This window comes from Xyrauchen texanus, chromosome 10 (assembly GCF_025860055.1).
Source record: "Xyrauchen texanus isolate HMW12.3.18 chromosome 10, RBS_HiC_50CHRs, whole genome shotgun sequence".
NCBI classification, from domain to species: Eukaryota; Metazoa; Chordata; class Actinopteri; order Cypriniformes; family Catostomidae; genus Xyrauchen; species Xyrauchen texanus.
Window position 1 is genome coordinate 34,553,426 of NC_068285.1, and position 72,089 is coordinate 34,625,514.

Sequence of the window (72,089 nt, forward strand, 5' to 3'; positions counted from 1 at the left end):
AATACAGTCATTCTGTCAGAAAAAAAAATCTAAATTGTATCTGTTTATTAGGCCTCCACACAGGACAATCATCTTATTTACACCAAGACCAGTTTTTTGCAGCTTTAAGATCTGAAAGATTTGAAGCATCTGATTTTGGATATATTCACCCAAACGTCACAGCATATCTCCTCCATGTAAAAGGCAATGTTGCAGTTTCATTTGGCAATGATTTGCTTTTGCTTACAGAGAAAAGCAAATCCAACATTGCTGTGTTGTCTTTCTCAATGCTAAATCTATTTGTTCCTAGACACGTGATCATTTTCTACAGATGGTTTTTGTTATACACGATCAGCCACAACATTAAAACCACCTGCCTAGTATTGTGTAGGTCCCCCTCGTGCTGCCAAAACAGCACCAACCTGCATCTCAGAATAGCATTCAGAGATTGTATTCTTCTCACTACAATTGTACAGAGCGGTTATCTGAGTTACTGTAGACTTTGTCAGTTCCAACCAGTCTGGCCGTTCTCTGTTGACCTCTCTCATCAACAACGTGTTTCTATTTACAGAACTGCCCCACATTGTTGGCACCAACAATCATCCATGTGATTATCTCATCAGCCAATAATGTGTCAGCAGTACAGTGCATGAAATCATGCAGATACAGGTCAGGAGCTTTAGTTAATGTTCACATCAACCATCAGAATGTGGAACAATGTGATCAGTGATTTTTAGCGTGGCATGATTGTTGGTGCCAGATGGGCTGATTTGAGTATTTCTGTAACACACAACCGTCTCTACAATTTACTCTGAATGGGTCCAAAATCAAGTTCTACTGATGGAAATGTCATGTTGATGAGAGAGTTCAGCAGAGAATGGCCAGACTGGTTTGAACTGACAAAGTCTACAGTAACTCAGATAACCGCTCTGTACAATTATAGTGAGAAGAATAATATGTCAGAATGTTATTCTGAGATGTGGGTTGGTGCTGTTTTTGCAGCACGAGGGAGACCTACAAAATATTAGGCAGATGGTTTTAATGTTGTGGCTGATCGGTGTATGACTATCAGTCAGACTGTAGAACCCTGAATGAGTAGCAGTGGTAAAAGAAGCAGCTATGGCACAGGGCAGAATATGTCGCGTCTGGGATACAGTTTCATGGCTTACTCAGTCTTTGATTTTTTTAACATCAAAAATTTACAAGAGGATAAAATTCAAGCAATTTGAAGGATTATTTATACAACTGGCCATTAATTTTCACAGATGAATTAGCATGTTTTCAGCATATCATACATTGGTATGAAGGCATTTAAAATAAATTGCTGTGTCTGCAGTTTGTCAACTTGGTATTGCTGTACAGCACTAGTGAGTAAGATCATTTCTTTACAAAACTATCCTGTGCTTTCTGAATATATACAGCTATGAAACCTAAATCAGTCTCTGTTAAACATACGCTTTTGATTTCTGTTTGTATCAACAGAGAAATGTATCTCAAGTATGGTGTATCACATGTTAACTTTACATTTATTCTGTAACAGACTTTGTGAGAGAAAGTGTTATGACTGCAATTTCCTCAGGAAACCCACATTTGCATTGAAAGAAGCATATCGAGGATAATGAGGCGTATCATTATTCAAATCAAGTCTAAATGCATGTAATTGGATTTGAACTGTACACAGTTTTAAGCCATGTGAAGTGGGATTCCTATCATTTTCAAGTGTGCAAAAATACTCTATAGACATACATTGGAATATGAACCATTTTTGTTGGTGGTTTTAACTGTACATTTAAGTCAAATCTTTAAAGGTTTAATATGTTTTTTGTTTTTCTATCTTTATTGGGTAGGCTGCAATTTTGTTAATTTATTTTTATTTAATTATACATATACATCTCTATTCTTCCAGTGTTTTTTTTAAACAACACACAATGATGATCCATCAACAATCTATATATATATATATATATATATATATACACACACACACACACACAAACACACACACACACACTGGTGGCCAAAATCATGAAATTATGTACAGATTGTGCTGTTTCGGAAAAAAATTGGTACTTTAATTTGCCAAAGTGGCATTCAGCAGATCACAAAGTATAGTCAGGACATTACTGATGTACAGTACAAAGACAGCACCATCAATTTGAAAAAGTACAGGCCCCATTTCCAGCAGCCATCACTCCAACTCCTTATCCTTGAGTAATCTTGCTAAATTGCTAATTTGATACTAGAAAATCTCTTGTCATTATATCAAACACAGTTGAAAGCTATTTGGTTCATTAAATGAATCTTAACATTGAAGACTCAGGGGTGCAGGCCTTATGGGAAGAATTGCAAAGAAAAAGCCACTTTTGAAACAGAAAAACAAAAAGAAAATGTTTGAGTTGGCAAAGAAACCGAGTCATTGGACAACAGATAATTGGAAAAGAGTGTTATGGATCTTGACCCCATTGAGCTTTTGTGGGATCAGCTAGACTGTAAGATGCGTGAGAAGTGCCCAACAAGACAGACACATCTATGGCAAGTGCTACAGGAAGTGTGGGGTGAAATGTCACCGAAGCTGTCACTTCTGCACATGGAGGATTTTTTGGTGAGAACTCTTTGAAGTAGTTTAAGAAGTTCAGATTTTTTTTTTCAAATTGTAATTTTTCAAAAGTTATTAATGTCCTGACTATACATTGTGATCAGTTGAATGCCACTTTGGTAAATACAAGTACAAATTTCTTTCCATAAGAGCGAAATCTGTACATTATTCCAAACTTTTTGACACCGGTGTATGTGTGTGTGTGTTTATATATATATATATATAATGTGTGTATACGCACACACACACACACATACATATATATATATGTGTGTGTGTATATATATTCATTTCTCTATTCTAGAATATCTTATTTAATTTGAGATCAAGTTGCATTTCGCTCTTGTAAACAAACAGGTTTCAGAGGTTGCTTTGCACACATTTGCCAGCCCAATCGTCTGTGACAGTCTGACTCTGTCACCTTCCTCTTGCTCTCCTCCTCCTGCTCTCATTGAAGCAGAGCCCTGATTTGTTTAGAGGTGCTGTCATCATTTAAATGTCTTGTTGTATACCTGTATGAAAGAAAGAAGGTTTTCATTGTCATGCATGGCAGTAGCATGGTAAATTAATAGTATCAGATGGTAATACCATGGTACTTTGATATAGGAGAAATTGATATAGGTCTAGTTGTCCCAGGAGGAAGTTGAATAACGTTTCAATTCAAAAGTCTAATTGCACAAATGCTTGTTTTTTTTTGTTGTTGTGCTAGGAGTGGTTTTGTATGTTGGTTTCAAACACCCTAGAATTAAAATATTTTTCATATACCTCCAAAATGTGAATGTTTTTGGTGAAATCTTATGTTCAAGAATTTAATTCCAAAAGGATTAGTTCACCCAAAAATATAAAGTCTCTCATCATTAAATCACCCTCATGCCATCCCAGATGTGTATGACTTGCTTCTGCTGAACACAAACAAAGATTTTTAGAATAATATCTCTGCTCAGAATATTTAACGCTTGTATTACAGACTCATCTACATATACACACATATTGTGTGATTAGCTTCTGCAGTAGCTCACCTCATAGAGGGTTGAACTTTGAACTCAGAAGAGACCAGTCTAGCATGCAAGATGATACATGAGACAAGAGTGTCATAGAAGTGATACGAGATGATGCGGTTGCTTCAGAAAATGTACTTTTCATTTCTCATTTTGTTTTTTGACAATATTGGTTAGGTTCAGGTGTTGGAAAGGGTAAGGATGTCTGTTTTGTGTAACTCTCATTTCATTTTTGATCACTACTGTTTAGCTTTAGGTTAAAGTTTTAGGTTAGGGAGGTACATTTTACTCATTAAAACCTTGTCTTTATTGCGACAACATTTAATTTGGTTTTGGCACCCCCCGCTGGATATTTCACAGAAAACTGCAGTGAAATAAGGCACATAATATTGTGTTTGCAAACATTTGGCCATGGTCACACAATGTTCATGAGAGCAGGCTAAGATTTAACCACTGGGATTACGTTTATGCTGCCTTTATGTGCTTTTTGGAGCTTCAAATTTCTGGTCACCATTCACTTGCATTGTGTGGATATACAGAGCTGAGATATTCTTCTAAAATCTTTGTAATCTGCAGAAGAAAGAAAGTCATACACATATGGGATGGCATGAGAGTGAGTAAATGGTGAGAGAATATTTATTTTTTGGTGAACTGTCCCTAAAAATGAAATGTAGATTTTTCCTGGGCAATAATAGTGTAAATGTTAATCCACTTTTTTATAATACTAGTTCAAACATTTAACAGTAAACCTGACAAATAGTCCCGGTCTACCCTAAGGATCTCTCTGATTTCCATTTTTATATACTATGGTATTTACATGGCATGGTAAAGCAAACCTTATTCCATTGTACCATAGTCCTTTTTGTAATTGTGCTTTTTCAAAACTGTTTTGCGATAAAAAGGTTTTCAGCTGTCTTTATCCCAATACAGTTCAGAGAGTGTAAATTATTTCATTATGTCATTATATCGCATTCTTTAGAAACACGTGGGAAGTGTTTTCTTCTACCTTCAGGAAAAGTCTGTTCTTCCTCACTCACCTCAGTGCATTCAACAGTCCCTCAACACTGTTTGAAGGCTGCTCTTTCAACACCTTGATGCAGCCCTTCATCTGCACAGAAACACATATGCATGTGAAAATACAGCTTTAAAGAAAGGTCACCCCCCACCTCCCCTTCAGTTCATCGCCTGTGAGTATGGACGCCCACCCACAAGCCTGCAGGTACAACCACCAACCCCTTCAGCACTGTTCCAAACAGACTTAGCAGTACAAAAAAAACAATATGTGTATATTAAAGGGATAGTTCACCTACAAATGCAAATGCTGCCATCATTTACTCAAAAGATGTTCGGCAGAATTGTCCAGGCTGCTCTTAGTCTTTCCCATACAATGAAAGTAAATGCCAACTGACGCTGTTACAAAAAGTAAAAAGTATCATAAATGTAGTCCATACAGCTTGTACACTATACTCTTAATTTTACAAAGTCAGTCTTTGTGTGAGTAAAAGAGCATCATTTGAGTCATCATTTGCAAAAAGTCTTACATCCACTGCAAGTTTTATAAATTTGAATATGCAGAAGCTTCTCAGTACATGATCAAATTTTGCTTCATTCCTCTGCCTTCAGAAGACTTGCATTATGGTACACAAACTGCATGGACTCATTTTAAAGTGCTTTTTGTCATTTTTAAAAAATCAACAGCATCAGTCCCCATTCACTTACATTGTATAGACAGAAGCTGTGTGCATAATTTGACTACCATCTCCTTTTGTGTTTCACAGTAGCTAGAAATTCATGTTGGATTGGAACAATATAAGAGTAAGTACATTATGTCAGAATATAAATTTTTGGGTTCACTGTTCCTTTAAGAAAGCGTTTAGATTATGTAATATTCTCAAAAATATACAGCAATTATCACTCTCTAGACATAGTATATATAGTTCTCATTCAATATATGAAAACAGTAAGGATTATTGTAGCCTTACGTCAATCTTGGAGGTCTTGGCAAAGGCACCCACTGGATGAACGTGGTCATAAAGGATAATAACACCCACCATCACACGCATGCAGAACAGCATGGTGTCTGTGTTGGTGAAACGGCACCGGTATTCTCTTTGAACAGGGAATGGAGATCAATAGATTAATCCTTAAGTAACATGTCAAACGTTTATGTCTTTACATATTGGTAGCTGTTGGCTCCATTTATGAGAGGGTGAATGCTGAACACATTCATTCTTTTATTGAGATATTGAATCAGAGGAACTTACGGAGTCTCCAACATGACGCGGCACACGCAGGCCATGGTGCTCAGGCAATCTGTGGTGTCCTCGATTGGCAAAGTCTTGTTCTGTAACATACAGTAAATGTGCATTAACAGCATACCAGTTACAGCCTCTGGAGGACGACAGCATTTCGCTGTTTTATGGGCAAATCCAATGCAAGTTTATTTGGAGAATCAAGACAGGGTGCGATGAAATCTTTACTTACCTCTGACACAAACTTAGTCGTGGCATTGCTCAGGGTTTTGAGCATGGGCGTGGCTTCAGCATAGAATAGGGACATCCGATTGGCCATTTCATTATTCACTTCATTCTCTGCTTCTAACTGGAATGCAAATCGTCTAATTTTTCAGTTGCATTAAAAAGGTCATTTGCAAGAGTGCAAAATAAGTGCATTCAAAGGTACTCTCAGACCACTCTTAAACTCATCCTATAAGAGTTTTTACTCTTATGTATATTGAGTATTTTAGCAGTCGTTGATCTTCTTACCTGCTGATTGTTCAGCCGATTCCTGCTAATGGTCCGCCTGTAGTAACTAAAGTCATTCTGTATGGCTGGATTTGTCATCTGCAAAGACATGGTTTAGAAAAGCCATGTTAACACTGTTTTCAAAGAGAATGTCCTTTTAAGATGAAGGTGCACACAGTGTTATCTCCCCCAATAAAATGTTTTTATACCTAAAGAATTTAATTGTAATTTGAAGCATATGTATAAAATCATGACCACTCACCTGAGATGAGGACTCTAGTCATATCAGTAACTTTATAAAAGCTGTTTTATTCTACATGGAGCAGGGGGGCTGTCATTTTGGAATCACATGACCAGCTGAATACTACTTGCTTAATCTCATTAAAAGTCATGTTATTGGACACTTTCACTCTTGGATTAAAATGAATCATGGCTGGTTGTGTATACTGAATTTCTACAATGGCATCTGTAACTGAAAATGATTGATTTTGTATGATACTGCCTCCACACCACTAGGTGTCACTGCAAGTCCAAGTTGACACAAACAAAAAGTAGCTGAGTGCACCTTTAATTTTTGATGGGAATGAAAATGAGGACGTAAGGGATAGATTTACAATCTCTTCAGTGGCATGCACTGTACAAAGGTCCTAGATCACATTGAATTTTCTCAACTCAGGTTTTCTCAGGCGCTTCTAAGTTTTTAGTCCACTGAAAATATTTATAAAGATGCTTTTTTTTTTTCAATTATTTGTCAGCTGAATAATCAACGCCAATTTAAGCAACAGTACAACTCATTGAACAGGCTGCAAGTCTATCCATCGCAGCCTCATATTCATTCCCATCAAGACCAGAATTTTTACTGTTGTTGTCTCTCAGAGAACACCCAAAAGAAGAGGAAAACTGAGAGTAAGCCTAGATATTTTACGTGAAACTCACCTTAAGCTCGTCAAAGCTGAGAGTGAAGTGCAGGATTTCTGCAAACTGTTTGGCGAGTGCTTGTTCTCTCTCCAGATGCTGCATGGGAGCGTAGGGTGGGCTAGTTAGGGCCTCCAAAAGACTGCGCAGGGCATTCTCTGGAAAGAGATATTGATTCCAGATTTTATTATGGCACTTTGAATGATTTTATAATTTTATTTATTTATATATATATATAATAAGCAACCCTGGAGCTCTTTGTATCTTATTTTAATTAGTTTCAAAAATCATTCACAGTTTTCCATAAAGTAATTCTATCATCTGTTTTGTTCCAAACACATCTGTCCTTTCATGCAATTTGAAAACCACCAGTTATACAAGTATAATGTACCAATAACGCAACACTGCAATATGCGTTCTTCATCGCCATAGTTACCAGCAAAACAGTTTCCATTCTATTCACATTGAACCCTCCCTTTTGTATTTTAGTAATTGCTGCAATTTAGCATTAAAACCTGTGATCCCCTTGGGGTTGCTTAGGTACTGAACAATGTTGGAAAGCACAGCTGATTCAAGCATTAATGACTCCAAACTACAGTATGTGATGTCATCAGAGGCACAAAAACCAGATATGCAATGAATGCAACGCATAGGTACACCATATAAAAGGCGAAAACCTGCAAGGGGGAAGGTAGGGGATAGGGGGTGCGATGTAGGTGTCGCATATATCCTCGAATATTGGTAGTTGTGTTCCTAATGGTCATGATCATCAACAACTGCAGTATATACTGAGCTTCAAAGTTGCTTGGTTTTAGTGTGGATTTTAATCAGCATCAAAGTAATCCACACAACTCCAGTCAGTTAAGTAATGTCTTGGGAAGTGAATTGATATGTTTATGTGAAAAACAAATAGCTAATTAAAATGTTTTTAACTTTAAATAAAAAATTGGTGTCCATTCACTTGCATTGGATGAAGCTAAAAACCTGGGATACTTTCCTAAAAATCTTAAATCCTTTACTGATGAAGAAAGAAGGTCATATACATCTCGGATGGCTGAGTGTGATCAGCAAATAATTTTTTTTTTTGGGTGAACTATTCCATTAAGTCTTGTTTTATGAGAAATCTGACAAAACTGAGTGAACTTTAGACTTGAAACAAGAAAAAAATATTTGTCTTGAAAATATTTTTTTGCAGGCTGAAAATAAGAAAATTAATTCAAAATTAATCCAGCCTAAGCCGATTCCTTGTAAGCTGGTCTGGTTTGTTGGTCTTAGACAAGTTTTGGGCGCTTGTCAGCTGTTAGGCTGGAAGACCAGCTGAACACCAGTTTGACCAAGCTGGGACCGACATGATCACATGGAGGTCAACATGTTGTTTCCGATACTTCCAATATCCTAGGATCGGCCACATGAAGTTGACTCCAAGTGCCATCTCCCATCAGACATGTTTGCAGCGGCTCCAACACTTTAACTTACCCAGTGGCTTGACCGCAAGCGTGTTGCATTAGCAATGTGGGAGACACGGATTTGGATACCACTTTGAAACCAGTTAGTAATTGCATACACAATCAGTGAAGAGCGCAATTCGGAGGTTGCATTTTCCCCCCTAACATTACAGTTTTACTATGGATGGTTAGGTTTGGAATGTTGGTTAAGGAGTTCAGTTCATAAAATATGCATTTCTCTTCACTGAATTGCTGCCTGTACAACTGAAAACAACTCGCTTCACGACTTTGGCGCCCCTCCATGGAGCTCACACGTAGCCGAAAGCCCAACAAAACTTAACGCTTTGACCACTGGGAGCAGTGTTTTGCATTTCAGTAAGCACAGACCGATTTTAGTTAAAGAAAAGTAAACCCACTGTTTCCGATTTCACTATAAGATTAGTCTGGGAGATCAGCTAAACTATCTTAAATTATCTAGACCAGCTTAGGCAGGTTTAAAATCATGTGTCATGATCATTAATGTATTTTTGTGGTTACAATAGCTGCTTTTAAAACCGCAGTTCCTTTTGAAACCAAATCATAGTAATATCATAAAGCAGTGTTAATGCAGCGTCTTATCAACATAGTCACTACATTACTGTTATCTAAACCAATCAGTCTCTTACTGAGACAGATTGCAATCTGTGCATTTGGTCTGTGCTGCACTCACTACTGGTGTACAGCTCTCAGCATTTGCTTCCTGTTTGGTGACTTAAAGGTGTGCAGCTACACCATCAGAGCTGAGCCATATCTGAATGTCATTAGTAAGCCTAAGTATGTCTCCAGAGGGGCTATCTTTTCCTATCATGAAATATGCAACAGACTTACTATAAATAAAGAGCTGATATGTTTTATCTGGAGGCCCACTGAGAAACCTGACTCTATTAGCCAGGGACCTGATATTGCGGATATAAGGATGTGTTGAGGGTGGGGCTTTTTTCTTCCTCGGAGTCACTATGATACAGTAGCACGGCACGGATAGCTTATCTCCATGTAGTCTGTCTGCCTGGAGATCTGCATTTCTCACTAGTCAGTACTGCCTCTAAAAAAGTGGCAATCTATCGACTAGGAAACTTGTCTAGTGTATTGTCAGAATGCATGGGAGGCACAAACTCGGCCGCCTTTATGCCCTGTTGCCACAGTTGCCATGACAACCCTTTACGAGTTCAGCTACAGAGGAGGAGAGAAACGGATACAAGCACGTGTTGGATGACTCTGGCACGCAAGACCTGTTCCGTGACTATAAAAAAGACGAATGGAAAAAGATGGCCACCCACTTACCTAGCCTGAGTGAGAACTCATAGAACCTCTTGAGTTTGGCCACCAGGGGGCAGACAGCATTCCACGCTTTCTCCTGCAGCTGGAGGTCATTGGGGTTCTGAATTGCCTGAAGAGAAGGACAAGCAAGAACCCTTTAAAAGACACTTCAAAACCTAAAGCTGTTCTATCTATCCATCCATCCATCCATCCATCCTTCCTTCCTTCCTTCTGGTTATGGTTTGCTCAAATCACTATCTCCAAGTATTTGCTACGACACAGGTTTGAGTCTTGTTGAAACCAGGAAGTAATCAAATTCACATAAACAATGATAAGCACAGTTCGCAGGTTGAATATTTGCTCAAAGATTACATTTTCACTCCATGTTTAGGGTTGGGCTAGCATATGGTTAGTAAAATATGTATTCCTGTTGACTGTATAACATAATTTACAGCAACAACAAAAAAAAAAACTTGCATTTGGCACCACTTTAATAGACATTTCACCCGGTAACTGGAGCTCACATGTGCCCATACATTTAACAGCATTTCCAGCTGTGACCACTGGGGGCAGTGCTTTGAATTCTGGTAGGTACAGACCAATTTCAGCGGGAAAACTTTCAATCTTTTGTCACCGAATTCATAGTGAGGCTTGGGGGTGGGTTGTTTTGACTAAGGCCAGTAAGCAAACACCCGGTAACTGTCCAGAGCACCTTAGAAACTACCTAGCAACTCCGCAAGAATACACTGGCAACCTTAACGGCAGAAAATGTTTTCAGAAAATGTCAAAACATATATATTTTTAAGAGTCACACAGTAGCCACACCTCTCTTATTTCTTGTCCCGCTCCATTGTAAGACTGTAACTCTGCCAGTATCCCATGGGCCTCTTCCAGCACGGCACTAACCTGGTTCCATACGGCTGTCTCCGCCTCTGTGGGCTGGGCATCTGTGGACAGATACCAGATAGAGTTGGGTTATTAGAATGTGATAGTCTTTTTAATTCATGCATAAAAGATAGAGATCAATCATATGCTGTCCTCCTACAATTCCTTAGCCAACCTGAGTTATACAGAATATCACCTTTGTCACATTTGCTGTTATCATTTCCATTATATTATCAGGTAAAAGCTTTGATTTGGTTCAATTGGAATGTTTTCCAGTCAGTTGATTATGCAAATGTACCAAGCCTGCCAGCCTGGTCAGGTTGGTCTTTTTGCTGGTTTTAGAGGGGTTTAGGTCAGGTATACGGCTGAAAGACCAGCTGAACACCAGCTTGTCCAGGCAACAAGAACAATTAGATTGTTTTTTGTTTTTTTCTGCAGGGAAGAAGTAATAATGATAGTAAAACAGCTTCAAGGGACTTGATGGGTGTGAGTTAAATTGGGGGTTTATATTGGATTATCATCTCTGCTTTTGGCACCCAGAGGGAGAAATCTCTTTGCAAGGGCTTTGAAAGACAGGAACCATAAATCCTCATGGATTAATCTGGTAATGATGATAGTGTTATTCTGAGTACATGGGCAGGATTTAGGAGTTGATGTGTGTCAGAATTTGTTGGGGTTGATTTTAACATATCTGGTAATGTCAATGAAAGGCCAATGCTTGGAAAATGATGAAATAACTCCATTAAAAGTCGCAGGCAAGACTAGGATGGGTTTAAAGAGTAGTGCAAGCTTCCAACACAGCAAGCACTGCAGAGATTTGATTAATAAACCGAAACAACAAAGGTGCAGTTTGTGAATGTCCTACTGAATCAAATATTGTGTCATGGTAGACTTCAGTATATTCATGTCCAAGCATGTATCACTTTCTGTCTTGAGGAAATCTAATGGAATCTACATGCATTACTTTTCCATACAACACCAGTGACTTAGTGACCACAGCTGTTAAAATCCAAAAATGACAGGAAAAACTTCATGACTCATGCACTAAATTGGCAAATGCATAAAAAATATGTTTGCCTATTTTTAAGATTGACTTGTTTTAATTTCAAAACTAAATTCAAAAAACTTAATTTAGGATTCTTAAAAAAATGAATAAAACTTGAATACATTTGTTAAAGATTACTCAGTTCAATTAAATGGAATTTTGTAATGAAATATTTATGAAACTTTTCAGCCATGTCCCAGACCCATACCTTTAATTTGTAACTATGAAAATCCATGATAAAAATACTAATTATTACATGTTTAAAATGTTGACACAATCACTAAATTATTTTAATAAATTATTTTATTATATATTACTGTCCTATAGTTCATCATTTCTACCACACCAAACAATTTTGACCCTAATGATTTTTATTCCAAAGTTTGTACTTGTTTTCCAAGTCAACAATAGTGTCAGTCAAGAGCATGCTTGAAATGAAAATTGTTACAAGTGACACTTCATATTTTGTTGTAAACTAATATTGCGGTTGCAGTGGTTCTCGAACAGCTCATTGAGGGAGAAGATTATCAGTGAATAATGACTCAAATTTCAGTCTGTTCCATACTCAAAGCAATCACATGACTTCAGAAGACTTTAAATTTAGTGCACATGCCATAGAAGGCTTCTTTAGTGAAGCTTTACAGATGTGGTCACTATGAACTATCACTGTATGGAAAAGACCTGTGTGAAGATACCTCAAAATTGTCTTTTTGTGTGCCACTAAAAAATTAAACTGTATGGGTTTGGATAAACATGATGGTGAGCAAATGATGACAGAATTTGTATTTTTGGTTGAACTCTGTTTAACCCCTCTGTTTTACCCACAGATTTTATTTTTCAACAACGGATTTTGTGCTATGCGGTGTGAAAACTGCAGTAGGGGGCATTTTGGGTGATGCAGTCATTCAAGGTCTTTCACGGATCAGATTTCCCTTGTCTCCCAAAGCTTCTCTCTGCATGATAAGTGATCCACGTGAAGGAATACGTCTCCCTGCCTGATTTACTGTGCACTCCGCTACCCAAACGGAGGGGCTGTAATGTAGATGGAAGCAATTATCTCTATCAGAAGCCCATAATGCATTTTCCCTGTCTTTCTCCCACTCTTTCCATCTGTTTTGTGTGCTTGTTTGAATGAATTTGCACGTAGATGTTTGTGGCTGATGGCCATGATGCTATCAGCTGAGCAAACATACATCAGTGCTTACCCCAAGCCTGTGCATACATACAAACAAACACACACAACACTTGAGTGTAATTGTAACTGGGATCCTGTCAGCTGTGTCACCTCAGGTTCTGTTTGCTCATGCTGCCTGTGATCTTCAAAGAACGGATGGGATTTTGTGGTATGGAGAGAAACACTGTTTTCTGAAAATAAAAGATGTAATAATAACTATTTACTAATAGCTATTGAGAGGCTGAAACTTTGAATGAAGCCATTTCTCTCTAAATTCTGATTAAAAATTAAAACATAAATAGCCAAATTGTCAATGTTTAAAATAAAATATAATAATATTTAATTATAATACTGTATAATATTTTATTTGAATGCTATTAAGTAAGCTTTGTAGTAGTAAGTATTTGATTTTAGAGCTCAGATTTAAAGGCTTATGTTTTTTTATCTCCCATTTCTGTGCCAATATGACTTGTATTTGAGATGTTCATTTTTTTATTCAGATTGACACACAGATAGATAGATAGACAGACAGACAGACAGATAGATAGATAGAAAAAAAAGATTTAATTTCTAATTCTCTTCTGCTTTTTATCTAATTTTTTCCACTTTTTCACCCAATTTGGAAAGCCCAATGCACTTTTAAGTCCTCGTGGTGGTGCAGTGACAGTTGCTTCTGTGTCTGAGACCCTCAACCTGTGCATCTTATCACGTGGTTTGTTGAGCGCATTACTGCGGAGACAAAGCTGGAGGCTTCACGCCATCCACCGCAGCATCCGTGCACAACTCACCACTTGCCCCACCAAGAGCAAACCACATTATAGTGACCACAAGGAGGTTACTCCATGTGACTCTACCCTCCCTAGCAACCGGGCCAATTTGGTTCAGCATGCCCTGGATTCAAACTCGCGACTCCAGGTGTCAGCGTCTTTACCACTGTGCTACCCAGGTTTCTGCTTTTTAAGTAATTTGATGTGTATGACTTTCTTTCTTCTGCAGAACTCAAATGAAGATTTTTAGAAAAAAATATCTCATCTCAGTTGGTCCATACAATGCAAATTAATGGTGATCAGACATTTGTAGCTTTAAAAATCAAATAAAGGAAGCATCAATGAAATTCATATGACTCCAGTGGTTAAATCTAAATCATAAGAAGCAATATAATAGGTGTGGGTGAGAAACTGATAAAAATGTAAGTCCTTTTTTTAACTCTAAATATCCACTTACACTTTTACATCTGTTCACCATTAACTTGCATAGTATGGACTAACAGAGCTGAGAGATTGTTTCTAAAAATCTTTGTTTGTGTTCAGTAGAAGACAAAAAGTTATACACATCTGGAATGGCATGAGAGTGAGTAAATGATGAGAGAATTGACATTTTTGGGTGAACTATTCCTTTAATGTTGTTGAATCTTTTTTTTCTCTTCTTGAATCTTATTTTTTTATTTTATAAATCAATCTATTAATTGAATTCATAATTTATTTATTCATTCATTACTGCAATATTTATTTATTTATTGTATTATGATTTTCATAAAAATTTCACAATGCAAAAATCCTAATGTTCCTAAACTGGTCCTTCATTTCCTTGGAATGCATGGTATATTTTTTTTTTCTTTCTTTCTTTCTTTTGATTTTGGGACAAAACATGATCTGGACTTTGTTCTGACAATTATTATGAAATTCACCTGCTTAGACCTCAGTCAAACCGACACACCTCAAGTCAGAGATAATTCTGCTGTAATGAATTACAGACCAGTCTCTCACCAATTTAACTAATATACTTTGGACTAAAGCTGCCATCAAATTCTATTGGATTATCCTACTTCCCACTTATAAAGTCGTAATACACGTTCAAGATTCATTCTTGCATGTTTCTTGGGGAACTCTTATTTTGATATTGTAATATCAATTGTCAGCTGGTTGACAATAATGGAATTTTTTTGTGAGATACATGCTATTTTCACTGTGTAAAAAATCTCCAATTTGCATCAAATGGTTATTGATTTAATTAAAGCGTATGACCATTTAAGAAAAAATAATTCAACCTTTTTGTCATTCACCACAGAAACTGTATTCTCCTCCACCATGTTGAAAATGTATGTCTTCTCCCAAATCTCAAAATTATCTTGAAGTTTCCTTGTCGTAATAACAACTTGAGGGGTTGTTCATGTGCAACTTCCAAATAGGGAACTCGTATTTATTATAATTCTGATAGTATGTGAAGGCAGCATAAGAACAGCATACGTTTTATTCTAACTGAACAACAAACATTTTAAATCATCCGGGGGTTCCCACTTGATGTATGGAAGTTTATGTCCTCTATAAAGAAGGAGATGTTAGGCATGGAGCTGTTAGAGGTGTCATAAAAGGAATGATTACTCAGGAGGGAGAGAAGTGCTTAGGTAAGTGTTAAAAGGGAACACAACATCAGAGAAAAAGGAAATTGAGGCTCCCCTTTCAAACGGCAGCTTCCATTCCCACTTCCTTAAACCCTTCAGACCGGTTAATAATGCACACACACACACACACACACACACACACACACACACACACACACACACACACACATCCAGTTGCTCAAGAATATACAGGAACAGATTATGGAGCCAACACACTTTACAAGTCTGCAAAGGTTTGGTGTGAAAAAAGGAGATAATGAAAGTTGGTTAAGATTGTGATTATGCTTTCCACCCCACATTAACTGCTGAAAAAAGCATGGCATCCGTAAGATGGCCTATAGCTCTGCAGATCACAGCAGTACTGGTGAAAGGTGAAAAAGTAATGTCACAATTTGAGGTCACAGAGAAAACTCTTGAATGCCAGGCATTGATGCACAAAAATAGGGATGGCGCAGAAAAGGAAGTGAAAATGTAGAGGACAGTGGATGAGGAGGAACCAATGATTAAATGGGAAAGAAAACAAAACTCAAAACATAAGAAGCTGATGGTCTCACGTTCAAAGTCAAGGAAAACTATTGAGCCATGCTCAAGTTCGGCGCATGCCAGCTGTTTCAGCAGATTTCCCATGTTCCCCCTGAAACAGAGAATGGAGAAGCATGTGGGTCATGGGAGGCTGGTGTGTCTGGTGTCGGGTGTGTGTTTATGTCAATGTGTGTGTGGAGTCTACACTGTATAAGATAATTTTCTTACTCCTTTTCTTCCTGTTAAAATATTTAAGCATCCTTAAAACAAGATACATTTACTTGAAAAGCAAAGTGACATAAGATTTAAAAGGAAAACAAATATATTTTTATTACCGCATTGGCAAATAGTTTGTTCTATTTTAAGAATAAACCTCACAAAGGTTACATTTTGTTCAATTTCTCTGAAAACAAGACATATGGCTCTATTGTCTTGACTGTACTAAGCACGGCGCTATGTGCAATGAGCATATGCTGTGTCTTATCCAATTTTTGTGAAAGCACAAAGTGCAAGTGGGCTTGGATGGGAGTTTTTGCACTAACTGTGGGTGTATGCACACAGAATGTGGGTATTGTATGTAAATGAAGTGGTGCATTTTCCAGATATTTGAGAAGCACCTCTATTCTCAGTGCAAAGTCTAAACTTGATTCCTGCATTTGCAGTTTGGAGATTCCGCCAGCAGGTGGACATAAAGTTCACGTCCAAACTCTGAAAATATAGTGGAACATCAAAGTATGTCTCAATCACTTTCAATTATTATTATGTTTATATTTGCAATTGTATTTATGATATAATTTGTATCATTTAATAATACTTACATTCAAATAATATATATATATATATATATATATATATATATATATATATATATATATATACATATATACAGCAGGGGTGCCCAATACGTCGATCACGATCTACCAGTCGATCGCAAAGGCAATGCTGGTAGATCGCACAAAATTTAAATGTACTTTAGTTAAATTTTAATAAAAATAAATATAATGTCTTTCTTTCTTTTAGTTTCTGTTTGACTTGCACTTGACAAGTAAATATTGACCAGGCGAGGTTTTGTTTATTCAGTTGCCATGACAACTAGGTTTACGCATACGCGCCTTCCAAGGACCTCTGAGAACAGAGCGCGAAATTGTCTTATTCCATTCAGTTTTGCCTAATCTGGGCAGTAGCATCGCAATTTCACGCTCTGTTCTCAGAAGTCATTGGAAGGCGAATATGCAACTGAATAAACAAAACCTCGCCTGGTCAATATTTACTCATCATCAGAATAAGGTAAATGCCCTGGCTATTGTAATCTATTGTGCTGTAGGTGTTTTGGGTTTAGTTTTAAAACTGAATGATATCAAAATTAAACATTATTATATATATTTTTTTATTAATTAGAAGATGAATTCTATGTAGGGATACATGCAGTGGTCCCAACAAGCATTTTCTTATTTTAAATGAAACTGTGTTTTTTTTAGTTGGTAGATCTTATTGAGTTGGTCATCACACAAAAAAGTGTGGGCACCCCTGATATACAGTATCTCACAGAAGTGAGTACAACCCTCACATTATTTTGTAAATATTTGATTATATTTTTTCATGTGACAACACTGAAGAAATGACACTTTGCTACAATGTAAAGTAGTGAGTGTACAGCTTGTATAACAGTGTAAATTTGCTGTCCCCTCAAAATAACTCAACACACAGCCATTAATGTCTAAACCGCTGGCAACAAAAGTGAGTACACCCCTAAGTGAAAATGTCCAAATTGGGCCCAATTAGCCATTTTCCCCTCCCCAGTGTCATGTGACTCGTTAGTGTTACAAGTTCTCAGAAGTGAATGGGGAGCAGGTGTGTTAAATTTGGTGTCATCACTCTCACACTCCCTCATTCTGGTCACTGGCACCTCATGGCCACTGGCACACATATACACGTGTGCCAGTGGCACCTCATGGCAAAGAATTCTCTGAGGATCTGAAAAAAAGAATTGTTGCTCTACATAAAGATGGCCTAGGCTATAAGAACAGGCCTCGCCATGGTCGACCAAAGAAGTTGTGTGCACGTGCTCAGCGTCATATCCAGAGGTTGTCTTTGGGAAATAGATGTATGAGTGCTGCCAGCATTGCTGCAGAGGTTGAAGGGGTGGGGGGTCAGTCTGTCAGTGCTCAGACCATACGCCGCACACTGCATCAAATTGGTCTGCATGGCTGTTGTCCCAGAAAGAAGCCTCTTCTAAAGATGATGCACAAGGAAACCGGCAAACAGTTTGCTGAAGACAAGCAGACTAAGGACATGAATTACTGGAACCATGTCCTGTGGTCTAATGAGACCAAGATAAACTTATTTGGTTCAGATGGTGTCAAGCGTGTGTGGCAGCAACCAGGTGAGGAGTACAAAGACAAGTGTGTCTTGCCTACAGTCAAGCATGGTGGTGGGAGTGTCATGGTGTGGGTCTGCATGAGTGCTGCCTGCACTGGGGAGCTACAGTTCATTGAGGGAACCATGAATGCCAACATGTACTGTGACATACTGAAGCAGAGCATGATCCCCTCCCTTTGGAGACTGGGCCGCAGGGCAGTATTCCAGCATGATAACGACCCCAAACACACCTCCAAGACGACCACTGCCTTGCTAAAGTAGCTGAGGGTGAAGGTGATGGACTGGCCAAGCATGTCTCCAGACCTAAACCCTATCGAGCATCTGTGGGGCATCCTCAAATGGAAGGTGGAGGAGCACAAGGTCTCTAACATCCACCAGCTCTGTGATGTCGTCATGGAGGAGTGGAAGAGGGCTCCAGTGGCAACCTGTGAAGCTCTGGTGAACTCCATGCCCAAGAGGGTTAAAGCAGTGCTGGAAAATAATGGTGGCCACATAAAATATTGACATTTTGGGCCCAATTTGGACAATTTCACTTAGGGGTGTACTCACATTTGTTGCCAGTGGTTTAGACATTAATGGCTGTGTGTTGAGTTATTTTGAGGGAACAGCAAATTTACAGTTATACAAGCTGTACACACTACTTTACATTGTAGCAAAGTGTAATTTCTTCAGTGTTATCACGTGAAAAGATATAATCAAATATTTACAAAAATGGGAGGGGTGTACTCACTTTTGTGAGATACTGTGTATATATATATACATTCATATCCTGCTAAAGGCTGCAATATTGCATTTTCCATGCATATAAAAAGTGTGTTCCACTGTCATAGAAATATACTAGACATTGATCAAGGATGCAGGTAATGCACAAAATAACATAAGTCCATATTTCTATTCTTCTATTTAATTGCATACAGTCCATGTCTTGCCCACTGACTTTGCACACATGATTTCAAGAATTGTGCTGCGCTTTACGCTAGTGCTTCTAAAATAGGGCCCTTAATATCTTATGTCGTCTTGCCTATCAAGTAAATCTATCTTGTTTTAAGAATGTTGAGATATTTTTACTGAAACACAAAAATACTGAGGAAGAAAAGGTTATTTGCAGTTTGGGGGTGGAGTGGGGTGTGTACAGGGTGACAGGTTGGCTGTAGGATGTGGGATGGACTTGGGGTTGTGGGACGTCACTCTGGCCAAGAGAGTTTCTTGCATCGGGGGATGTGTTATGGTCACATGGATCACAATGAAACTTTTTCTTTCTGCTCTCTTTGCATCAAGATATGGGTCCTGTCCCAAGTGGAGCCCTCTGCCCTTGCAGCACTCCTCAGATTATACACTTTCTGTTGGGTAATTGTCTGCTGTGAAGTCCACATCAGAGTGGGCCCAGTAAAAGGGTGCAGTAAGGGCACATAGCAGTCGCAAAATGGGTGCTCGTGAGCAGGGTTTGGGGATTGGGAAAGTAGGGCCAAAGCCTGGGGGTCTTGGATTGCCAGGGGCTAGTTGTTGCAAACATTTTAGACAGTTTATTTTACTATTTATAGTTAAATAGAACATACTGTTCTACACTATAAGATGATTAGGGTTTTTCCAAAATCCCTAAACAAAGACCAAAATGATTTAGTTGTAACTCCTACAGCTTTCAGGCTAAATCCACCAAACTGGAATCCCAGCTTTCTCATAGTGGGTGATAAAAAATATCCAAAATTCCATAGACTTGCATTGACAGAATGCTCCAACAGCTCGATACTATTTAAATGCTAACTGTCAAACATTTTTAAATGATTCAAAATCTGATAATCTGATAGTCTGTCTATCTATCTGACTAGCTGGTTGTTTGTTTTACTGTAAGGTCTGTAAAACCTTTAGAACTCAAGCTTTTAAAACTATTTACTTTCAGGAAAGGCTTTGTAAAGTCAATATAAAAGTTTGTTTTGACGAAGTTGTCCATTGTTTTAGTCTAACAAACCATGTGGTGCCAATTTAAAAATGTTTTTTGGGGGGGATAACCCCTTGTAGCTTAACATGCTGTTGTGTAAGGGGTTTGTCACTAGGGACAACAGGTGGGCCCCTTCAAAGACATGTACCCTGGGGGCTCACTTGACTATGATCCGCCCTGCTCGTGAGCACCCTTCAGAATCATAAAATGACAAATGGGTCACCCTACAGTCTTGAGGATTTCCCACCATCGCACAAGACAAGACTACTTGGGACAGGACCTTAGAGTACATGTTGGGCCTTTGGTGGTGTAGTGCTGACATAATAATTGGGCAGCCACATTGAGAGAGCAAAAAGGAACAGTTTCACACACACAAAAAAACTTGAATGAAAACCTTCGGTCTGTCTTAATGACAGTCACCATCCACACAGAGGATCTATCTGCACCTGCTGTCCCTGCTCCAACCCTGATACAGCCATCACCATTCACACACAATCACATCTGAACACAAATACACACACCTAACACCAGTGAAGCACTTACTTTCAAAATCCAGGAAAAAATGAGGACAGTTCTCTAAATCCTTGCCAAGGACCTTAATGAGGTTCCCCATGGCCGGCAAACCTGAGCAAGGAAGACAAATACATACAGTACAAAGCAATACAACCTAGATGATATGCATTAGAAATACTTCTGGAATGTCAATGTGAAAGTGACTGGATGTTTTCATACTGCAGATATGAAGACAAATTTGATTGTAAAACAGTGGAAAAATTTAAATGTACTTTATCCTAAGGAGTTTGATGCTAGTTTTCTCAAAGAGTAATGAAAAATACCTTTATGGCTGAAATAATTCAAAACAAAATAATCAAAACTTTGTGTGCCAAAACACATAGCCGTTTGTATGGCAGTTGTGGGGTTTAAAATTCTAAAAGCAATCTCAATTTACATATATATAAATGTGTGGGAGAGTAATCGGTTGATTTTTCCTGTCTTACTGTGTTTTTCTATGTTAAGACTATAAAATGAATGCATGATTTTTAAAGTTAAAGACTTTCTGGGGCTTTGTTTTTCTTTTTCGGTGACCTATTTTTTTTGCCCGCCATATTGTGTGTTGCAATGCAGCGCTGTAGGAGACAGAACAGACTGAATTTCAGTTCTCATCATGACAAACCACAAAGGAAAAATAAAATTTTGGTAGTTATTTATGTACAGTAAAATACCATCAGTGTTGGTTCTAGCTTGTATTGCACCCTGGTGATTCACCCATGAATAAATTAGTCACTGAGTAACAATTAGCGCAGTAATATTATTCCTGACCTGACATAAGTTTCTAGCAACAAGTAATTTGTCTGTCCATACTGAAAGCGAATATACTGCGCAATGTGATACAATCCCAGCCAATCAGAACATATTTTATGTTTAATATGCAATTATGTGGCGCATGATTGTGAACCAAAAAGATTTCACTGGGGATGGGCTACCCAGCGAGACGCTACAAAAACTGTTTAATATACAATCATTTGGAGCAGGATTTTGGACCAACTTAGATTTACATGGTATCTGAGATTTACATTGCATCACTCCTGGTTGGGACATGGTGCTATATCATCAACACAACTCTTTTGCTGCCTGATATCATGAAAATTACATGACTATGGTGACATTATACATATTGCGGCAGTTACAAGGTGTAATGTCCACTTTGTGGCATTAAAAGTGAGTTAAATTTTAAACCCAACCCTAAACTTCCTACCCTAAACCTTAAACCTAATCCTAAACGAAAGTGTTAGAAAAAGCAAATGTGAGATGAAAAACACAATTGCTGTAGCAACCACGTCATTTTGTGGTGTTTCTATGAGACTTACACCTCACATCTCGACTCACATGCTCTTCAGGACTCGTGTATCTGGTCCTTTGTATCGCAAGTGCAATGCTTGATCAGTTGAGCTACTGTGTAATTTGATTGTGATTAAACAAGCTTGTAAGTGAGGTAGGTTATGTATTGCAAACATTCAAATATATTGCCTTACAAGTCATGCTACAGTAAAAGTGTTTAGATGTCATAAGATAGCATTGTGTGAGGAGAATGTGTTTATCAAATGATAATCAGTCGTTTTACTTGTGATTTATGTGAAAAGGAAAGTCATTATTGTAGCACCTCTAGTGTTCATTTAACCAGTTTTAGTGCCTCTATATCTCCCTAGCATTAATAATAATACAAAACCTATCATACCATTTCTCAAGAGAAACAAGAATATATAGTAGCAAAACTACAAGTTACCAAGAGCAAAAATATAGGTAAACGCACAGGAAATAAGAAGCTGACCTGTTCATATCTAGCCTTCTAAAGGTGCTTCAAGCCCTAGCCTTTGCTTCTAGCACTCAACCCAAAAATGGCTCCTCTCAGCCTGTTTATTCTATAAGAGTCAGTATATCCCCCTCTGTCTGTCTCCTGGCAACCATCAGTAGAGCCCTGTTTCCATGACTGGACCACATTGCCTCTCTCTCCCTTACTCTCTATATCTGAGTATCTCATCAGCAACCAGCCAAATCCCAGGCCGCCACCTGACATTGCCTGTCATATCTTTGCTGCTTTAGCTATAGGTTATTGTGGCCAGAGACTTTGGCATATGCATGCCTGCAGTCCATCAGAAAATCAATCCATCCATCCATCCGGTCCGTCCGTCCGTCCCTCCCTCCCTCCCTCCATCATCCATCCATCCATCCATCCATCCATCTATCCATCTATCTGTCTGTCTATCTATCCATCCATCATCCATCCATATGTCCAGCCATCCATCTATCTATCTATCTATCTATCTATCTATCTATCTATCTATCTATCTATCTATCTATCTATCTATCTATCTATCTATCTATCTATCTATCTATCTATCTATCTATCTATCTGTCTGTCTATCTGTCTCTCTGTCTGTCTGTCATCCCCATTCCAGCAAAAACTCTTTAAATAATAATAAAAATCCTCTCTTCCAATTATCTTTTGTTTCACCAAAGTGCTCACTCAGAAAGCTGTCAACGTATAATTAATTCTCGATAGCTGTCACCTTAACACAAAAAGAATACAGCTTGACATATACAGTATGGCTGTCTCTTATTGCTTACCAGCCAACAAATTATTGCATTCGTTCTTCCACCTTCCCTTAGATTCTCACTGCGTAAGTCCACTCAGGTTTTTCCCTCTTATCTCAGTATCTTCCTCCCCTGTATTCCTCATCCAGAGATGCCCCTGAATGCAGCTGTTGAGAGTCTTAATGTAATGTGGCCCCACAGCAACTCTATCAGCCTTCCCTATGTTCCCCACTGCAGCTCTGAGCTCAACATCAATCTGCACTTTCACACTTCTCTTTTCTGACTGCTATTTAAAGGGAGGGTTTATTGTAAATGACCCTGGTGAAACCGTTTCTCTGTGGTACCACTGTGTGCGCGTGTTTGTATGCTTGGTTTTAGTAGAGCGATGGTTAGAGAAAGGGTGACTTATATGAGTGCAAGGGTTTACCGATAGCTTGAACGCTGTAGCTACTGCTTCCTGTGGGTGAAACCTAGCTCTGCTTTATTTAGAATTACACACTCATCAATTTGCGCTTTGAAGAGAGTGAAGACAAAAAAGCACCCAATCTTCCTTGTTGAAAAGATTGGCATGTGATGTGTTTTGGATGCTGGTTCAGACACTGAAAATAATCTATTTTACTTAATTTAACCCATAAAATATGCTTGGTGTAACCTATATACCAGCACCAGAGCAGCTTAAACCAGCACGGACTGTTTGATCCTTTTTCTATTTTGTGGTATGAAATTAACTGCCTGTTATCATAGTTTGCTTTACACGCGTTAGTATAGGAAATGAAAATGATTAAAGCAGACTTTGTGCAATTAAATGCTGCATTGAGAACACCGAGTCCTGGTGTACTTGGAGACAGAGAAACTTTGCTGATAGTTTAGGAAGTGACACTAGTGGCAGCTTGTTCAGCCAACTAAAAATAAAAATAAAATAAATAAAAGGATTGCAGCCTCAACTGTCTGAGACTGAAAGTGGAGCAAAAACTTGTGCATACACAGCACTCTGAGAATGTTCTTCTCTGATCTGCTTGGTCCAGACCTGGCCAGGAAAATGCATATTTATTGGAATGTCATATTCTGGATGTTGTGTAACTTTAACACTAAAGCTTTTTGTCTCAAATATCTGTTTGTGGATTCATTACAGTAGCTGAAGATCAAGAGTCAAATAGGAGTTTGTTTATAGGTGATGCAATGCAGGGTCGAAAATCAATAAATTGTTTTGAGTTGTGACTTAAAACTGAAACGAAAATGTGCACTATCACAAAACTGACAGACAGAATGCATACACTTTTAGATACTTTTGTGGCTTCTTGTTCTTGTCCTTTTTTCCCCAAAATGTTCTCACATGTTGCCATATGGTTGATGTAAGAGCTGGCCATAGGGCCGTGTTGTTTTGGGTCCATACCTTTGCTTGCGTTTTTCCTCAAGGAGCACTTCACTGCATCAAACGAGAGCCTGATTTTTACTCCTGCAGTATCACAGCATTAGCCTCCACTACCTGAGAAAAAGAGAACTACAGAAATAAAGAGATGGTTTGACTTGCTGACTTCAGAAAACGTGTTCAGAATGAGAACAATGGAGTTACAATAATAATAATAACGTAAAGGCTTTCTTTTAATTGTCCCTGCCATGGTGGAGAGACATGGTGTACTGGCACATCTTTTCTTTTTTGTAAATTATTAGGTTAATTGTCCATATAAACTCAGAAGGTTGGGTCCTGTCCCCATCTCAACAATCTTACTGGGGTGATTCTCACGCAATTTGTCAAGAATATATTGGGTTGATTTTCCACCCACAAATCAATTTATATTAAGGCTATATATATATATATCGTGAAGGAGGGAACAAAACAAATGTATTCACACACATGATGTATTTTCCCCGATAACGAAATACCCGACCGGAAGAGAATGCACAGATGAAGTAGGTTCTTTGCCAGAGAGATGTTGACAACTGTTGTAAAACCATCTTTCAAAAAGTTGAACAACAAACATTTTAATTGCACTTATTTTATTTTTTTTCCCAATTTCATTTGAATGTTTTGTTAAAATAAATAATGCAATCAATAAACGACTAACCCAGCACTCCTGAGAAGCAATCAATAGGTGTGTAGGACACAAGCTTTAGCAATTCAATGAATGGAAAAAATCACACAGACTATCCCGGCTTGCAAAAAAGTAGCACATTTTATTAAGCAATGTTTCAGTCACTCGACCGTAGTCAGGCATTTACAAACAAGTGCAACAGCACTACATTTAAAATATGTCTTACATACTTTTTTGCAAGCCGGGATAGTGTGCGGGATTTTTCCATTTCGTTAAAATAAATTACAATAAAAAGTTCTACATTTGAAATCAAAGTTCTACGGTTTAAAGTCTTGCTTTATTGTGTAGGCTTAACCCTAAACCTGCTTAATGAAAATTACCCCATAGTACCACCTAGCGTCCAAACAGTGCTAATACCGGTGCTCGTCATTTTTATGTGGAGTTTTTTCTGTGACCAACCGACTAATCAAAACTTGGTCGACCAAGATTCTTCTCATCGACTAAACTTTGGTCGACTATCAGGTGGCAGCCCTAATTTATACAGTTCTCCACAGACAATTTATCTTCATCAGTGTACAAGAGCAAACAGACGATATTACAGCCGAAGTTAGAATCATGATGATTAACGTAAATTAACACAAGTGTTACTAGGTTAATTGACATAACGTTACACTGCTTACGGCTACACTAGCTAGCAATTGTTAGCTGACTGATGTAACGTTAAAAGATAAAAAGCTGAAACTAACATCTCTAGTTTGTACACTGCTTTTTAGAATGAGCATACGAAAATATTTTATCATGTATGTTCATGCTATTTCTCACAATTCAATTTATTTCAAAGTTACTTACTGCAGCTTTAAGAGCACAAAATTGTTTACAAGAGCACAACACTAGCCTCTTAATTTAGCTCTCAAAGTGCAACTAGATTGAAGTTTTTAACTTTAAAATGTACAAACATTTTGAAAACTAAAGGAAATTAAGCCTATACAAAATTTGCTGTTATAATAAAACTACTGTATTAATGTAGTGTCAATCTAATGATAATCACCACTGAGAATAAAGGGAATTACACACAAACTCAAAAGTGAAATCTCTGTTAATGCGAATGTTCTTAATCTTAATGCCATTAAAGTTGGCTTTATTTTCTTTATTATATTTAATACTTTATTATATTTCTCAAAATATACTTTTTATGTACATTTACTGTAAATCTAAAGATTCATAATACAAACATTTGAACCAGGAATCATTATGAATTTGTAACAAAAAGAGCATTTGCACAGACCACTTTGGTGATTTCAGATTTCAGAACAGTTCAGATATCGGCATGATATATGGATTTTGTAGGGTGCATACTGTGTAATTTAAACCCCTCTGTGAAAATGGTGAACTTGCTCCATTTCACTGGATTTTTCCACATTTCGAATAAAACGGAAAGAATTGCTTCTGAGGAATATTAGTGGCCAAAGAAACTGGCAAAAGAAATCTAGGAGGAAGAGATTTTCATTTTCAGGAATAATCTTTAATTTTAAAGCTGTTTCGCATTCTAAGGTTGAGTGGGTACAGTAATCAATTATAAAAATAATTGTTGGCCCTGGTAAGAGCAGATGATAGCAACCATTGATAATGTATATGCTGTTTAAGCACAAAGCAGACCAGAGAGGATCTTGAAATGGGATCACAAAGACATTGCAGTTGGTTGCACAAAATAATCTATATGGCATCAAAATTCTATGTGGACTTAACTAAACATTCACCATACCCGTATAAACAGTAGACTGCCAATTAAACAGTGGGGTTACTAATAATATACACTTGCAGTCAAGTGTGGCTGACCATAAGTAGCAATGACTGATCTGATCTATACTTCTGGAGAACATTTGTGATACTATTCATTATTATTTAAAAATGATTCAAATAGATGTGGTGACCACCTGTGCTAAAACCAGCTTAACATTGTGATCCAACAATAGCTGGTAGAAACTGGTTTAGGTGGTTGAGAAATTGGACTACTGGAACATAGTAGCTGGTATCTTGCTGGTCAATGGCTGATCAAAGCTGGTTTAGATGGTTTATCAGATGGAATACCAGTTGATGGGGACCTTGTTGAGCTGGTAGACCAATGCTAGCTGATTTGTTTCTGGTCAAAGATGGTTTGCCAGCTCAGTCAGTTCCCCACCAACTGGTAGTCCATCTGGTTAACCTAATCAGCTTTGATCAGCTAAAGACCAGCTCAAAACCAGCCACCATGTTCTTGAACACAGCTAAAACCTTGAGGTGGATTTCCCAGCAGGGTAGTCCAATGCATTGATCTGGAGTTGACCTCACAACAACGTTAAGGGACTTTAGAAATAATTACTTTGCTGAGGATGAAGTCATTCAGGGTCAGCTAGGACCAAGAAAAGTCTTTTAGACCACACTTAGTGCATAGATCAAACCTGTCCACCCCCAGAAGAAAGAAATGTTTAAATGTCACAGTATGAAATGTATAATGATTTATACAATGTTCGGCTGACTGATGTTCATGTCATGGTGAACAAAGCAGGGTCAAGCTTTTCTTTGTGAACTTTGACCTTTGGTAGTGACATCCTAACAATGTTGTATCAAGTCACGGTCACTTCAAAAGGATTTAATCCAAAGAACGTGCATTAAAATGAAGGGCTCTTTTTGAAAAAGCTTGAGGAACAGATGTGCTTCTCTGTCACCACCATTCAGCACTGCTGAGGGATGTTAGCTGTTTCAGCAAAGAGATGCTAATGCTTTGTTCATCGTTTACCTTTGTTCCATTTTAAAGATAGGTGATACCAACCCTGTCCATTTTCCAAAATACTTTTTCTCCACTCTCCTGGTGAGAGTGGGTCATTGGTTATAGTCAGGGCTCGAGTTGAGGGGGGATGCGAGGGGATATTACCTATCTTGTTGCAAGAAATATCAAAAAGCATCCCATTTGTAATACCCTTACCCTCCCCTTTTGAAAAATTATGTCATGCAAAAATTCGTCTTAGAACGAATCATGCAAGTAAAAGATTTAATATTTAATTTGAATACGTTTGATAAATAAAACACTTTAAATAAGGACAATTAGCCAGTCAGAATTAGATTTTGACATGTGTGAGGTTGCCAGATTTCTATAGGTGAAATCCCCCAATCAGATCTGGACACTTGTACAGTTTGGATATGCTGCCAGTGTGATGCTTTAGTAACACAATCTGGCAACCTTGAGTTAACACAAGATTCATCATAAAATACAATTACAGAGGGTTACATATTATGGCCATGTGTCCAAAGTGTCAATGAAGTGATGCTCATTTTTGTCCTGATCTATTAAATTTAAAATATATAAAAAATGCAATTCACACAAACCATTTATTTGAATTGACCTCTTCTATGATGAGCATTTTTCAATTGATGAGTTTAAATTCATGTTGATATTTTTTATGGGGTTTAAATAAAAAAATGTGATGTTGTGTCCAGAGAAAGTAAAAAAAAAAAAAGCTAAAGTCTCATTAAAATCTGAAATTTGTGAAAAAAGAAATGTTAGCATGACTAGTACAGAATAATATTTTGTTTTTATTTCTTAAAAAAAATAAACAGTGAAACAATTGTGTTTTAAAATATTATTCATATTTTAAAATGCTTTTTGTCCACAAAATCCAAATCTTTGGGTGTAACCAACATGTAGGTAGCCATTTTGTTGTTTATGTTTACCATAAAACCTATAAAACACAGTAAAATAATGTTTTGTCAGTATATAGTTTGCTGAGATAAACATTGGTACTGAGACTATTTAGTATAGATGGGCCACTTCTATTAACATGAATGGGAGAAATTGGAACGCCCAGCAGTCAATGGATGTAGAAAAGAAGATGCTTAAAAAACACGTTTATTTTGACATGTTTATGAAAAGACACATTTTGCACGTGGTGTAACGCTGAGAAAAATTCTTGAAATGTTTAACTTAAAAATTCACAATATTTATATATAAAAAAAGAAAATTCCTTGAAAAATTTGTTTGAAAACATTTTGTAAATTAATTAATAAGTTGTTTATACTCTCAAATACTCAAGGTGCAATGAAAGTATTATAATACTTTTTACTGTGGTCATGGCTGATTGAGACAAAAACAATGAAAGAAAGGAGAAAATATAGTGGAAAAGGAAGAATCACCTTTTATTGAATGTTGCTTTATGGTATGTATGATTAGGACACAGTGTTGTATATTAAAACCCTTTAAACAGACAAGCTTGTATTTGTATGTCACTTTGGATAAAAGCAAATGCTAAATTAATAAACATAAATGAGTCAAATTTAATATGCCCTCTTTCCTGACTATACATCACTGGGCCAAAAATCTTTCTACATCACAGGCAGTGTGTTTATTTCCAGTGTTTTACTACATCTCAACTAGAGTAAAAGCTTCCAACCAGTTACACATTATTAACCTTGAATGACCCTTTGAAAGGAGTGTGCCTTTAGTGGGTTGCCATTTTTTATTTATGTATAGCTATTTAAACAGCTTTTATACTGTGCATGGCTTGATGCTAAGCTTGCACGCACATTTGAAATGAATGTAAATAAGTGCTCCAATTTACCTGAATTTACCCAAATTGTAAATCATGCACACTCAGTTTGAAAAAGTCTGTCACACAGGAAATAACAGTAAAGGGCATATTTCCAATCTCTCTCTCTTCCTGTCTGTTTTATGAGATGTCCAACTTTTAATGGGCATCATTATAGCTGCTTCACCATGTGAAGCTAGCATTAGCCTAGCATGGCAGGTCTTTGAAGAGAAATCAGTATTGAGGGAGGACTCGCCTCTGGACTTGATTGGATGTGGCAGTGCCAGAGCGAAATTAACCAGATGACTGGAAATCCAATGCTACAGATGGCAGGGCTGGCAATGTTCAGCCATCATCCCCTTGTCACCTATACCAATACTGGAGAACCATTAAACATGCTAACGCAGAAGCTGTGAAGAGAAGGAGAAGAGGGGAGAGATAGAAGGAAGTGAAGAATTCTCAATCGCCATCACCCCTACCCCATGCTCTCTCCATCGCATAGCTGGGAGAAAAAAGGCTGAGACCAGAGAATAGCACACAAGCCAAATGCAAATTAGCATTGTGTGTCTTTGCTCAAGGGCTAACAGATAGAGACAAAAGTCTTGATCGCAGAGAGCCTCGCATCGTTTTGCTCATTTCTTTTGATTGCTTGAATTTAATTATAGAGCAAAATGAGCCTTTAGATTTTGCAACTTTCCAATGAATTACATTTTTAGAGCCTTGATATATAAAAAAAAAAAAAAGAAGTATAATGTAAAACAGCTAGCGAACATCAAAGGAACAGTAAGAGTGAGATAAATGGATTTTGTGATTTCATTCAGGCTTTTTTTCCCCACTCAATTATTTCTCAGTTGTTCCCTCAATAGAAATACAAATGCAATAACCAGATCCATAATAACCTAATTCTACCCATAGGCTCATTTTTATCTCTTGTTTTTGTTAAAAACAGAACATGAGAGTTGCTATTGTGTTCTTGTGTCTGTTTTGTCAGCAAAAACACTTGAAAACAACTTTAAAATGAGAGCATGAACAATGTGTGTTACACAAGTCTTGTTAACAGAATGTTTAGATATCATTACTGGACAACCAGACAAAAACGCTGAATGACGAAATGTAATGACATTTTTTTGCAGTGCACATACACAGATTCATATCTGTTTATTATGTGTTCTGACATGTAAACAGAAACCTTCACACATCATCACTGCCATTGGTTTGATTGAGCCATTTTGGCACCTGATCAAGGAAACAGTGTTGCACTGATGTTTATCTGCCAGTTTCTGTCTATATCACCCATTTTCCTTTCACTTGCATTGTTGCTCCCTGTGTGGAGCACACCTGCTCAAGGTCAGGGAGCAAAGCAAGGTGCTATATATAACAGAAAGACTTGCTAAACACTATCTCCTTGGATAAAAGCTCAAATCACACATCTTTGACTGATGTCTTCGTTCAGTACCCTGCTGAAAAGACCAGGTGAACCAGTAAACACCACCAATATGTGTCAGCACCAGTAAACACCACCAATATGTGTCAGCAAAACTTGAATTGGATTAATCTGGGATATTTTAGGTTCAGAATCCATATTTAGCTCCATCACAAGTGTTTCCATATTCTAGCTGGATTTCATTATTGTTTATCTGTATTCATTTGTAACATATAGGCCTACATTTTTGTACAGTATTTTTAGATAGAAGCTGCAGTGCACAATATGGTTAAAATGAAAGCATCCTAAATGTATGTATGAGCAGCTTTAAAATTAAAAAAAAATATTTACAAATTATGAATATTTATGAATATTTACATTTTATATGCCAATATTGCAATTTATAGTGTCTATGCAACTATACACAAATAAAGGTGTGCTTAAACCACACTGTAAGTAGGAATATCTATATGAATACTCATGAGATCATGATAGATAAAGACTTATTTTTGTTTTATTTGTTTGGTCTGAAGTATTCAGGTGCCAAGTACAGTAAATTGCCCAAATTATCCTCATTCCAATCCGGTAATTCTGGTTGACCAAGGTAATCTTGTTGGTTATGCTACCTGGTAAAGACACCAACACATAATCACATGCAGGACAAGCCTGCAACACAACATAAAAAAACAGCATGGGGATAAATTAAATATGGATACTATGAGGAAGCCATAACCTGTGGACATTTCAACATAACCCAGTTTAAAAACTGGTGTTTTTAGTGAGGTTATTCGGCTTTGTGCTAACTCTTTGCTACTTAAGCTTTTGAGTGCTTATCAAATAGTTTGGTGGCAAATCTGGCAGCAACCTTGCTTTTCTCGCTGGTCTGATTTTGCAGGGCAGATAGACAGATAGGAGGAGATGAGAAACTACTTCGGGCATCAGCACTACAATCACTCACTTTCTCTCTGCCTCTGAAAGCCTGTCTGCCAAACAAACATATCTATCTTATTTTAATACCAGTGGAGTCTTAGAAATAAAAGAAAAAAAATATATATACTGTATATATACACTGGCAGCCAAAACTTTGGAATAATGTACAGATTTTGCTCTTATGGACATTCAACTGATCACAATGTATAGTCAGAACATTAATAATGTGAAAAATTACTGTTACATTTGAAAAGAATTGATAAAACTACTTCAAAGTTTTCTCATCAAAAAATCCTCCATGTGCAGCAATGACACCTTTGCAGATCTTTGGCATTCTAGCTGTCAGTTTGTCCAGATACTCAGGTGACATTTCACCCCACACTTCCTGTAACACTTGCCATAGATGTGTTTGTCTTACAATATATCACTTACAATATAGCTAAATCCACAAAAGCTCAATGGGGTTAAGATCCATAAAACTCTTTTCCAATTATCTGTTGTCCAATGACTCTGTTTCTTTGCTCACTCTAACCTTTTCTTTTTGTTTTTTGTTTTTCTTTGCAATTCTTCCCATAAGGCCTGCACACCTGAGACTTCTCTTTACTGTTGTACATGAAACTGGTGTTGAGCGGGTAGAATTCAATGAAGCTATCAGCTGAGGACATGTGAGGTGTCTATTTCTCAAAGTAGAGGCTCTGATGTACTTATCCTCTTGTTTAGTTGTACATCTGGTCTTCCACATCTCTTTCTGTCCTTGTTAGAGCCAGTTGTTCTTTGTATTTGAAGACTGTAGTGTACACCTTTGTATGAAATCTTAAGTTTTTTGGCAAATTCAAGCATTGTATAGCCTTCATTCCTCAAAACAATGATTGACTGACGAGTTTCTAGGGAAAGCTGTTTCTTTTTTGCCACTTTTCCTCTAATATTAACTTTAAGACATGCCAGTCTATTGCATACAGTGACAACTCAAAAACAAACACAAAAACAATGTTACACTTCATGTAATGAACCAAATAGCTTTCAACTGTGTTTGATATAATGGCAGGTGATTGTCTAGTATCAAATTATCAATTTAGCAAGATTACTCAAGGATAAGTTGTTGGAGTGATGGCTGCTGGAAGTTGAATGCCACTAAAAGTAACAATTTCCTTCCATAAGAGAAAAATATGTGCATTATTCCAAACCTCTGGCCACCAGTGTATATACTGTATATATAAATATATATATACAGACACAAACACACACACATACACACACATATAATACAGATATTTTGATGGCATATTTAAAAATAAAATATTTTTTCAGTCTTACATTTATACCAGAAAACATTTGATACAGCAACTAATTTTTTACATTTTCACAAGAAATTGTGAGTGATGCTTGCCAGTACAAAACATCTATGCTACAGTGCAAGGGAATTATGAGTGGCTGTTAGGGGCATTGCTAAGTGGTTACTAAAGTATTATAAGCAGTTGCTATGTGATTGCTAGAATAGGTGGTTGCTTATTGGCCACCCCCATATTTCTGTGAAATTCTGGTCCCTTGATCTGGTTCAGGTCCCTCCTTCAATAAGTCTATGGGATTTCACCTATTTTAGCATCTGCCTGTAAAAATCCCAACTAAGAATGCTTAGAAAAAATAACAGCACACCTCTCCTCAACAATTTGAATGATTTGAGGCATCATTCATGTCTGTAGCACTAATGGTGTGGGAAGAGACTAGTTACATGCCAAAGTTGAATGCCTAGGGTAAGGGGTCTAAATATCAGTGACTTAGCCTGCACCACAACCTCTGAAAAGGTCCTCCATTCCCAGAAATAGTAATTTACCATTCAAAAAGTTCATGCTAAAGTGTCAGGAACTTTTCTTGTCATCTAGACACCTCATGGCCTTTCTCCTCTATAAGAGAGCTATGATTCTGCAGCAGTGTTTGGTGTTTGTTCACTACATGCTGAGGTGCAGACAGACAAACCATCTCACATAGCGCTGTCTCAGTCATTGCCTTTCCCCTGCAGGAAGTCAAAATGTGGGCATAGGTCATTGTGACCTCATATAGACTCTGTAACCACTTCCTGTAGAAGTTTCCATAACATTCTCAGATAGACACACTTTATTTAAGCTAATGAGCAAATGGAGCTTAATTTATTTGAAGGATCAGTGCCAAAATGTACTTTAACTCTGACACAGACCTTGAAAATGGCAAAATCAATCACAATTAGACCAACGCTCCTTACATTTGAATATATACATTTTGACCATATCATTTGCCAGTTTTGCACAAGAATGATAAGGAATAAAAGCCAAACTTAATCAGGGAATTAAAACAAGGAACAAAAAATTGAAAAACAAATGACATTTTTAGCAGAACGTAACCGAAAACAAAGTGATTTTCAATTGTTCCGGAGTGAAAACGTTATTTTTAACTGCTGGAAACTGGATTTAACCAGTTCATTTTGTTCCAATAATTTTTTTCATGAAACTAAAGGCCAAAGTGTTTATCACAGAATATTTTTGTAACTACATCACATCATGTTGCCTGAAAAAATTAAATGTGCTTTGAACCTGAAGGAAACTGCTGCATCACACATGTCTTTGCCTAATTGTCCATTGTGGATGTCCTATTCTGTGAATGAAGACCTTTTTAACAACTATGTACAATTACTACCTATACAGTAAATGCTTGGCTAATTCAGATACAAGAAAAAAATTATTAGAGGTAAAATGTACTTTTCCAACTCTTCACTGAATTATTGTTAGATATGATGCATTAAAACAGATTTGATGCTGCTGGGCTTTGACTCAGATGCAGATCTATAATTAAAATTGTACTTAACTGTTAATTTAACTGTATGCTTGTTATGATTTCTATTGTGATAAATTGCTAATTGTTTGTTTATTTTGAGGCAAGTGTCTTATTTTAAGCTTGTTTTTCCAGACCAGATTGCTTGCTTCTCTTGTGAGATCTGGCAATGTTGCAATTGGTATTTCACCCACCCCTTAGTGCAGAGTTCTGTCATTAAAAAAAAACGTTATTTACTGTTCTTTTATTTTGTTCTAACGGTAACCTTATGGAATGGAGGCTGCGGAACTTTTGCACTGAAATGAAAAAATACAGTTTTTGCTCAGAATGAACCAAAATGAAAAACATTTCATTTTTAGTCCCTGAGCGTGATTGTAGTTTAAAATTCTTTAAATTAATTGTAAGTTAATCATAAGAGCCTGCTCTATTAGCAAGACAAAATTTTAAGCTTCCTTTTTAATCTACATATATATCCATTGGCAAATTTTGTATATGATTCCTTTAAGTTATTGAAGTCATTAAAGTGTGAGTGCAGTGGGAATTTAATATGTAATCAGAGCCATAAAACACAAAAAATATTTTGATTAACACTTAACATTTAGTAAACACTTACAAATAGTTCTGTAATTCCTCATCTTATGATCTTAATGGTCTTTTGGACTGGAGTTTGTGGAGTAGACATAAAGAAAAATTATTAATAGGGAAGAAAATAAATTGAGTTTATCAGGATTTTACAAGTTGGTATTTAATAGGTTGCTTAAATTTGCCTTGTGCTTTCTTCAGGTTTCAGGATGTTAGCATCCCTGTGGACCTTAATGGCATCAATTTGAATATCACAGAGCAAGTTGTTCCTTTTCATTGCATATCACTTCACATTTTCCTTAAATGAATTTTGATATTACTAAGTTAGAGACCTGCTTCAAATTATTGCTTCCTTTGTAAAAAGATGATATACTTCAACAAAGTTGGAGGTCCTAATACAGAGCCTTGAGGCACTCCTTGATTTCTGTTATGACTTCAAGTAAAACAAAACAGTTCTTGGTGTTCTTCAAAGTTAGTGTTGCCAGATTGGGTGGGTTCCTGTATAACTGTGCTTGTTATGATTTAATTGGTCAAGGAAAAATGTGCTTGGGCGGGTGGACAAACTTTGTGCAGGTTTGGAATAATTTTGACGGGTTTATAAAAATGATCAAATTGACCAATTGGCAAATTGACAATCAGTCAGTCAATTAGCCAAATCACTGACTGACAGAAAATGTTTTCTATCCTGTTCAGAGGAGATACGAGTTGCCACGCACTCTAGTATGTTCTAAGTGCGCATGCAATCTGCAGGGGCAGGTTGCTCATGGATTTAGCGATAGAAGTTAAGCATTTAAAACAATGACAAAGTGGTGAAAATGTAAGAGAACATGTTGAAAATGGGGAAATGACTGTGGATATCAAGTCTTGATTGATGCCAAGACTTATCTACTAATTTGACGCTCTTGCAACCCAATGGAAAAATTGCACCTGAGATGCCTTTTAGCTAGAAGTTTAATGATGCTGGATGAGATTACTGCAGGATATTTCAAGATTTTAGCACTCGTGGTGATCATATTGCTTAATCTCTAATAATCATATGGAGGTCATTTTCATGAGAGACACTACTTAAAACAGCTCGATCAAAATAAAATTCTAATGCTTTAAAATGTGTGTCTACACACCTACAAAGAGTCTTTATTAGAGGTTTTCAACATTATGTGAACAAAGCAAATCTATCACTTCACTACAGTTTGTGAGCTGCTGAGCATGACTTTTATCAAAAGACAAATCCTCTGTACATTTTCATGTATAAACAAGCATGCCTACTTTTCTATTGACTTAAATTAAATGCATAACTGTTCTAAGAACTAAGCAGATCTATCTTTTTTTAAGTAAAAAATAATTACTTAATGAAGACTCAGGCGCTGCTATAAACCACACATTCAATGTGTGCTTAAAAGAAGGATTGTCCTTTGGGTTTTTTCTGTAGTATATTTCAAGTAATGCTGCCAATCAAGAACATTATGCAAATAAATATCTCTTGTTTGTGTGTTTCTCATCTCTAGATTATTAGATCAACATCAATGGCGAATAAAAACATTGATGATAAATGAGCATTGTTCAGCTCATGAAACTCACCTGTGATTGAATGGATGGTTGCTCAAACAACCCAAAGTAACAAAACGCAAAGAATACTGTATACAAATCCACCATTTGGACTCGGAATGAGTTTAGCTGGAAAAAGTGCGGGGGACCAAATCACCTTTTTAAAGATGGCTACGCCCTTGATCAAACTATGGCAACACTGTTCACAATATTCAAACCTTTGAACAATGTATACAACTATTCACAAAGTCAGCTCCTGAGCACGCCCTCCCTATCAGGTGACCAGGTTTGACTGGTTAGCATAATCCAGTAAAGCCATGCTGGTAGCTACATCATTTAAGGGGCAAAATGCATTGAAAGTAGCATATAGATCACAAATATTTCATTATATTATAGTAGATGTGTGATTTGAGTCTTTTTGAAGGACTGTCTCCTGAACTGAGTGCCCTTGATGAAAAAATGGGACATTTCAAATCATCTACTTCCGGGAGGGCATACTCCAGTCGAGCAATTGTATTGAGATGAATGGAACTTAACACATAGCGGTGTTGCAACATATGCATAATAATGCACATATGGGCCAAGCTGCAGTGCTGACAGAGAAATCTTGTCTCAAGGTGAGTAAAGATATTTCAGCAGCCCTTCACTGCGCCTCCTCCTTCCTCTCCTTATTCCCACGCTCTGCGATGGTCCAGCTCCAGGCCACTTTCCTGAGACACTCACAACATGCCACACTCTCTACTGACCCACTTACACCACATATATAATGCTTGTGAGGAAGATGGGTCAGAGTCTTTGCCACCAGCACAGTGGAAGAAATCACAGATCAGCAGAGAGCAGAACACAGACATAGAGAATGAACAAATACAGTTTTTTCTCTCTCTCTCTCTCTCTCTCTCTCTCTCTCTCTCTCTCTTCCTCTAAATCAAAGCATAGTGATTTTGCTGCCATTTGATTTGGGGTGCACAATTAATAAAAATAAATAATCAAGATTACAGTTACAGCAATATCCAGGAAAATAGCCAATTATGATATCTGTCATAATAATTCAGGCTCACATTTCTATAAAACTGTATAAAATACTGTATAAGTACAACAAAAACAGGAAAGGATTGCATTACATGGATGTGCTCTACAGCATCCCTTTGGCTATCTAGCATCATAGTAACTGATAGCTTCTGGGAGGCATCAGAGAGAAACAGAGGGGTGATAGGATGGATACAAGGTGCAGATAGTCACTGACAGAGAGGTGGAGAGAAGGAAAGGAAGAAATGCGGACAGGCATGTTTCCATGGGCGAAGGGGAAAGATTTGGGGTGAGAAACTTGCATCATTGGCTGCAGCCAATCAGAGGCCTCCTATTAAATGTTCAAAGGGAGTGTCCTAGCAACAGACCAGTAAATACCTTTTTAGGCTCAGATTGCTTTCATAGCTATAAGGGAAATGCAAATACAAGTGCTAAATAGATATTTTCATGTGTATGCGATGTTGACATAAGCTAATGTGCTTTATTTTCAGTTATATAGATTTAAAATACAGTCAGTTTGATGATCATTCTAAATAATCCCAGACTATTTTGTTTAAACAACATCTCTAACAAATGATGGTAGCTATAAAATACATACCTTTACATTATACACATTATTATACACATATGCATTATTAAACATATATGCATTCATATCATATCTTGCTGTCAACTGGCTATACTTGCATTTTAATGGTTACAAAGGCTCAATTTGTGAATCTTATACATCAAATTTGGTGTGAAATTTAAGCTTGCTTTCAATGTGCCCTATGAATCTTTGCACTTGTACAAGTGCTTGTACTATTTCACCACCTTCGCAAATTCACTCACAGATTATGTAGCCACCCATAGGTGTTTGTTTTCGACATGTCAGTGGTCTTACAGCCAAATGCATCCGTCGCTCAATTCCCCCCTTAGTAGCCCCACATACACAGGGCACAGACAAGTACAGCAATGGACTCCACCGTATTTTGGGGCTTCATTCATACATTTGCCTCTCTGCCCCCCTCAGGTGTGAATTTCCCCTCCTTGTTTCCCTTAATTATATGACTGTGAGCGAAGATTGAAAAAAGGAGTGGTTCATTCATCCTTTCATTCATTTTTTCTCTCCTTGTTTTCTGAAAACCTTCATGCTATGTTTATAGCTACAACGATGCACAAGCTTGCCTTATACACACATACTGTATAATCACTCACAACCTAATTAGTCCTGTGTGGTTTATCGTTTACACCAAATACCTTTGCAAATGACACATGAGAATAAGATTGAATTTCTACAAATAAAGATACAAGATAGCCATCACCCTCCATTCAGGATATGCAAAAATGTATTAACATTAATTGTTAATGTGAAAGGTGGTATATTGATTCGGCTCATAGGTATGTTAATTAGCCATACTAATGCAGAAACTGCTTGACTAATGCTGGTCTGTTTCACATGCATGTGTAATGTAAGTGGATAATGCAGAATCTGCTCAGCTGTGTGTGTGTTTCTGTGTGTATTTGCTGCCATGTGCTGCAGTGAAAGAGAACAAGCCCCAATTGACCGATCGTGGGGCTGCGAAAGTAGAACACCCTTCTCTCCTCCAATCTCTCTTGTTCTCTCCCTCTCTTGCTTCCTCTGCATCCAAACCACAATAAAGACTGCTGTTAGATGGCTACGATGGATGCCGGTACAGCATCACTCAGGTATCGCAACCCACAGCGCTAGCACATCTACCGTATAACTCTCTGTCTAACCAGTGAGGATGAATGAACCAGAATAAGAGACAGCAAGCAAAATAATTAAAACATTCTGACACACACACACACACAGACACACACACACAAAAAGACATATAGTGTGCCCACTTACCGGCTTGATGTGTTTCAGGGAGGCAACAGTAGTCCAGCTCTTTCCTCAGGCAAAAGAGGGAGGAAGAATAGGATGGAGGGAATAATGTAAAAGAATGGCAAGGGTAAAAGACCAGGGCCCCTCTGGAGGATACAAAGAATGAAAGAAAGGGGTTAGAAGCAACACCGCTTTATCCCAGGGAGCCGAGTCTATGGGTTTCCCTAAACGCACGGCTAGTATCTGCTTAAACCACAGCCTCACGCTGTGTCTCTCTCTCCCCCTCCCTCTCTCTCTCTTTTACTCTCTCAGGCACCAAATGGTCTCTCTCTCACTCTCTCTCTCTCTCTGTCTTTCTGCTTTCAAGTTAGTCCTGCCCAGCAGCTGCTCATATATGAGAAATAGAATGCTCTGATCCACCCTCACTCTCTCTCTCTCTCTGTTGTTCTCAATCTCTCTCACTCTCTGTCTCACAAAGACCTTCGCTAGCCTATCCCCTTAACACCCCCTCCCCCTAACTACAGTAACAACTGACATCTCGGATGCTTGCTGGTACGAATAGGGGGACAGGAGTGTATGAGTATGTGAATGAACTGTTTGAATGATTGGTGTGTTTGTATGTATGTATAGTTTGCTTCAGGCTAAAACAGTAGGTGTGTATCTGTTTGTGTTGTAAGATGTAGCCCCCCTCCCTAATCAAGAAGGGTCAGGGCTGGTGATGGGTCGCCGTGGCAGTGGAGCTGGTGAAATGAGCCATGTCTAAGTGGCCTGTGGCACATTAACAGAATGCCTATTGTTTGTGGTCATCCCACAGTTGATCACGCCTGGCCGGCAGCAAGCCCACTACTAATATATACAGTAAGGCACACAGCCTAAGACATGAGATACAGACTAGCACAAAACCATGGACAACGAATCAGTGATTGACAGGATGAAGTAGGCACTCTTTGTAAAGAGAGCAGGTATGGTATTGAGATTGCTTGTGTTCTTGGATGTAAAATACAAATTAGTCAACAGTTAGTTCCAGTGCTATGATTTGATTGGACAAGCAGAGTTCTGAGTGTTCCAAGATATTTAGTATAACAGCACCGAAACATTTCATTGTTTGTTTGCATATACTGATGGATATACAGTGCATTCCAGCAGCTTTCTCTCCTGCTGCATGCCTAGTGCAGGGTACACCCCAGTGCTACTAAGAGAGTATTTCTGCTAAAAGAGTATATTTCCTCTTTAAGAGCTAACACATTGACGTGAATGTCTTTTTAAAGACTCGTCTTTATAAAGATGTATTTCCGTCTTTATGTGAATCCTGGATGCGGTCGTTATCTCTCTGCCTCCGAAGGCCATGGGCGCTGCCTCACGTGTCTGGACAGCGATCACACTGAGGCAGGGTTTGTGGATGTTCATGTTCTCATTATGAGAATATGACCATGGCAATGTTAGGGTCGCGGCTTTCCTTCTTCCGGGGGAAAGCCACTCCAGCCGCCCCCTGTGCTGTGCCTTATGGGCATGAGGCCGGCCCAGCTGGCACGGGAGGCAATTTGGGGAGTTCAGTGGGCGTGGTCTCGCCGGGTAAATCCCCCAGAATGCTTGTTTGCCCTCATTGAGTTCCGAGATGAGACCAGCTCACCTCATGGCCAGCTTAACGTCTATTTCGTGGCTCACGAGCGGGATTAGTTCTCAATCGCTGCATCAGAGAGCGCACTGGCGCTGTCAGACAGTGAGGTCTTGACTGGGCTGCCACCTTCGGGTCTGCCCACTCAGTCTGAGGCCAATGCAGAGTTAAGCTTGCCCGGGCCGCTGCAAATATCGGGTTGGGTGGCTTGATGATTGTTTCCTGGCTACAGGGTGCCACTCACGGCCACACCCGCCCCCCCTTTCTTACCGGAAGTTCACGAAAAACTGACGAAGTCGTGGAGGGCACCTTTTGCTGCCCGATGCCAACATCCAGGTTTGTCCGCTCTCACTACCCTCGACGGCGGGGCGGCCCACGTGTACATGGAGGTCCTTCGGGTGGATTAGTCGCAGTGCACCTGTGCCCGCAAAACACCGCCACCTGCCAGGATCATCCTGCACTCTCCTCCAGGGCCTGTAGGAATACGTTGTCTCTGGTGACCAAAGCCTACATTGCTCGGGCAGGCGATGTCACCTTGGTGGTCCAGGAGCGCCTCCTGTGGTTGAATCTGGTTGAGGTGAGGGACGCCAACAAAGTTTGCTTTCTCAATGCGCCCATCTCCCCTATCGGCCTATTCGGCGACACCATTGAGGACTTTGCCCAGCAGTTCTTGCCCTGGCATGGCTCAAGATCCCATCTGCTCACTGAGGTCGTCCCCCTACGGCAGCGAAAGCCCAGGTGGCTCCGCCTCAGCCAGAGCCCAGTTTTTGGCCCTAGCGTAGAGCCCCCACAGGAAGCGGATGCCCCACGCATCATGGCCTGGAACTGGAACCCAGAAGGCTCCTAAGCGCCCCTGAGATGGATGACCCAGGGAGAGAGATGTCCACTACGGAGTTGGTACCAGACCACTCCATCATCTGGTGGAGGGCCGGAAGGTAAATCTTTGTTTCCTTTTGTGTTGCGTTCCCCCCGAATGGGCTGCGGTACCCACATTGTCATAAAAAAGCAGTTTCCTCACTCCTTGGATCACATAAACAGTGTTCACGGCCGCCGTTGTCACGGCCACCAGACATGAGCACTCTCGCTGTGGGCCACTCACATCCCAGGCAGCCTCAACACCACACCGGACACACTGTTGCTGCAGGTGATGCTCAGCAGAGAGTGAAGACTCCACCCCCAGGTGGTCCAGCTGATCTGGAGTCGATTCGGCAAAGCACAGGTAGACATGTTCGCTTCCCGGGAATCCTCCCACTGGCATGCCCTCCACAGTGAGCCTACTTGCACAGACCCTGTGCAAGGTCAGGGAGGACAAGGAACAAGTCACCCTTGTGGCGCCGTATTGGCCCACCCAGATGTGGTTCTCGGACCTCACGCTCCTCGCACATCACCTCCCTGGCAAATTCCCCTGAGAAAGGACCTTCTTTCATAGGGACAGGGCACCATCTGGCACCCATGCCCAGACCTCTGGAACCTCCACATCTGGTCCCTGGACAGGAAGGATCACTCAGGGCAACTGTTCGAAGAGAAGGTAAGCTGGGTGAATGGGTCAAGAGTGATTTTACCAGGGTGGGTAGGGGAGCGCCAATAATCCTCTCAGCATTTCAAACTATCCTTTGAAATCTTCTGATGTCTGACATGGTAGCTGAACCAAACCAGTTATAGAAGTACAGAGGACAGACTAAATGACTACTGTATCAAATCAATCAAATCACTTTGATCAGCAGTGCCTGTGTCAGGTTGAATTTCCTCAGCTGGCAAACGAAGTACAACCTCTGCTGGACCTTTTTCAAAATTGAGTCTATGTTGGTCTCCTTCAGGTCCTATGAGATGGTAGTAGGAAGCTGAATGACTCCACTGCTGCCACAGTGCTGTTTAGAATGGAGAGAGGGGTTAATGTTAGGGAGTTCCTCCTAAAATCCAATATTATTTTCACTGTTTTAAGCATATTAAGCTCCAGGTTGTTTTGACTGCACCATACGGACAGCTTTTCAACCTCCCTCCTGTATGCTAACTCATCTTCATCTTGGATGAGGCCGATTTAGTGTCATCCACGAACTTCAGGAGCTTGACAGGGTCATTTGTTTAGAGGGACAAGAGTAGTGGGGAGAGCACACATCCCTGGGGGGCAAAAGTGCTGATTGTTCATGTGTTGGAGGTGAATTTCCCCATTCTCACTAGCTGCTGCCTGTCTTTTAGAAAGCTGGTGATCCACTGACAAGCAGAGTCAGGAACAGAGATCTGGGTTAATTTAGTCCATAGGAGAGTGGGGCAATAGCGCCTTCAAGGTATAGGCTACATTTATCAGAATGTTCTCTAGGAATATAACTCATGACTTTTTGACCAATGACTTTACATGAGTGAAATGTTCTTCCCATTAGACTTCAGGAGAAAAATAAACAAAGTCATTCAAGGATAATATGTCATTGGCACTCTGACTAATATGTGGTTCGCAAATGGAGGGTCTTTTGTTCTGTTATTAAGTAGACTATTTACTGTATTTTGGACAGGTGTTCTTCTTTTATTCGTGTCTGGGAGATATCATGTTTTTCTTAATGGCATTCCTTTAATACAGTATGTACTGTATCAGATTAAAATGTTTCACTGTAACTTACTCATTTTGATTACGTCAAAATGTTGTGAGTCTGCAGGGAGACAGCATAGTGTTTTGAAACGTCAATGGGTGAATCATACTTTGTGGAGAAGTTCACAAAATGTTTTGTCTAAAGTGAGAAAAACTAAAAAGTGAGGAAGAAGAGAGACCAAATAAAATTAAACGTGTATCAATGTGAAAATTATTTTAGACATGCTTACCCCAGTGTGAGAGTCACAACTGTTGTGGTAGTGAACACTTAAAAAAGGAATCAAACTAATATATAGTAGGCTAACAGGAAGCCCTATATCTATAATTGTATATATGATTATAGATATAGGGCTTCCTGTTAGCCTACTTTCTTCAATAAAAGGATCTATGTAGTGAGGTTTTATTTTCATACTTGCTCACTTCAACATTCTCACTGCATTAATGTGCACTGCTCTTGTCAAAGTCTGTTAAACTGCATCTTTTATTCAGAATTTAATTTCTCTTTGTGGGAATTAAATTCTATTTGGATTAATTTACAGTGATTTTAGAGTTGTCTGTTTAATTTTATTGGCTGGTACTTGTATGTTTTACTGTTTTGATGGCCAAATGGCTAGTTATGACATTTTTATGGTGGTCTCAAAATAAGAGGACAGAAGAGATCCGTTTTTTTAATATTTACATTTCGTGCACTATGAAATAAAGCTAGAGTACTGTGGATACAGGGTGTTGCTATGGAGTTGCTAAGGTGTTCAAAATATTTGTATGCAATTTGGTTGCAATGTGGTTGCTAGCATGTTCTGAGTGTTTTAGTTGTTGCTAAGGTGTTACTATGTAGTTGCTAGGGTGTTCTGGGTGGTTGCTAGAGGGGTACTTATGGTTCATTCACATCAAGTCAAAATTACTGTAATGATGAGTTCTTTGATCTTCGCCGCAAATGTAAACTCGTAATTCCAAATTGGAAATTCTGGATTTTATGAAAGCTCAGACATTATTAAATATTTTTTACTGTAACACTTTATAATAATGGTCCGTCATTAATAGGTAACTATGCAGGAATTAATGCAGGATTAATGAGAAGTATTACATTAACACTTGTAACACATTGTTACTACTATAAACTAATATGGAAAAATTATTAACCAATAAGTAAGTAATAGTGAACTGATGACTGAGGAAGTTCACTGTTAGTTAATCAATAATTACCACTGACGTGCGGTCTGGGTAGGCAAACTAGGCACTGCCTACCCTGCCAAAATTCAAAAATAAAATGTTAAATAATAAACTTGTATTTGTATTTTTACTTTTTATTCTTGTGATTTATATATGCAATATGTGTGTTATTCCAATTGTTTAGACGTTATGGTGACAAATGTAGCAGTTACGCATAATCAACTAAAAACAAATGGTAGAATAAGCAGTGCTTTTACGGTCCATTCATTGCAGACGACAAGCGGAAAACCCATGTTAGCATGCGCACTTCGATCCTGTATTCTTTAACATGTACGGCAAAAAGCACAAATCTGCTGTGCCTTTTGACGTAAATATGTTATGCCCGTAATCATCTCCGTTACGTATCAGACATGGACCAATTAAAATCGAGATATTTCAGGACATTTGCGTAGCTAACGTCATTACACCACAGCTAGCGTACATGCCTAATCCCCGCCAAATTCAAAATCAAAATGACAGCACCGGCCGTAATCACGGAATTAAGAATTTTTTCCAAGCTCGATTTTGATTCCAAATATGAGTTAATTGCAAGAGGGAGGTCTACGCCAGCCTTAGATTGACTAGTACAGCAAAAGGGCCCAAAAATTATCCGATCATTTCAAACTGATTGGTATGTAAGAAAAGATTGGCTATGTGGCTGTGCTAACAATCAGCATCCCTGCCTGCTTTTTTCAACCAGTCAGACTGTTTGGACTTCAGCGGGATATTGTGATTTGAACAACCTGCCCGCAGCTTTAACCAAGCATGAAAAGTCGTCAGCTCACATCCAGTGTCAAATTACACTGAAAATCTTTGGAAAATCTCGGATCGACCTTGCACTTGACGAGCAAAGGAAGCTGTATATAACCTACCACAATGAAAAGGTAAAGGATTGTTGTATTGTATCTTCTGTTATAAAGATGAAGATTGCACATAAAAAAATAAGCACATAATTTTGTAAAAAATAAACAACTTATGTTCTGTTATATGTTCTGTGTTTTGACTACTGAATTTTGTATAATAATATCTAATGAAGATATATTAACAAAATCGTATATATTATATATATAAAACATATATAAAATACATATACATTTCTTGATATGCCACGCTTGTAGCGTAACGTTCACTGTTTACACGCTTGTGTTTGTGTGTGTGTGTGTGTGTGTGTGTGTGTGTGTGTGTGTCTGTGATAGAGAGAGAGAGAGAGAGAGAGAGAGAGAGTACACGATATACATCCTGATTTTTACATTTCTTGATATGCCGCGCTTGTGCGTAACGTTCACTGTTATTACGTATTATTAGCTTAAACAATAAATCAGGTAATCTGGCTTTCAAAACTCAGTGCCTAGCCTCTTTAAGACATCACCGCACGTCACTGATAATTACTGAACTTTATTTTCCTCACTGAGAACTGTTAACTAACTGTGGCTAATTTAAAATAACTACTATTTAATTTCTAATAAAAACATTAACGTGTCTAATATGTGAATGATTGTGTTTTTATTGTGAAAAAGTTTAGGCATGGGTTCTTTGTGGGAATTAATTTATGAATGTAACTGGTCTCTAAATCAAGGCTACAGTGTCTGGTAGTGTCATAGAGAAGGATGTAACCACATATTCAGGACTGATGGAGACCATATTTAATAATGTAATAATTAACCATGGAAAAAACATATATGTTTATGGTGGTTGCGGCCATGATCATAGTCAGCTTACCTTCTGGCAATATAGGTATGTATGTGCCAACCTGTGTAATCCTTGGGATATCTCTTCTTTGCATTAAAAATGTATTAACTTCTGCATGTTTGATATTGCTGAAGGTCTATTTGTAAATAATTCTGGTAACCCATAAGTAATAAGTCAAGTGTTACCACATAAGTATGAAGGAATAACTAATGATCTGGATCAATATTTTAAAGTGAGGGTCATGGTAACACTTTATTAATTAATGAGATTTTACTGTTTCCTTCCTTGGGAGTTTAAGGTTATCTGGACCATTATTCTAAATTGAAAACACATTATAAACCATTAATAGTAACTGAGGTGTTACTTGTCAGTTAGTAATGAATATTCAAGTGTGTGTTCCTAAATTGTATTTATTTAATCAAACAGATTCAGACATTCCCAAAAAAAAAAAACCTGGCATTGAATTATGAATCATTGAAATAGTATAATTGCATAGGCTACAAACCTTTTGCAGGATAATGCTTTTAATTGCTGGTGCTCATGCTTACTACATGTTTTAAAAGTCTTATCTCTTAACATAAAGTAAAATAATAAAAATGTGTCTAAAGGGCAAGTGTGTTGATCTTCACAGGACACAGAAAGCGGAGAGAAAACAGGCATGCAGCATGAGGCCGATTCCACATGTGTACTTCCACCCGAGACAGCCCACTCTTTATATACGTTTGTTATTAATTTGACATGTTTCCTCCTTTGCCTATGTTCGGAAATGAATAGAACAGAATGTATGTTAAAGTTTACCGCGTGCAGGTGGATTGGAGGGAGGAAAATCGCACTTGCTCTTCTTTCAGTTTCAGCACAGCATTAAAAATGGTGAACCCTGATTGGATTAGATGCTTGATTGACCAGACACTCATTCTTTTTATCTTGCATAGATGAGAAATGTAAAATCAATGTGTTTTCAAACAAACACGTATTAATGTTGACATGACCTAAAGTTGCACATCAATCTGTGAATCTGGGGGTATGAATAGCTCCAAGTAGTAATTACAGTAATTCTGACATGACGTGAACACAGAATTTTCCCAAGTCAAAAGTCTAAATATTCTGATTCCTGGATGTATGTTATGGGTTCTTCCTTTACTGTTAGTCAGATTTTTGCTAATTTTTTTATCTGAAAGCCTGTGAGTCAGTCTCCATAACAGAATTTTAATGTGTTCAAGAAAATAATTTGCACCCTTCTATTCACTTGATTTAAATGATGATTCATGGCTGAAGCACATGTTGGAATAATTAAATGCCTGTGGTTAGGTTTGTTCAAATTCCTTACCACAAGTAAGAGCAATAGTGATGCTTGTCTTAGCAAACACCATGAGTGAAAGTATAAAGCGGTATGACTGACAGCCACAGCAGTGCCCAATCAGCAGAGCCTCTTCTTGTTGATATCATGAACAGATCTGCACATTGCCAGGTGACAGAGATGGGGTGGTCTGGAGTGGTTGCGGTAGAAATTTTATTTTGACAGTAAAAAAACGAATGGTGAGATTGCTCCTGACAATTTCCTGAACAGAGTGACCATACCCTCATATCTTTGTTCCCTTTCTTTTATATTTTTTATGACATGTTCTAACTCTTGCAAGAGAGATAATACGTCCTGTGGCAGATAGGAAATGAGAAACTGGCTTTTAAAGAAACAAATTGTGTTGTGCCAGAACTGAATAAAAGCATTCATATACTATTATTATCCAGACAAATGGAAGCCTTTTCACTTGCTGTGGGGTATTTATTAGTGACACCAAATTATTGACAATAATTTCTGTCATTAGCTTAAAGCTGAACTGTGTAATTTTTTCACCACTAGCATCACCAAACAGAATTGCAAATATAATCACATTTTTCAAAAAGTTTTCCCAAACACTCCTCCTTAAGCTATTGGTCAGTCAAACGAATAGTCTCATCCTAAACTAATACCATTGTTTCTGCTTTTGTAATGATGAGTCAATGGAGTTGAGATCCATGTGCAGCTTTAATAGCAAGAAAAATAGTAAAAGAGAAAGGCAGGTGTAATATCCAAGGCAATCCAAATAGGTAGTCAATAAACAGGCAAGAGGTCAGGGCAGGCGGCAGACAATCACAGGTTATGTCCAGGTAAACAAAGCAGTAACAGTAGGCAGGCAGTAATGGATCAAAACAGGGTAAACACTCCAGGATCACACACAGGCAAGGCAGTAAACTTGGATAATGCTCAGAAATGTCAGCCAGGGCAAAACAAGAGGGAGTCTTAAATGCAGAGTAAATAGGAAACAGGTGAGCAGGTAATCAGTTCCAGGTACAGGAGTTATGGGAAATTGAGTTCAAAGAGTTAAAGTCAATACTCAGGTGATGGCATCCTCCCCCATGAGCGGCTCCTGATGCAAGGAGGCAGGCGACACCAGGGTATTCCTCGGGGTCGAGGGGCTGGTCTAAGCAGGTGAGTCCAATGAATGTCTGCAATGAGTGTGTGGTCGAGAATATCCTGGGAATTCCAAGGACTGTTCCTCGGAATATCCAGGACTGTTCCTCCGCACCGTACCCCTCCCAGTTGACGAGATATTGCAGTTTCCTGCCCCGGCACCTAGAATCCAATAGATCTTGGATGACCCCCCTCTTGGATGAACTGCAGGCTTGAGCAATGAGACATGGAAAGAGAGAGAGATGCAATAAGTGGGAGGCAAGGCAAGGCGGTATGACACAGGAGTTATTTGTAAAGGGTCTGCGTGTAATGAGTATTTTGAAAGGGCCAACGTACCTGATACTGAGATTTTTGCAGGGTAGATGAAGTCTTTGATCACAGGTAGAGAGCCAGACCCACTGATCGGGATTGTAGCGAGGATTGGGGCAATGATGGTGATTGGCTTGCTCCTCTTGCCACCTGACAGCCTGTTGAAGATGGACATGAGCTTGTTCCTAGGTGGCCTCGCTTCTGAGGAGCTAGTCGTTGACAGCAGGAATGTCTGTGGGCTCCCCTGACCATATTCAGCCCAGAGTAGATAGTGGCTCCAGTCAGATTAATTCTGGTTGCAGTAGGTTCTGAGGAAGTGGGTCAACTCTTGATTCAGGCATCCGTCTGGCCGTTGGATTGTGGATGGTACCCAGGCTGACATTAATGTTGAGTTGATGGAAAAAAGCTGTCCATAAGAGGGAGGTGAACTGAGGCCCTCGGTCAGAAACTCAGGTTGACCATAAAATCTGAATACATAATTGCATAGATGCTCTGCAGTTTCAAAGGCAGTAGGTATCGGGATTAAATGGCAAGCCTTAAAGAAGCAATCTACTACCATGAGAATGGTGGTGTGGCCTTGAGAGAGAGGAAGATCCGTGATAAAATCTATGGCAAAATGGGTCCAAGGACTTTGAGGTATGGGTACATCATGAATGGTGTCTGGGTGCAAGGAGGACCACCAGAACTGGTTGCGTACCAACTGAAGAGTGGCAGTGATAACCGGATGACCAGAGCCAAGCGAGGAGTGGACCCTCTGGATAACTTTCTTACAAAATGGGACAGGAATGGGACATAGGTTCTGTCAGGTGGACAGTCGGGAGGCGGTGGATCATTGGAATGAGCATTAGTTACTTCTGTCATAATGAAACGAGATTTTAGATCCTTGAAGGATTGGAGAGAAGCTGGAGACCATAAGAAATTGGAAAATTGGCAAAACCCAGGAAACATTGCAATTCTTTTATTGTAGTAGGTTGCTGCCATTTTAAAACTGCTCTCCCCTTGTTATCATCCATCGCCATGCCCTCTGGGCTGATGACATAGCCTAGAAATGATTCTGATGTCTGATGGAACTCACACTTCTCAGCCTTATCGTACAGTTAATGGGTGATGAGGCATTGTAGAACAGCTTGGACGCGTTTGACATGCTCCTCATAAGTGTTAGTGTAGATGAGGATGTCGTCGATGTAAACAATTACCTCTTGATTCAGCAGGTCTCGGAAGACATCATTGAAGAATGCTTGGAACACTGATGGACTGTTGGCCAATCCGAAAGGCATGACCTGGTATTCATAGTGCCCTGTGCTGATTGATAAAGCCATCTTCCACTTGTCCCCCTCACGAATGCAGATGGGATTGTAGGCACTGCGAAGATAGAGTTTGGTGAAATACTTGGCAGTGCGGAGTTGTTCAAGGGCAGCTGGAACCAGAGGCAGCTAAATTTTACAGTGATTTCATTGAGAACATCATAATCAATGCATGTATGAAGCCCTCCCTCCTTTTTACACACAAAGAATCTGGCTGATGCTGGTGAGGTTGAGGGTCTAATAAATCCCTTGGAAAGTTCTTCTTCAATGTATGGCTTCATGGCCTCGGACTCACGTTTGGACAAGGCGAAAATTCTGCCTCGTGGTGGTGAGAAACCAGGTAGTTGTTCTATGGCACAGTCAATGGAGCAGCGAGGAGGTAGTTGTGAGGCTTTGGTTTTGCTGAAGACTTCAACTAAGTTGGAATACTCAGGGGCTAGATTGGGTACAGTAGTAGGTTCAACACGAACATAGCAGCGGCTCTAATAGTCCTGGGAAAAATGGGCTTTAGGCAGGTGGAGATGCAGGTACTGGACAACTGGGTGACTTGCTGATTGCTCCACGAGATTTGAGGGTTGCATTTTTGCAGCCAAGGTAGTCCTAAAATTACAGAGTAATGAAGTGATAGGATGATATAAAGGTGAACAGTCTCAGTATGCATTGCTCCAACTTGTAGAATGATATATTTGGTAGTGTGATGTACATGACTGTCACCAAGCGGGCATCCGTCTAATGCCGCCACTGCCAAAAGAGAGTCACAGAGGTTAAGTGGAATATTATGGGCTTTATCAAAATCCTCGTCGATGAAGTTGCCCGCTGCCCCAGATTCCAGCATAGCTATAGTAGAGACAGACCTCCATGAAAAAGTTAATGTCACAGGTAATTCAACACATGAAATAGAAGAGGTTAATGAACTACAGGAACTCAGGAACAGTAGTGTGGTGATGCTGAGAATGTCGGGCTGGGCAGGAAATTAGTTGATGTTGAGCTTGACCACAGTGCAGACACAGGTGATGCTTAACATGATGATCTCTCTCCACAGAGGCAAGGTGGGTGTGTCCAATTTGCAAGGTTCAGATTCACACGGGTTGAATCTGAACAGTAGGATGCTTTACAAAAGTGTTGGAGCATCTACGTGCTTGGAGGAGGTTATCTATGTGTATGTTAACTCAATGAACTGATCCAAGTCTTACCCTCGTCATAACAAGCCAGCTCTGATTGAAGCTCTAAGTTCAGTCCTTTCCGAAAAAGCAGCTTAAAAATACCCACTATAAAGTACCCACCCACTGTGTTTGAGAAGAGGATGGAAGTTGAGAGCGCATTCTGCGGCGGGAGTATTGATGATGAGAAAGCAGCTGATCTCCGGTGTCTTTGTCTCCCACTGGATGTTCAGATACAGCATGAAATCATTGGAGGAAGCAACTGAAAGAAGGGAATGTTGTTCTGTCACCGTTAAACACCACTGTAATCCAGTCTAACGCCTTACCGGTAAGCAGCGAACAAACGCAGGAAATGTAGCTCTCATCAGTGGGGTATAGTGTGGGTTGTTGATTAACAAACAAAGAACATTGGGGCAGAAATCCTTTACATTTAGCTGTGAACCATTGTATTTCGCAGAAAAGGCAAGGCATGGGTTAGCGGTGAATGTGCTAGGTGAGGCCGGGTGAGCTGCTGGATTAGATAAAGTGGCTGAAGGTTTTGGTGCTGGGAAATGGAGGCTTTGCAAAGTCTTAACAAGCTCCTCTGTTAATGATGTCAGCCAGTCAAGCTGTTGGTGGTGTACGGTTTCTGGCTGAATTCTGTAATTCTGTCAAACGAATAGTCCCATCCTAAACTAATGCCATTGTTTGTGCTTTTGTAATGATGAGTCAATGGAGTTGAGTGTGCAGCTTTAATAACTATAAATGTAGTAATAAAGACAGACGGATCAATCACCAGCAATAGTAATATCCAAGGTAATCCAGAGAGGCAGTCAAGAAACAGGCAATATGTCAGTGTAGGTGGCAGACAATCACAGGTTATATCCAGGTAAACAAAGCAGTAACAGTAGGCAGGCAGTAACAGGTCAAAACAGGGTAAACAGTCCAGGATCATACATAGGCAAGGCCTTATGTTGCTTGACGGGTGCAGTTTTCTTTTCAGTATGTATCTATTTCCAATTGAAAGGATGTTTGGGAGGAGCATATCAAATGACTTCATTCCATTTTTTTTTAAATAACCAATAGGCTTTAGTTTAAGTTACAGCCATGATTTGCTACTTTGCTATTGCTATTCAGAGGCAGGTGATATTAGGGGGAGGGGATATTGTTATTCTAGATTGCATTTTATTGGACAAAAGAATTGTATACACCCCTGAGTGCAAGATGAGTCATCAATATTTCTGGTTTGTTTTCTTGAAAATTGTGTATATCTATTAAAAATTTTAATTTAGTTACATTTTGTCAACTTTTGGAAGTACTTTTAGAAGAGCTGTTTCCATCACTTTGCGGTAGTCCAAGAGAAAGATGAGTTACATCAACACTCGTTTGTTCTTCCTTACACTACTGGATGTCATACTCAAATTTATCCACTTGAATTTCTCAACCTGTATTCAACAACCTGAATAGAGACCTGAATTTCATGATCTGAAATCCATTACTTTAATAATAAAAACTTGAATTTCACAATCTGGATTTTTATTTATTTATTTACATTTAATGGGGTCTTTTTTCTGTTACGTTTGAAATCTGTAGGTGCATAATACAGATTTCGCTATGCTATGTATTTGAGGGCTGCTTAGAGACATATAAGGAGGAAAGACCAAATTTTTTTCTGTCCAAGACAGCAGGAAATTAGGGGTGTAAATCGACACTTTTATCACAAAGCAATCTTGTAACGATTCTCTTTGCCAGCGATCCGATATGTGCAGATCAGTCAGAATCATTCGATGCAGGGTCCTGCTATAGGCTATTACGATATTATGTGCCTATTTTACACAATTAATGACATTTATTTTTTTCAAAAATGCAACCAAAATATAGTATGAATATTTAATTGAGCTCTCTGAAAAATGCAAATCCAGTATCCACATACGCGCACGCGGATAGAGCAGAGCACAACTTCAATCACTTCAGTCACTCAACACACATTCGTGTCCCACATGAGAAGCATATTTAGCACTTGTAAAGTGAGCTGAATATCATAAGGTTGTAGCATCGCATGACGGAAATAAAATATTTCTGTCTGGGATTTTTATATATCCTGTTCATAGCTCAGTTGTCCATAATTGATGCTATGACTATTATTTTTGGGTCAATTGTTCCATTCCATGTACCGTTTGCTAACAGGTGCTTATCAAAATAAAGTTGCCCATAAGAAATGTTATGGGTCCTGTTCCTTAATCAAGATAGATCACTCTACATATGTGACACATTTATATAAACAGTGCTTCTCATGCAAAGCGTACAAGAGACTCAACTTACATTTGATTTCAATTGAGTTTGGCATTTGCATTGTGCTTAGCTAACGACACAGCATCAGCATAAATATACATAACACACATGAATATTGTGTAAAATGGTTCATTTTTAAACATAGCTATGTCGAAATGGGGGGGTTATTGGGAGTCAGCTGTATCCCAAATCGCATACTTTGTGCACTATTCTATGCCATTTTGTAGTGTAAGTAGCGTGAGTAGTGTGTTTGAAAATGCAATGAAAATAAGAGTATTTAGAAGATTATGTACTTCTTCAATCGAAGGAAAAAACAAACAGAATGTGGGATGTCCTACATAGTTGAAGGGCCAGGGTCGCTTGGTCTGACAAAACAGTTGTTATAATTGCAAATGTGGCAATTACTGAAACTTCTGTGATGACAGCACCTTGCAAATGTGAGTTGAATGCTTTACCATTGTCCCACGCTTTGTGAATATGTACATTATTTAAGATATAAGTGGTGGACTGTGGTTTGCTAACACACTAAAGCTAGCAGCAACACATCACCAGCGTTTGAAACGTCACTTCCATTACGATACTTCAGATTGCTTCCATGCAATAAAAAACTGTTAATGTTCCAATAAGACAATTTACACTTTGAAAACTCACTTGGCTGAGTGCATAATGTATAGTGTAAGTGCAAAGTGTAAAGTGCGCCATTTTGGGCATAGTTTTTTTCAAATGAATTTTGAGTAAATATTAAGTACATTCTGTGGTTGTATGTGATGCCTCCTTATCATATGGCCAAAATTAGATAACTTAAGAGGCATAATTATGCTACCTACCTGGGGGCCTGGGTAGCTCAGCGAGTATTGCCGCTGACTACCACCCCCTGGGGTCGCAAGTTTGAATCCAGGGTAAGATGTGCAGATTGACTGATTCAGAAGTGGAGGCAACTGAGACTTGTCCTCTGTCACCCGAATTGAGGTGAGTAACCGCGCCACCACGAGGACCTTTTAAATAGTGGGAATTGGGCATTCCAAATTGGGGAGAAAAAGGGGATAAAAAAACATGCCATCTATATTGGGAGCTTGCCTATGAGGCCTTGCTGCCTATGTAATTGAATTAGGTTGCCTAACATAGCGGTGTAATCCCGGTGTCCTTGCCAAATACCCCCAGTGGCCCTTCTCAATCATGGCCTCCTAATAATCCCCATCCACAACAGGCTGTATCACTCTACTCTCTCCTTTCTGCCAACAACTAGTGTGTGATTAGTGTACTGGCACACTATGGCTGCCATCATGTTACACGCTGGTGGTGGTTGAGGAGAGTCCCCTGGTCACTATGTAAAGCACTTTGAGTGTACTGTCAGAAAAGCACTATATAAATTTAATATTCACATTCATTCAACATGGCTAAATCCTAGTAAAGTCAATGCTAGCATTCATGCAGCATCGATTGTGCTAATACTGAGAAGAGTTACAAATCAAACCCAACTGACTGTGTGCTTGATATATGGATGGTTTTGTGACCTTGGATTCTTATCCACAGCAAGGGCTTTTGTGATATCTTTAAGTCTAAACCAGTCCCAATGTAATGCATTTAATCTGTGATGCTTGCAATGGCATTTGGTTTATGCTTTTGTGGGGGAGGCAAGCAAGACAAAGAAAAGTCTTTATAAAGTCCCACTCAATGAATGATGCTTAGTACAGGACTGACGCCACAGTCCTCTGAAAATAGCCTTCAGAAACATGCTGTAACATGCTATCATCCCACAGAGAAATCCATAGGCTTATTAATCACAAGCCTCTCTCTCCCTCCCTGCTTCTAAACCTATTTTTGTCCTTTTGTAGAGGTGCCATTATTCACACAATCTCCATCACTTGCCCCCTCCACCTCGCTTTACTCTTACACAGTTCCTCTGAACACCCCCGGAAAACGTTAGCAGATAGTCTGGTCCAGCTACACTCTTGCTCGTCCCTCACGCTGCTCTCACTCTCTCCTTATAAGGGCAAAATGCATTGAGAAAGAGTGGAAGAAAGGGCCATACCAGTTCTCAGCGGCAGGTAGGGGGACCGTAGCTTGGTGGAAAGAATGAACAGGAGAATGAGCAGAGGTGGGGAGGGGATCAGTGGTTCTGAATGGACAGCGCCTTGACGTTCCCTATAAGAGCAGTAGAGGAACACACAGTACAGAACTCATAATGAATAAATGGTAAACAGGAAGGACACTAATTGTATGATTGTTTGATAAATATAACTAGCGACTATAAACTTTGCAGTTCCAAGATTCCATGCTATAATCAAGCTTAATATAATTATTTTTATTAGCAATGCTTCCTAAGACAAGCGTCACTATTACTATTACATATATTATGAGTTTATTAAGATTTAAACAAACCCTTAGCCCTAAAATGCTGTTCACATCCATCTGCATTGTTTTCAAATCAATTTCAAATCATGTGGCCTTTTGAGGAGAGGTATGCTAATACTTTCTAAGTGATCAGACTTACACATTTCATCTGGTGAACAAAGAGGCCATGGCATTGAAGGAGGTACACATACCATTTCTAAAGACTAGAATATCATAGAGACTTGGGGATGGGTTCTTTTGACTTGGCCCACTACAGTAACTGCACAGCAACACCCTGGCAACCATCCACACTATTCAAGCACAACTTACATTTTCTTCATAAATGTAAAACTTAAATTCTTTAATACATTTATAGGCACACTAATCTCGAGATTTCTGTTGAAAACAATTAATTCTCTATTGTTCAAATTAAATCCACAAAATAACCACATTACATTTACATACAGTATATACACTCACCTAAAGGATTATTAGGAACACCTGTTCAATTTCTCATTAATGCAATTATCTAATCAACCAATCACATGGCAGTTGCTTCAATGCATTTAGGGGTGTGGTCCTGGTCAAGACAATCTCCTGAACTCCAAACTGAATGTCAGAATGGGAAAGAAAGGTGATTTAAGCAATTTTGAGCGTGGCATGGTTGTTGGTGCCAGACGGGCCGGTCTGAGTATTTCACAATCTGCTCAGTTACTGGGATTTTCATGCACAACCATTTCTATGGTTTACAAAGAATGGTGTGAAAAGGGAAAAACATCCAGTATGCGGCAGTCCTGTGGGCGAAAATGCCTTGTTGATGCTAGAGGTCAGAGGAGAATGGGCCGACTGATTCAAACTGATAGAAGAGCAACTTTGCCTGAAATAACCACTCGTTACAACCGAGGTATGTAGCAAAGCATTTGTGAAGCCACAACACGCACAACCTTGAGGCGGATGGGCTACAACAGCAGAAGACCCCACCGGGTACCACTCATCTCCACTACAAATAGGAAAAAGAGGCTACAATTTGCAAGAGCTCACCAAAATTGGACAGTTGAAGACTGGAAAAATGTTGCCTGCTCTGATGAGTCTCGATTTCTGTTGAGACATTCAGATGGTAGAGTCAGAATTTGGCGTAAACAGAATGAGAACATGGATCCATCATGCCTTACCATCATTACCACTGTGCAGGCTGGTGGTGGTGGTGTAATGGTGTGTGGGATGTTTTCTTGGCACACTTTAGGCCCCTTAGTGCCAATTGGGCATCGTTTAAATGCCACGGCCTACCTGAGCATTGTTTCTGACCATGTCCATCCCTTTATGGCCACCATGTACCCATCCTCTGATGGCTACTTCCAGCAGGATAATGCACCATGTCACAAAGCTTGAATCATTTCAAATTGGTTTCTTGAACATGACAATGAGTTCACTGTACTAAAATGGCCCCCACAGTCACCAGATCTCAACCCAATAGAGCATCTTTGGGATGTGGTGGAACGGGAGCTTCGTGCCCTGGATGTGAATCCCACAAATCTCCATCAACTGCAAGATGCTATCCTATCAATATGGGCCAACATTTCTAAAGAATGCTTTCAGCACCTTGTTGAATCAATGCCACGTAGAATTAAGGCAGTTCTGAAGGCGAAAGGGGGTCAAACACAGTATTAGTATGGTGTTCCTAATAATCATTTAGGTGAGTGTATAGTACATAGATACCAAGGTAGGATAAAGAAGTTATTGTGTTCAAACTTATGGTTTACCATATGCATAAAGTGTTCAGAGTATGTTGAAATGTGCCAGCTGTGCCCAAGACTAGTTTTAACCTACATACACAAATTTTATTTTCAAATGGCAATTTTGTCCTATCATATAATTACAATTAGGCTGCTTCTAGGCAAATAATTGAGAGAGTGTATCAATAATTGTACACACTGGCACATGCATGTGTGTCTCATACCTTCACTGGTAAACAAATGGCTGTGTGCCATTCGAGTTAATTTTGCTGTGACAGTTCAGATTGGCCCTCCCAAATCAGATCTCACAGTACCGTCTACGTCTTCCCACGCGAAACTGCTGAGATGAGACACACATTAGAGAGGATAATGAGGGCTGCCCTCAGTGTAACACCTGCATTCTGTCAGAATCTGTTCTCTGATGCCACACTCCCACAGATCAAATATGACAGACATTCATCTCATCACATTACAGCCTACAGTGCAGCACTGATATGGGGGAATTCAGGATTTGACACAGCAAATTAATATACATGAATCAAACATTATCATTCTATGTTTAAAGACTATATTAATAATTGGAGTTTAGTGGCTTTTAGTATGTCTGTTAGATTTATGGCCATCTCCCCTATATGCTATTGTACTCCATACTGTAAACATTGACAAAATGAGCTTTTAGCAGACATACACTTTTAAAGTTTATTATAATATGGATGGACTTCATAGAAAGTGTTACTGTGTCTTTTGGGAAATGGACCAAGAAGACTCATCTTATTTGCAGGCATGTACACACATTTTGGTCCAAAAAATGCTCTCTAGAATGACAATTCTCCTCCCCCTGAATTATAAATACTGCCTGCTAGTCTGACTAGCAATACACTTTTTAAAAAGAAAAGAACAAGACCGTTGAATGATATGTCCCACCCCAACTTTTTCAATAGGAAATATGGCAAAACAAGAAGGAAAATTGTGCTCGTCAAGCCATTTCATGGAGTCTTTTCTGGAACAACATTCCTATCAAACAGTTATTACATTCAGATTTTAAGTGTAGGATTTTGGCATGTGTAGGTCTACAGTTAGGGTTAGTTTAGGGGCGTGGCCTGGAGCAACATTCCTACACATCAATCATTCCCCTCTGATTTTAGTGGTAGCATTAGGATTAAAGGTGCACTCAGTTACTCTTATGTCATCTTGGACTTACTGAGTGCACCTTTAAGGTTAGTCTTATGATTATAACTATGCTTGATTGATTGGAATGTTGTACAAGGAGCATCAAAGGATGTTGATTCAGGAACATGTTGAACATGCGTAAATCACATTGTGCTTCATATTACATACTAATACTTGAACTAATGCACTAATTATACAATTAATGCACTAATAATACGTCCAGTGATAAAACTACTCAATTCACATATCAGATTTTATATGAGGTTTTAATTTGTATATGGCCACCAGTTAATGAATTGGAATGATGCTTATCCATGCAAAGCCTAGAAGCCATGATGCTAGGGTGTTTTGAGTGGTTGCAAGTGAGTTTAATGCAGTTGCTAAAGAAGTTCTAATTGTTTTGCAATGTGGTTTCTAGGGCCCTTTGTTGTAGTATTCACCCTTAGTGAAATCAACTTTGAGTTCTTGTAAGCAGTTTTTGTGACTGACTTGTGAATATTGCTTTAATGAATTAGAGAGCTTCTTCTGTGGTAGATTCCACTGTATAAAGTTTAGAGGTATTGAGTTTCCTCATGGTATTGACTGTATTGAAGCTAGGCAGTGAGAACACTGCTGGGATTAATGTTACTGCACCAAAATCATCTCCTCTCTGAGCATCTCTGCTGATACTTCGTGTGAGAGTCTGTCTGTAGCATTGAGGCTGGATTGCTGAAGATTAGAATGTGGTGTTGATTAGGTTATTACATGTTGCATACAATATTAGTGTGTTTATCTCATGCTAACACATCCCTTATCCTCTCAGTATATTCTGTCTGACTGAGGATAGAGTTATGTAATTTCTAACTATATGAGATGACAGTTCTACTGTTAGCTGGTCCAAGCTGGTCATTCCAAAACCAGCCTGACCACCATAAACATGTAAGACCAGCTGGTACATAGCTAGCTTGGTCCAGTTAATGACCAGTTTTAAAACACAGCTACCAACTTTGGTTGGTAAACTAGCTGGAATTTCCTTCTAGACCTTTACAAATGCATGGATTGACAGAGAACAGGAAATAGGAGCTTGGGTGAGGCACTTCTAATGGCAGGTGAAAATTGGCACTGTGGTGGGTGGGATTGTCTTTGCTGTTTCTTATTTGCTTGCAAAGTGTTTATTTGTGGGTAGATGTAAAACTGAGCTTGTTTGTGCAAGTTGGTTGCCATGTAAACTTTTACTATGTTAGAGCATGGCTGAGTGTGTTGTGTGGTTTCATTGTGGTGGGGAAAGGCAGCGAAAGCTCTGGGGGTTCTCAGCTATAATGATCCACTGCACATGCAAATCTGTTTAGTCACAGGTCCCACAGAGGAGACAGCCAGAGGAGGTCTGAGAGTAAAACCTAATCTAAACGTATTAATGTATATTATCTCCTTGGCATGGCTCACAAATGTATGTGTGGAGTGGGGTATCTGTGGAGACTTGGGAGTTCATTATCTTGACAAAACATCGGTTCTGCTAATCTCTATTAACCTGTGGGCTCTCCAAATTTACCCACATCATTCTGGGCTTGCATGGGTCCCCCAGTAAAAGTCCTGGATTTCAGTGAGACTCTCTAGGGAGGTAAGTCTCAGGGAAGAAATGTCAGGGGGCTGAAATAATGGAACAATTGGAGATAAGCCTTGCGTTACATTCAAGAATTATCTGGAAGCAGCATAGCCATACTCCCATGAAGAGCTAAAGTAAATAAGTGAGCGTAGATTACTGTCAATGCTTGTGAATAGAAGTTTGAGTGCCCTAGGGGCTTTTAGTGGTGTTTACTAAGGCAAGCATAACTTTTGGTTTTGTTCATACTTTTTAACAAATGACATACATAAAATAAAAAAAAACCTCTGAAACCTCAGTATTAAACTACAGCATGTAACCTGTCTTGCACTGTTTGTGCTACAGACATACTGTAAATTAATTGTGCGGCTTGTTCAGGAGTGGTGTAAAGTTAATTTTACAAGTAATCAGATTTTTTACATTTTAATCTGGTGCATGATAAATTGGGAAAAACAATTACTTACATTGAAGGAGGGACCTGAGCCATATGTAGTTACTACAATATCATAGGTTCAATTTGGAGATAGTCTCTCTTGTCTTGGGCCAGAAAGCGACCAACTGACAAATACCCAGCACATCCTAACAAACAGCTAAGGAAACACTATCAACCCCTCACAATGACCTGGCAACCATTTAGAATACCTCAGCAATTACCTAGCAGTGCCTCTGAACAGTGGTGTAGTTGTGTCTGAAGAGGTGGTCATAAAAATAAACAAATACATAAATAAATAGATAAAACATGCACCCAGTCTCTAAAATTAATATATTTACATTTATATACAGAACATATGTAAAATGTTTAAGAAATATATATTTTTCCCATAAAAAATTAAATAAAATAAATAAATACAATTGACTGTTGTAATTATAGTCCCACATAAACTTACAAAATGTTTATCAGGGTAAGTTTCTTGCTGGGAAGGTGTACAGTACACTACTATGAACCATTGTATGGTAAATTGATTTTAAATATGTATTTAAATTAATAGCTGTCATTAATGTTCCTTTCATTTAGCTACTATGAAAATTGTTAATATTTTATTATTATTATTATTATTTTTTATTATTATTATTTATTGTGTGTACTACAATGTAATTTCTGTGTATAGAGAAATTGTTTCCTACTTAGAAATTTTTATTTAAGCAACCACCTGACAATACCCTATCAATACCATAGCAACTACCTAGCAGTGCCCTAGTAGCCCTAAGAAAACATCTTGCAATTGGCCAGCAATTCCCTAGCAACCCCCTCCTCCCGTAATGTTCTACAGTAGGTATGCCTCAAAGCGCCCTAGAAACCACATTGCAAAACAATTAGAACTTCTTTACCAACTGCATTAAACTCACTTGCAACCACTCAAAACACCCTAGCATCATGGCTTCTTGGCTTTGCATGGATAAGCATCATTCCAATTTCCTAAATAAAATTTTTAAAGCTTGTTCTTACCTATAGTTTATAGGCATACCATCCAGTTTAATGGCAGTACCTTCCTATAGATTAAATAGCGACCAGAAAGATGGATTTGAGTTGCTCGTAATCTGCAGTCATTCAGGATGTTTATTTAGGACATATCTGTCATGGGAGAAATGTGATGGAAAGGCATGATGTTCACAGTAGGAGCTGGCACGCTTTCAATCCCACGCATGGAGAAAGAGGGCGAGATAGAAAACGAATGAGAGAGAGAGAGACATTTGTAAAGTGACTCATAATGTGTTTTTGATACATCACACCAGCTATAGCTGTCATGGGGATGGGCACCCACATACTGAACAGTTTCGAATGCAGAAAGCCTGAGTAAACCTCTCATCATCACCCAAGCTAATGTTATATAAATATATACCTTGACATAACATAACTGAGAGGTGGGCAGATGAAGTAAGAGAGAAGAAAATGTAAACTGATAATAAGAGGCCTTTTTCTCTGAATCGTGAGATATTTCTCTGTGCGTGCAGAGTGCAGAACATTTTGTAATTTATTCTCTCTCTTTTGGTCTCTAGAGAGAGTTAAATACTGTCTAACAATGGCAATGTGCTACCTACACATCTACAATTCTAGCAAACAAATCCTGTGTATATTAAGTTTTTGTGCATTGTGCTGGTTTGTGAATGCATGAATGATACATGCTGAAAGTATTGACATAGAAAAGAGTATATATGATCTACAGCAGACATGAAACACATCTGCAGAACCCTGTCAGAATAAGGTGGACAAGATATTGCTATGCATCTGCATATGCTATGTATCTGGCACTAACATGGATTGGATCATAACCGGATAGCACATGACCATGTTAAAGGCCAGGCTTAGATGCATTGTGATTGGATCACTGAAACCATATTTAAAGGAGATCAGAGACGGATTCTGACCACATTTGATGCCAATGCAAATGTGTTATCATTGTCCACATATAACTACGCAATGAGAAAAAGACAACACTGTGGTCTGGTGACCTGATTTAATGAATGTTGTAATGAACTACTCAATTTCTCTTCTGGTCTATTTTCACGTTGGTGTTTTAAAACTTTGTTTTCTTTCCTTTTCCTGAAACATAATAGACCAGATACCTTATTTTTTTATCAGTTAAGATAACAGAAAGCATTTGTTCATGCGAGTGAGCATGTCCATCTGTATGAATGAATGTGAATGTCAGAGTGTATTTGTGTGAGTGCCCATGTGTGTGAGTGTTTTAGTTAACTGGCTGGAAAAGGCCCATCCTGAGGTTAGAAAATGATGCAGCTGCTGCCAGACTGTACTCTCCATATGGACCAGCACTCTGTCTTCTCTGCAGACACACAGTTTTCTGCTCCACTGCATCACTGCTGTGATTAGAGATGGGCCTGATGTGATCAGTGCAGTTATATAGAGCAATAGGTCAAAAACAATGTGAACATCTAAAAAAAAAAACAATGATGGCAGTGTCTTCAAACACATTCAGAGCTTAGGATTTTAAAGGGTTAAATTAAAATTTGTTAATTCCGTCATCATTTACTTCACTTCATGTTGTTCCAAACCTGTATGACTTTCTTAAGTGGATCAAAATTAAACATTACTTTTTGTCAAATGTTGAATGTCAAGCTTTGGGCTAATAACTCAAATATCTTTGTTCCTTAAACTTCTTAAAATTCATAGACTTATGGTTTTAAGTGTTAAAAAAATTAAACAATTGCGTAAAAAAAATGGAGGCTATGGCAGATACCCATAATGCCCTGCTCTTGAATTATTATGTTTCCTTGGTCAAAGTGACCTTATGGGGGAATTTAAATAGTTGTTATTAAGAATTAATAGAAGTTTTTGCTCTTTTGTAGTATAGTATATGTTGTTCTGTTGCAAATAGTTGTTTTGTGTGATGTCACTATTAGGGTGATCTGTGTCCCCTTATTTGGTCAAGTTGGACCCTTTTAACGCTATCACAATTCTCCTTGTGCATGTGCAACGGAAGCACAGGTGTCTATGCATTTCTGTGGAGAGTTAAGTTTATTTAATGATCGATCTATAATCAGTTATAATCTTTATTTAAGCTCTATATAACCTAAATTTGAGTCCATTTAATTAAAATTATTAAGTAGAAACAAAAACATTTAAATATTAAATCTGAGTCAAGTGTACTTGAATTGAGTTACCTTAACTTAAATATTCAAGTTCACTGTACTGTATAATAATTTAACTACACAAGTTTTGGAGATGCCATTAGTCAATGCAACTGAGGATGAACGAGATTACTCAATCAAATGAGTAAAGACAATTTATTAGGATTTTCACTGTAAGAAATAATATAATTTGGGTTGAACAATATGAGGATGAAATAATTTTCATTTTGGGGTGAACTATACCTTTAAATAACATATTTCTTTAGTTTTAAATAAATTTCTGGAAACACCGCTTTTAATTCTATTTATTATTAAATTTATAACAGAAAAGATGTGGCAAAAGTGAAGAGATTTATGTGTTTGATATACACCGATCAGCCACAACATTAAAACCACCTGCCTAGGTCCCATCTGTCCGAAAATCCCAGGAGATTAGCGGTTACAAAGATACTCAAACCAGTCCGCCTGGCACCAACAATCATCCATGCGATTATCTAATCAGCCAATCGTGTGGCAGCAGTGCATAAAAAAAATTCAGATTATATTTGAAGTCAAATGTTCTCATCAAACATCAGAATGTGAAAAAATGTGATCTCAGTGATTTGGACTGTGGCGTTGATTATTGGTGCCAGACTTGCTGGTTTGAGTATTTCTGTCAACTAAGAAAGGCCAGACTGGTTTGAACTGACAACGTCTACGGTAACTCAGATAACCGCTCTGTACAATTGTAGTGAGAAGAATAATATGTCAGATGCGGGTTGGTGCTGTTTTGGTGGCACGAGGGGGACCTACACAATACTAGGCAGGTGGTTTTAATGTTGTGGCTGATCGGTGTATAACAAAACCAGAGGCGTTTCCAGCATTGAAGGACATCCGGGGCTTAGCCCAGACAATTTTATTTTCACACTAGCAACCACTTCTCTGTAGTCCAAAGCTGGTGAGAGGGTATTCTTTGAGTTTTGCTCTGGCTGGGCCTGTTTCTACAGTTCCTAAATCTTCCACTCTAGTACTATCCTCAGCATCCTCTCTCCTCCCTGAATCATCTGTGATGCAAAAGAACAGATACAGCACATAACTTATTGCAAATCAGCTTCAAACAACTAATTCATCAAGTGCTACATATTTCAAATTGTAGACCAATACCATTGAAGAAAACATATTGGGAAGAGCAGATCAGTGGGATCATGATTCTTGAATTTTCATGTACATTACCATAAAGTCATCACAAAAGAGTTATATTATAGTGAGAAAAGTGAGGTTAAAAAATATTTAATATAAATCATTTATTTTTTTAATATATTATATATTATAGTCAAAATTATGTATAAGATCCTAAGTTAAAGCAATACATGAATGACTTTATTCTAAGTTAATTGACACACCATGGCATCGAACTGTATATAATTCTCCATGTTCATCTGTCAAAATCCTTTCATTAGGATTATTGGGATAAACAATGTTTCACTTTTAACATTCTCTAAAGTAAAGTGACTGATTAAATGTTACCAGTTTCCATGCCTGATTCTGGCACATCTTTGCTACCCTCAAAGTGTATATTTACTACAAACTAATATCACAAAACAAGTCACATATACATTTTATGTTAATGCTTATTGGTTATCCTTAGTGAAAACAACACCTGATAAACAAGAAAAGCACACTCCTAACGGGACTCAATCTGACGTCTCCAGCGTGGGAGGCAGGTGCGCTAACAAGGAGGCTAGGCTAAAGGCTACAACCTGTAATTTCAGTTGCTAGTACACCTCTTGAGGTCAGGAGAGCTGACTGTGGGTGAAAGCCAGACAGATGATGATCTTCAGACTTTAAGGACAAAAACAAATGTGAATTCTTACCCACTGACTTCTTTCGGAAAATCCCCAAAGCCTCATTTGCTTCATTTTTGCTGTCTTTCCTGCTAACTGCTGTTAACTCGCCACTAAGTAACGTTAGTTGATGTCAACGACTGTGCAAGCTCCTCCCCTACCTGCTGCATATTCAACAGAGAGGAAGCAATGGAGTACAGCAAAGAAAATAAACTTATTCTATAGGCTAGATTATTTTTAAGACCTATGTCTATTTTTACAGGCTGTATGAAGTATGTGCAAAGCCAAAACATAATGAAATAAGGCAACTTATGATTTCGGGGGTTTACATAGGCTATTGTCCGGTTTCATATTTGTCAGTCAACTTTTCAAAATACATTCGGGGCTACACTCAAAACATTCGGGGCTGAAGCCCGGCAAAATCGGCTGATGCCACTTCTGAACAAAACACATAAATGCCACACAATGAAGAGTGATTCAGTCTGCCATTACACTCAATTCAAAAGTTTTAAATGCAGATTATACAGTACATGTCATCCTAGTGAAACCTAGTAAAGGTTTAAGCGATGTATAAACATATGTTCTTATAACAATGTGTTAATCGTGTATAAACACCCTCAACCAAACACACACTGCCATATACTGGTGATTTAGATATTAGTAGGGCTAAAATGAAAGTCGAGCAGTCTATGTGAGAATGAGAGGATGGACCATGAGCCATAAGAAATGTTTGGTATGGAAAGATGTGTATCTGTGTATTTAAGAGTGTTTAATCATCTCTAATTCATCTCTTTATGAGGGGGTGTGGCCTGTGATTCTGTCCACATGAATATCATCATAATTATGAAAATATCTCTATCTGGTGTTCTATGGCATGGATTGTCTGTGGGAATGGAGCACCAAGGGTTTTTTTTTTCAGTGCAGTACTCAGAACCTCTTTTTCATTTTCACTTCTCTCTGGGGAACAACATCTCTTTCCTGCAGCACTGCAATTGGCCCGGCCTACAGAAATCTCAAAATGTGTAAAATAGACTAGTTATGATGACTGTGGGAGGTCTTTATATACTGGAAGCTCTGAGGATATTGCGTTTAATGTTGCTTTGCAATAACGTACCCATTTGAAGCACATTAGACTCATCTTTCCATCAGAAAACTCTGAGGATGGGATAAAGTGTCAAGAGAGGTATAACAGCAAAGAAGATAAAAGGAGAGGACTGAGAGTTGATATCAGGAAGATTGCAAACAGTCCAGGACACTTTCTTTGATCTTTTACTCTCCTGTAATCATGGAGTTCAACCACAATGTGAAAACAAAGAAATGTGCAAAAACACCCATAAACAGAAGCCTAAACCCCTTCAGATGTCCTCCATTCCCAGAGGGCAATGTTTTTGCTCAAACGTGGCTCTTTCATTGCTCCAAAGGCTTAATAAAATTCTCAGTTAAGCCCCTGGCACATTCACAGTGAAGCGCTTCATCGTTCTTTGCTCAGAGCCAAAAAGAAGTTCAAAACAGCTGAGCAACAACAATGGTGTGTGAATGAAGAGTGAGATCGGGAGATGAGAACGGTCAGGATTGTCACCTGTTTATGATGAGTCTAACACTTGTTTCTTGTTCTAGTGTGGTTGCGGGAGAGTTTTAAAGGAAGACAGATGCCAGAGAAGGGAGAGAGACTAACACGCCTGTCCAGTGCGTCTGTGCATCTGAGAGTATTATGCTGAAAAACAGTGTTAGTGTGTGTGTGGCTGAAAAGGCCGATTTAAGTTGCCGCTGGAAAGCTGTTTTGTTTTTCATTGAGAACAAATGACATACGTGGATTGTTCAACCAGTTCCTGCTTTCTCCTTTTTTTGAACTTTGTTACAGGATGTTATAGATATACACTGATATACCCAGTGATGTAGATACACTCTCCAATAACATCAAGGAAGTACTACTGACAACAGCTTAAGAGGTCTGGGAAAGAGGTGCAAGAACATCCAGCCCTGGGTCACCAATTAAGTCTTGGATCTGTGCGACAGAAGAAAGTTAAAACCACAGAAACACACTAGCCAGAAAGCAGCCAATGACCACCACAAAGTAAACAAGGATGGGAGGGCAAAGATGCAATCAGCAAAAGAAGAGTGGATAGAGGACCAATGCAGCAGCATTGATAAGGGGCTGAAAGGAGGTGACAGCAGGAAAGCCTACAAAACACTCAAGGCACTATCCAAAGCCAACCAACACAGCTCAGCAGTCATAGAAGACAGCAGTGGGAACCTCCTAAAAGAAAGCAAAGATGCCTAAATAGGTGGATAGAGTACTGCCCTGAACTTTACAACTATGACCTCCACCCAGATGTAAGTCTACTTCAAACCACCCAGGCTACTGCCAGAGATGACGAGAGTCCATCTGTGCTTAAGGAGGAGGTCAAAGGGGCAAAAGGAGTAGACAACATCCCAGCTGAGCTTAAGTATGGAGGCGCAGCGATGGCCAGTGCAATTACTGAGTTGTTTCTGAAGACATGGGAAACCAAATAGTGGTCCAAGGAGTGGACTCACTTATCATTCCATTACCAAAGAAAGGGAACCTGAAAAAGTTCTAAAACTACTGCACTAGCAGTTTAATTAGCATCCAAGCAAGATCATGCTCTGAATCACCAGTGCTGAAGAACTCCTAGCAGAAGAACAGGCAAGTCTCAGATATAGACAGAGCACAATTCAACAGATCTTTAACTGCAGAACCATAATTGAAAAGCACTTACAACACTAATGAGAACTTTTCCATAACTTAATTGATTTTAAAAAGGCATTTGACAGAGTCTGGCATGATGGGTTTTGGCAGATGCCAAGAGCCTTCAACATAGAGGAAAGACTACTTCTGCTGATCCAAGCACTGTATAAGTACGCAAGCAGTGCTTTCCTCCTGAACAAACTGTTGGGAGATTTCTTCAAGACTACAATCGACTTCCGCCAAGGATGTACATCCCCCACCCTTTTCAACTTGTTTCTGGAAAACATAATGCAGGACCACCGTACCTCTATCTCTATTGGTGGCAGGCTCATTTTCAACTTGTATTTCGCTGATGACATTGACCTTATGGGAGGAAGCAACAATGAACTGCAAGATCTTGTTTTTGTTTGAGATTTTGTTCTGATGACATACCCTCTTTGTTCTTCAATATTGTAGGAATTGTCTAGAGGCCTTTACTAAACTGTATGTATTATTGAAGTATCAACTTTGTTTCAGATGGTTCTCTTAAAATACCTACAGAGAAATAAAAGCAGACAATTGTTGACATGCAGTGAGAATATAAAGCTATACAATTAGTGACTTTCATTTTAGCCCTACTAAGCACTAAATTCAGCTTCCATTAAGTAGACTCAAAGAAATACGATCATTAATATCTATCAAGTTGATTAAGTCTGACTCCACGAAAAAGATACATACGAACTGCCGATCTGACCTGAAAAGATGGGGCATTTGATTCTTAAATGTCAGTCTTTAAAAGCCATAAGAGTGAGGTGACCTGCTGACCCTGAAGCTGTCAGTCAGTAAATGAATGAGGATGAGAGCATAGAAATGTGAAGGGACTCTTTACAGCTGCTTGTAAAAGCTTGTTTGGTTCAATGCTTTCCTCTCTCTCGCTTATGTGAATAGTCGGTGTTCCTTTTTCATTTGTTTCCTTTATCTCATCTGTTTCATCACTCTCTTCTGTCACCCCAATCTTTGATCTCCTCTGGTTTTTGTGAGGGGAAACATCAAGACTCTCACACAATTGCTGTCCTTCTTTCCAAGGAAACCTGACCTTGACTCAAAGTGAAAGGTACATTTGTATAACTAATATAAATAATATACATTTATTTTTTAATTAATAAATTTTTATGGAATAAGTGTGCAAATATAATTTTTTTGGGACCACTGTGTGCATCTAAATATGTATGTGTCAACCGTATATAAAATCTTACTCATGCTGTGGCAATGTAAAGCTTTTAAAAATGCTTCTTCAATCTATTGTACACATTCACCATCATAGTGTGGAAGCTAATGTCTTTGTCCCTGATGTCAGCTGCTGTTTTCATTTGGCTGACGAGGTAGTCTCATGAAGGCATCTGTGTTTAACCCTCTTTAAAAACTTATTATTCTATTATAATCTGCTGTGGAGCCCTAAAACTGATCCGAGACCCCTGAAGCGGTGAATTTAAATGTGAGCTTGTGTGTGGAATGCTGGGGTGCATCTCCCCACACTATGCTCCATATGGAGACCTGATGGTGAGGAGGGGAGAGAAAGATGCAGATGACCAGAGAGTACCACAGTCCATGAGTCACAGGGAGTCGTAATAAGCAGCTCCTCCAAGCATGTTATTTTGGGTGAAGATGTCTGTTCTGAGATTGAGAAAGCCTGGCATGAATCCACACATGTACACCAGGATTGTGCGCGATTCAGTGTTTAATTGAGAATGCCCTTTGTGTTCCAATTCATACCCTGAATTTATGAGGTAGAAAATAGGATGCATAATTGTAATTTAAATAGAAATTTAAGGATTAAACGTAATTAAATAGAATGAAACTTTGAAATATCATGTAAATTATTCTAAGTTCATCAGTGAAACTCTTGTTTGACATGTAATCGGTTAAGAAAACCAGCTTGTATAGTTCAATTGAAAGGTCCTTTGACATTTAATCTCTTTGCCAATCAACTTCCGTACACTTTCTTATGTAAATTACCCCAGTTGTTCACAGGTAAGGTTTTTCACTTCAGCACTCTATGAGAGTTTTCCCTCTGAAACCCTCCTCCTCACCAGCACCGTGGGTCTAGATATGCTTCATGTGGGGTTTTTTGTCTCATTGCGAAGCAGTAGTATGTCCTACAAGCTCAACACAGCATGTCTGTGTATGTTCTAGCTATAGTAAATCTTTGTGCTTGTTCTGCAGCAATGTAAGCAGATCTAGTCTGCCAAAACCAAACCCACCAACTTGTTATTTCTGTTATGACACTTTACATTTATTCTTAAATTTATCATGACTTGACTGTAGAAATTTGTAAGTGTAGTATTTATATAGTCAAATCATTTTAATTTGTTTAACACTTTGCACAACAGACATCATTTCAAAGCAACTGTACAGGATATTATGCTATAAAAGAAAATAAAGCCAATAAT

The 72,089-nt window shown here is 38.7% G+C and overlaps 1 protein-coding gene across 5 annotated transcripts; it reads right to left on the reverse strand.

The window, feature by feature from the left end:
- Positions 1-929: 929 nt before the first annotated feature.
- fam49al (family with sequence similarity 49 member A, like) lies at positions 930-40,454 on the reverse strand. Of its 5 annotated transcripts, none has more exons than XM_052135932.1 (12): positions 40,164-40,454; positions 24,802-24,894; positions 20,859-20,939; positions 10,799-10,920; positions 9,998-10,103; positions 7,254-7,390; positions 6,339-6,416; positions 6,058-6,174; positions 5,838-5,917; positions 5,556-5,682; positions 4,611-4,681; positions 930-3,087 (listed from the first exon to the last, which is right to left on the reverse strand). In XM_052135932.1, exons 3-12 carry the CDS (start codon positions 20,926-20,928, stop codon positions 3,024-3,026), a joined length of 972 nt encoding a protein of 323 aa, XP_051991892.1. In that variant the 5' UTR covers positions 20,929-20,939; positions 24,802-24,894; positions 40,164-40,454; the 3' UTR covers positions 930-3,023. The 5 variants fall into 5 exon arrangements, with proteins under 5 accessions (XP_051991892.1, XP_051991893.1, XP_051991894.1 ...); XM_052135934.1 differs by lacking the exons at positions 24,802-24,894; positions 40,164-40,454 and adding exons at positions 16,033-16,112; positions 23,442-23,656 and having other exon boundaries at positions 931-3,087; XM_052135933.1 differs by lacking the exons at positions 24,802-24,894; positions 40,164-40,454 and adding an exon at positions 23,442-23,656.
- Positions 40,455-72,089: the final 31,635 nt, after the last annotated feature.

Excerpts from the sequence above, each read along its gene's own strand:
- fam49al (XM_052135935.1), bottom strand. The coding sequence starts at position 16,105 with ATGGGAAATCTGCTGAAACAGCTGGCATGCGCCGAACTTGAGCATGGC. Across the intron at positions 5,918-6,057 it reads CGACTAAGTTTGTGTCAGAG|AACAAGACTTTGCCAATCGA; the intron begins GTAAGTAAAGAT and ends TGTATGTTACAG. Across the intron at positions 5,683-5,837 it reads CGCGTCATGTTGGAGACTCC|AGAATACCGGTGCCGTTTCA; the intron begins GTAAGTTCCTCT and ends CCCTGTTCAAAG.